Source organism: Schistocerca americana, chromosome 7 (genome assembly GCF_021461395.2).
Source record: "Schistocerca americana isolate TAMUIC-IGC-003095 chromosome 7, iqSchAmer2.1, whole genome shotgun sequence".
NCBI classification, from domain to species: Eukaryota; Metazoa; Arthropoda; class Insecta; order Orthoptera; family Acrididae; genus Schistocerca; species Schistocerca americana.
Window position 1 is genome coordinate 69,228,240 of NC_060125.1, and position 72,089 is coordinate 69,300,328.

The window sequence follows — 72,089 nt, forward strand, 5'->3', positions numbered from 1 at the left end:
CTCTGCCGCCGTTAGATGAGCAGCTGCCAGCAGAAAGTCGTATACTCCTAGCTCACTTATTTGTTACATAGTTTAATTCCTAATTTCTTGCGTGTTTTTGGTACTTGAATTGTCTAATTCATAAATTTCGGGCGTATTATAGTATTTGAGAGTTGTAGCATCGCGTTTTAGTACCTGAGTAGTGTAAAATCGCGTAGTCTCCTTCCGCCGCCGAGCAGTGTGTCAGCAGTGCGCAAGTAGCAGCATTACTGCATTTACTAGGCAATCTTGTATTTTAATAACCGTTTAAATTTTGAGTCGATTTGTTTTCGCTCTCTGTAGATTAGTTCAGACGTTCTTTGCACAACAGTTTTTAGCATGGATAGGGACTGCAACTGCTGTGTTCGGATCCAGGCTGAGTTGGCATCCCTTCGCTCCCAGCTTCAGGCAGTGTTGGCTTCGGTCACACAGCTTAAGGCTGTTGCCAATGGGCATCACTGTGGGGGTCCGGATGGGGGTTTGTCGGGGACGGCCAGCTCGTCTCACGCATCCCCCGATCGGACTACGACTGTGGCTGCCCGGGATTCTGCCCACATTGTGGCTGATCCCTCACCTGTGGTAGAGTGGGAGTTCGTCTCGAGGTGTGGCAGGGAATGGAGGGCTGAACGGAAGGCCTCTCCATTTTGTCTGACGAACCAGTTTCAGGCGCTGTCTCAGGCTGATACTGATCTTCGGCCGGACATGGCTGCTTGTCCTGTTCCAGAGGTTGCCCCTCAGTCTGCAAGATCTGGGCAGTTGCAGAGGGTGGGCTTACTGGTAGTTGTGAGCTCCAACGTCAGGCGCATAGTGGGGCCCCTTAGGAAAATGGCAGCAAGAGAGGGGAAGAAATCCAATGTGCACTCCGTGTGCATACCGGGGGGAGTCATTCCAGATGTGGAAAGGGTCCTTCCGGATGCCATGAAGGATACAGGGTGCACCCATCTGCAGGTGGTCGCTCATGTCGGCACCAATGATGTGTGTCACTATGGATCGGAGGAAATCCTCTCTGGCTTCCGGCGGCTATCTGATTTGGTGAAGACTGCCAGTCTCGCTAGCGGGATGAAAGCAGAGCTCACCATCTGCAGCATCGACGACAGGACTAACTGCAGACCTTTGGTACAGAGCCGAGTGGAGGGTCTGAATCAGAGGCTGAGACGGTTCTGCGACCGTGTGGGCTGCAGATTCCTCGACTTGCGCCATAGGGTGGTGAGGTTTCGGGTTCCGCTGGATAGGTCAGGAGTCCACTACACGCAGCAAGCGGCTACACGGGTAGCAGAGGTTGTGTGGCGTGGACTGGGCGGTTTTTTAGGTTAGATGGCCTCGGGCAAGTACAGAAAGGGCAACAGCCTCAAAGGGTGCGGGGAAAAGTGAGGACATGCGGGGACCAAGCAGCAATCGGTATTGTAATTGTAAACTGTCGAAGCTGCATTCGTAAAGTATCGGAACTTCAAGCGCTGATAGAAAGCACCGAAACAGAAATCGTTATAGGTATAGAAAGCTGGCTGAAGCCAGAGATAAATTCTGCCGAAATTTTTACAAAGGCACAGGCGGTGTTTAGAAAGGATAGATTGCATGCGACCGGTGGTGGCATGTTTGTCGCTGTTAGTAGTAGTTTATCCTGTAGTGAAGTGGATAGTTCCTGTGAATTATTATGGGTGGAGGTTACACTCAACAACCGAGCTAGGTTAATAATTGGCTCCTTTTACCGACCTCCCGACTCAGCAGCATTAGTGGCAGAACAACTGAGAGAAAATTTGGAATACATTTCACATAAATTTTCTCAGCATGTTATAGTCTTAGGTGGAGATTGCAATTTACCAGATATAGACTGGGACACTCAGATGTTTAGGACGGGTGGTAGGGACAGAGCATCGAGTGACATTATACTGAGTGCTCTATCCGAAAATTACCTCGAGCAATTAAACAGAGAACCGACTCGTGGAGATAACATCTTGGACCTACTGATAACAGACCCGAACTTTTCGACTCTGTAAATGCAGAACAGGGAATCAGTGATCATAAGGCCGTTGCCGCATCTCTGAATATGGAAGTTAATAGGAATATAAAAAAGGGAGGAAGGTTTATCTGTTTAGCAAGAAAAATAGAAGGCAGATTTCAGACTACCTAACAGATCAAAGCGAAAATTTCTGTTCCGACACTGACAATGTTGAGTGTTTATGGAAAAAGTTCAAGGCAATCGTAAAATGCGTTTTAGACAGGTACGTGCCGAGTAAAACTGTGAGGGACGGGAAAACCCCACCGTGGTTCAACAACAAAGTTAGGAAACTACTGCGAAAGCAAAGAGAGCTTCACTCCAGGTTTAAACGCAGCCAAACCCTCCGACAAACAGAAGCTAAACGATGTCAAAGTTAGCGTAAGGAGGGCTCTGCGTGAAGCGTTCAGTGAATTCTAAAGTAAAATTCTATGTACCGACTTGACAGAAAATCCTAGGAAGTTCTGGTCTTACGTTAAATCAGTAAGTGGCTCGAAACAGCGTATCCAGACACTCTGGGATGATGATGGCATTGAAACAGAGGATGACACGCGTAAAGCTGAAATACTGAACACCTTTTTCCAAAGCTGTTTCACAGAGGAAGACCGCACTGCAGATCCTTCTCTAAATCCTCGCACAAACGAAAAAATGGCTGACATCGAAATAAGTGTCCAAGGAATAGAAAAGCAACTGGAATCACTCAACAGAGGAAAGTCCACTGGACCTGACGGGATACCAATTCGATTCTACACAGAGTACGCGAAAGAACTTGATCCCCTTCTAACAACCGTGTACCGCAAGTCTCTAGAGGAACGGAAGGTTCCAAATTATTGGAAAAGAGCACAGGTAGTCCCAGTCTTCAAGAAGGGTCGTCGAGCAGATGCGCAAAACTATAGACCTATATCTCTGACGTCGATCTGTTGTAGAATTTTAGAACATGTTCAGAATCTACTCTGTAGGAATCAACATGGATTCCGGAAACAGCGATCGTGTGAGACCCAACTCGCTTTATTTGTTCATGAGACCCAGAAAATATTAGATACAGGCTCCCAGGTAGATGCTATTTTCCTTGACTTCCGGAAGGCGTTCGATACAGTTCCGCACTGTTGCCTGATAAACAAAGTAAGAGCCTACGGAATATCAGACCAGCTGTGTGGCTGGATTGAAGAGTTTTTAGCAAACAGAACACAGCATGTTGTTATCAATGTAGAGACGTCTACAGACGTTAAAGTGGCGTGCCACAGGGGAGTGTTATGGGACCATTGCTTTTCACAATATATATAAATGACCTAGTAGATAGTGTCGGAAGTTCCATGCGGCTTTTCGCGGATGTTGCTGCAGTATACAGAGAAGTTGCAGCATTAGAAAATTGTAGAGAAATGCAGGAAGATCTGCAGCGGATAGGCACTTGGTGCAGGAAGTGGCAACTGACCCTTAACATAGACAAATGTAATGTATTGCGAATACATCGAAAGAAGGATCCTTTATTGTATGATTATATGATAGCGGAACAAACACTGGTAGCAGTTACTTCTGTAAAATATCTGGGAGTATGCGTGCGGAATGATTTGAAGTGGAATGATCATATAAAATTAATTGTTGGCAAGGCGGGTACCAGGGTGAGATTCATTGGGAGAGTCCTTAGAAAATGTAGTCCATCAACAAAGGAAGTGGCTTACAAAACACTCGTTCGACCTATACTTGAGTATTGCTCATCAGTGTGGGATCCGTACCAGATCGGGTTGACGGATGAGATAGGGAAGATCCAAAGAAGAGCGGCGCGTTTCGTCACAGGGTTATTTGGTAACCGTGATAGCGTTACGGAGATGTTTAGCAAACTCAAGTGGCAGACTCTGCAAGAGAGGTGCTCTGCATCGCGGTGTAGCTTGCTCGCCAGGTTTCGAGAGGGTGCGTTTCTGGATGAGGTATCGAATATACTGCTTCCCCCTACTTATAACTCCCGAGGAGATCACGAATGTAAAATTAGAGAGATTCGAGCGCGCACGGAGGCTTTCAGACAGTCGTTCTTCCCGCGAACCATACGCGACTGGAACAGAAAAGGGAGGTATTGACAGTGGCAAATAAAGTGCCCTCCGCCACACACCGTACGTCAGATACATCGCCTCATTTCTGCATTTTTTTTTTTTTTTATTTATTTTTTTTTTTTTTTGCAGACGCAGACGTTGATGCTTTTGCACATTTTTGTCTGTGTCTTCTAATCGAGAAATTCTTTACAGGTCGAGTGGTTATACAGTTTCTCTTAGTGTCCACTGTGTTTTGAATCATGGGTAGACTATTCGCCGAGTGCAAGTCTTTCGATTTGCCGCCACTTCGGCGACTTGCGAGTCGATGCGGATGAAGTGGTGATGATTAGGACAATACAATAGCCAGCCCCTGAGTGGAGAAAAATCTCCGACCCAGCCGGGAACCGAACCCGGGCCCCTAGGACTGACATTCTGTCGCGTTGATCACTCAGCTACCGGGGGTGGACAGCATATGTAATGCAGGAGTCAAGTTATTCAGTTGCAGGTCCAGAAAACCCAACAATTTATAACTGGGGTGAGGCAGGTGCTGCAATCGCAGATCAATTTTATCGGCATCGCTTTCAGCACCCCATTCAACAACAGAACGTGCACCGCTTGTCTGGGCAGTGCAGTTCTGGATATTTGACGCGCAGGAGGAAGACGGGTTGTAATACGCTTGCCCAGCTCGACACACACTGGACTGTCCATCACATTCAAGATACGACCTGAAAACCGCACTTTTTGCAAAAGTGGGAGCCGCAGTAAACGGGCTGACATGTAATCATCTTCCCACCGCCTGCTCTGAAACTGTAGAATATTAGTTCTCGACTGCGTCTTTAGACTAATATTTTGATGAGCTAGTGAACGTGCCTGTTGCTAGCTGCACTATGCAGGCAACCTCATAACACTTAAAAGTAATGGGTAGCTGATTTACAAGTACTGACGAGGCATTGCCATTTTAAGTGTGCATGTGGTAGCTATCACAGTGGTGCCAAGAGTGATGACGCTGTCACCCAGAATGTGTATGAATCTAGAATCTAGCATCCAGATCAAAGTTTGAAGGAAGTGTTGTAATTAATCCAGTCCTAGGACTCTAACACTAGTTCGGTATACTTGGACGGTCCCCACACTGCTGTGGTGCAACGTAGAGCTTATAACAAACAGGGCGAGCGCCCAGCGCACGCACTGCGGGGCGTTACCGCAGTCATCACTAGCATACTAGTGACACGCCGGCCGAAGTGGCCGTGCGGATAAAGGCGCTGTAGTCTGGAACCGCAAGACCGCTACGGTCGCAGGTTCGAATCCTGCCTCGGGCATGGATGTTTGTGATGTCCTTAGGTTAGTTAGGTTTAACTAGTTCTAAGCTCTAGCGGACTAATGACCTCAGCAGTTGAGTCCCATAGTGCTCAGAGCCATTTGAACTAGTGAGACGCCACGCTCCGTCAAATATTAGCCTTAGTTATTCGTGTGACGCAAGCGGCCGGCATGCTCCTACCGTAACGCAAAGTGTTTCCATAGCCGCAAGCATGGACATATGCTATGAGTGTGTTTGCAACAGCGAATGTCGCACAAGCAATCTGTTCCTCATTCAAAATGTCAGTCAATAAATTTTAATGTCATTCTTTCAAAATCGTCTCGTCTTAATTATAGTGCCGCGTTAGTGTCATAATCGATGTAGAAGAGGTCTCAGAAACCTCCTCCTATTCAGCGCGAAGGGAACGAATTTTTTGTCACTTTCCATAATGCTAAGAGCAACGTGTATATGCACCATGGGAGCTTCAGTCACAATTTTTAAGAGATACATGTATAGACTGTCAGGAAGCCGAAATTGTACACGTCATAGACGACTCTCTGCACCTATGACGGTCATGATGTTCCAGTGTTTGTAGCGTGCCTGCCATATTTTGTAATGTCACAATGGCATCCATAGCATTTGCGGTATTGGTGCATTCCATCCTTTTTGGGTTGCAAATTCAGGAGAATATACTTCCTGTGGACTCTTCTGGGCGTCAGTAGAGTGTTTCAAAACATTGTACAGAATTTAGTAAACTGTTTCAGCACATTAACCAATTTTGCGGCTGATGTTACAATGAAGGACAACGCGCAACTTCTGTTTTATCGCCGGTCGCTGTGGCCGAGCGGTTCTAGGCGCTTCAGTCCGGAACCGCGCTGCTGTTACGGTCGCAGGTTCGAATCCTGCCTCATACATGGAAGTGTGCGATGTCCTCAGGTTTAAGTAGTTCTAAGTCTAGGGCACTGATGACCTAAGTCCCATAGTGATCAGAGCCATTTGAACCGTTTGAACCTATGCCTAACACAAAACCCCGTGAACATCCACTGTTTGGTCAGCATAGCCTGATGACTTCACTAGTGCTGCCAGAAGGGGAGAAAATTGGCACTGCTTTAAAGATATTCACTTGTATGCCATAAGATTATCTCACTACGATCAGCCACATAAAGCTACAACTGCCTAAACGAGATGTTCTGCAGAATCTCAGAAATTACTCCTAGAAGTGCATAAGAATTATGAATAAAACCCCTGTGCTCGAGATTCTGGGGTGGATGTCAAGTGCCACACTTGCCGCCGCCCCAGCGGACACCTATGCTGCCGGCCGTTGTGGCCGAGCGGTTCTAGGCGCTTCAGTCCGGAACCGCGCTGCTGTTACGGTCGCAGGTTCGAATCCTGCCTCGTGCATGTATGTGTGGGATGTCCTTAGGTTTGTTAGGCTTAAGTAGTTCTAAGTCTAGGGGACTGATGACCTCAGATGTTAAGTATCATAGTGATTAGAGCCATTTGAACAATTTTCTGTTTTATCGGAGACAGCCCGTCCCGAATGCAACTAGATATCAAGTGGTAGAGCAATTCGCATCCCCTCTTCTAGTTCTCGGGAAACCGTCTGACGAACTACGATTGTGTGCAGATTTCAAGTCAATGGTGAGTCCTCAAACAGGGATTAACTCAATTCCGTTACCGCTCTCTGATGAACTGATGGATAAGCTAGGAGCAGGTCGCTTCTCTTCTAAAATAGAGTTACAGAATGCCTATTTGCAGATTAAATTGAACGATCAGTCTCAAAATTTTTCTGTGATCAAAACCCACATGGAGTTACCAAAATAAAGCCAATAGCCACTGCTTCAGCGCTTCCGATTTTTCAGCGCTTCTTTGAACAGCTGGCTGCTACAGTGCTTTCGTACACGAATTACTTGGACGATATACTGCATTCGGATCTGGTCCCTGAAATACATTTTTTTTTTAATCTCAGAAGTTTATTTCACGTTCTGTCTGCTGCCGGTGTCATGTACAACAAAGAAAAGTGGTGTTTTTCTTTCCTTTCTTTTTTCTTTTCAAACAGGAATCCAGTACTTGTGACACTTAATCATCTCTGAGTGCGTCCAGCCTTCGCAGTCTTATTTAACTACAGTTCATGACAACTAATCACTTCGTATTGTAAGTGAGCTTCAACCAGCACCAGGTTAACTCCCTTAATACGTTAGTTCCATTCCGAATGCAGCGGAAACTGCGGCTTCATTGCACAGATTACGCAAGAAAAATGTTAATTTTGAATAGTCCCTGGCGCGTGAAACCGCTTTTCAGCTACAGAACGAAGTTTCACTGAGTGATAGCTGTTTAATGTATTTTAATGCTGCTAACCCGATCGTGCTAGCTGTTACCCACATGCATATAAGCGCTGCCTGCGCTCGCTGAGGGAAACGTGTCCTTAAGGAGCGATTGCGAACACGACCGCACACCGCAGACTGCACCGACCGGCTGCAGGCGGCACCACTGGTTGGCATCGTTTGCAATGTGAGGCGTGCTGGACGCGGCGGCGGCGTCGTCTGCCGCCGTATACCTGCTCCGATGAACAAAAGCTAATTAACAGTGTGGCGAAATATTCTGTAATTTATGGCGCAGGACATGAAGAATACAGAAATGTTTTAGTGAAAGATAATTTCTGCAAAGCTGTAGCACAAGAGCGAAATAAAACAGTGGAGATCGAATTCGTCAACTGGACCTTTCGGCATCACACGAAGAAGATACGGCAGAAACTCAACCAATAGAAAATAGTGGTGAAACATCTATGGTAACAAACGATGAACGTTATGTGCCAGCACGGAAAAGAAAACGTAGTAAAGTTCGTAGTAATGATGATTCAATGTTAAAAATGTGGAAAGAAAGGGACGAAATGAGGCAAAATTTACTACAAACTTTTATGGAATAAGAAGATGATGATACTGATGTATTTTTCCGTCACATCAGCACAGTTGTAAGGAGTTTACCTCCAGTTTATAAGGCAGAAGCCAATAGAAAAATTAGTACGATCGTTCCTGATTGTGTAATAATGGCTGCACAGTGATGCACACATCAGTCAAGTGATAACAGCAGCCCTTCAACCTCCACAACTCTCTCACAAAGTCTTGGAACTGCAGCACAATCTAATTACGTATAATATTTCGTGGACTTAACGGCGCGGGATTAGCCGAGCAGTCTTAAGGAGCTGCAGTCATGGACTGTGCGGCTGGTCCCGGCGGAGGTTCGATTCCTCCCTCGGGCGTGGGTGTGTGTGTTTGTCCTTAGGATAATTTAGGTTAAGTAGTGTGTAAGCTTAGGGACTGATGACCTTAGCAGTCCCATAAGACTTCAAACGCATTTGAACATTTTTTTGTAGACTCACCTCAGCGTCAAATATAAATTTTCTCCTGCACTTATTGCTTTTCTCAGCCACTGTGGTCTTATGTCATCTTTAATAAAACTGAGAGCGAGATTAAACTGTCGTTTATTTAAACGACAGTAGCTCCTGAAGATGTATTCATCACCTAACAAATGTCTTTTTATCAGTGCTGTGTAACTGCCTTCTACAGTTCTACTTTTGTATAACGGCATTAACAGCTTTCGTCCTTTCGTGAAATCCAACAATAAAATATCACCGTCTTCCTCTACTAATAACAGCGGTGGTGTTAACGGACGTCTCGCCTCCCGCAATTGTTCCCGGCAAGTCCAGGGCTTGTCTGTCGCTGCGTTCCGCAACGCACCGACTGCAGGCGGCAGCGTTACGATCTGTCTTCTGCAGCCGCGGCCGGTCGCTGTCGCTGTGTTCAGAGTCGCACCTTTAGGGCGGCCGTTGGTTGGCGGCCGCGATTCGTGAGTGGTTGCCTCTGGCGGCAGTACTCGTAACGTATGACGGCAACCTCAGAAGTATGAATGGTCACATTTCTGCCCCCTTCCCCATCCCCCTAACCTCCTCTCCATCGTGTTGTCCTGACTTCGCTGGTAACGCCGGCGTGGCGGAGGTTTGCTGCAGGTGTCACTGAGTCACTGAGGAGGCAGGAGCCGGAGCTGTGGCCAGTGACAAGATCCTGCCCTCACGCTGACATTCGCTTGCTCTGGCAGCTGACTGCAGTGACGTCAGGGGCGCCACTTCGAGGCCCACGAGAAAGACAGGCCGCGGAGCGTGCGCAACGAAGGTAGTCCTAAACTCGCTCACTCGCTCAGCTCAGCAGACAAAATGTGTTTCTAAACCTCTTAACTCGCAGCTGGGCGTGTAAGTACTAACGAGAATTGCATCTTCCACAGGAATCTGCTGTTATGAAGTCTTATTGATTAACAGTACTACAACAAAATTTAATTTACGATCAGTTGTTGTTGTTGTTGTGGTCTTCAGTCCTGAGACTGGTTTGATACAGCTCTCCATGCTACTCTATCCTGTGCAAGCTTCTTCATCTCCCAGTACCTACTCCAACCTACATCCTTCTGAATCTGCTTAGTGTATTCATCTCTTGGTCTCCCTCTACGATTTTTACCCTCCACGCTGCCCTCCAATACTAAATTGGTGATCCCTTGATGCCTCAGAACATGTCCTACCAACCGATCCCTTCTTCTGGTCAAGTTGTGCCACAAACTTCTCTTCTCCCCAATCCTATTCAATACTTCCTCATTAGTTACGTGATCTACCCATCTAATCTTCAGCATTCTGCTGTAGCACCACATTTCGAAAGCTTCTATTCTCTTCTTGTCCAAACTGGTTATCGTCCATGTTTCACTTCCATACATGGCTACAATCCATACAAATACTTTCAGAAATGACTTCCTGACACTTAAATCTATACTCGATGTTAACAAATTTCTCTTCTTCAGAAACGCTTTCCTAGCCATTGCCAGTCTACATTTTATATCCTCTCTACTTCGACCATCATCAGTTATTTTGCTCCCCAAATAGCAAAACTCCTTTACTACTTTAAGTGTCTCATTTCCTAATCTAATTCCCTCAGCATCACCCGACTTAATTAGACTACATTCCATTATCCTTGTTTTGCTTTTGTTGATGTTCATCTTATATCCTCCTTTCAAGACACTGTCCATTCCATTCAACTGCTCTTCCAAGTCCTTTGCTGTCTCTGAGAGAATTACAATGTCATCGGTGAACCTCAATGTTTTTATTACTTCTCCATGAATTTTAATACCTACTCCGAATTTTTCTATTGTTTCCTTTACTGCTTGCTCAATATACAGATTGAACAACATTGGGGAGAGGCTACAACCCTGTCTTACTCCCTTCCCAACCACTGCTTCCCTTTCATGTCCCTCGAGTCTTATAACTGCAATCTGGTTTATGTACAAATTGTAAATAGCCTTTCGCTCCCTGTATTTTACCCCTGCCACCTTTAGAATTTGAAAGAGAGTATTCCAGTCAACATTGTCAAAAGCTTTCTCTAAGTCTACAAATGCTAGAAACGTAGGTTTGCCTTTCCTTAATTTTTCTTCTAGGATAAGTCGTATGGTCAGTATTGCCTCACGTGTTCCAGTGTTTCTACGGAATTCAAACTGATCTTCCCCGAGGTCGGCTTCTACTAGTTTTTCCATTCGTCTGTAAAGAATTCGTGTTTGTATTTTACAGCTGTGACTTATTAACCTGATTGTTCGGTAATTTTCACATCTGTCAACACCTGCTTTCTTTGGGATTGGAATTATTATATTCTTCTTGAAGTCTGAGGGTATTTCGCCCGTTTCATACATCTTGCTCACCAGATGGTAGAGTTTTGTGAGGACTGGCTCTCCCAGGGCCGTCAGTAGTTCCAATGGAATGTTGTCTACTCCGGGGGCCTTGTTTCGACTCAGGTCTTTCAGTGCTCTGTCAAACTCTTCACGCAGTATCGTATCTCCCATTTCATCTTCATCTACATCCTATTCCATTTCCATAATATTGTCCTCAAGTACATCGCCCTTGTATAGACCCTCTATATACTCCTTCCACCTTTCTGCTTTCCCTTCTTTGCTTAGAACTGGGTTTCCATCTGAGCTCTTGATATTCATACAAGTCGTTCTCTTATCTCCAAAGGTCTCTTTAATTTTCCTGTAGGCAGTATCTGTCTTACCCCCAGTGAGATAGGCCTCTACATCCTTACATTTGTCCTCTAGCCATCCCTGCTTAACCATTTTGCACTTCCTGTCGATCTCATTTTTGAGACGTTTGTATTCCTTTTTGCTTGCTTCATTTACTGCATTTTTATATTTTCTCCTTTCATCAATTAAATTCAATATTTCTTCTGTTACCCAAGGATTTCTACTAGCCCTCGTCTTTTTACCTACTTGATCCTCTGCTGCCTTCGCTACTTCATCCCTCAAAGCTACCCATTCTTCTTCTACTGTATTTCTTTCCCCCATTCCTGTCAATTGTTCCCTTATGCTCTCCCTGAAGCTCTGTACAACCTCTGGTTCTTTCAGTTCATCCAGGTCCCATCTCCTTAAATTCCCACCTTTTTGCAGTTTCTTCAGTTTTAATCTACAGGTCATTACCAATAGATTGTGGTCAGAGTCCACATCTGCCCCTGGAAATATCTTACAATTTAAAACCTGGTTCCTAAATCTCTGTCTTACCATTATATAATGTATCTGATACCTTTTAGTATCTCCAGGGTTCTTCCATGTATACAACCTTCTTTCATGATTCTTAAACCAAGTGTTAGCTATGATTATGTTGTGCTCTGTGCAAAATTCTACCAGGCGGCTTCCTCTTTCATTTCTTAGCCCCAATCCATATTCACCTACTATGTTTCCTTCTCTCCCTTTTCCTACACTCGAATACCAGTCACCCATGACTATTAAATTTTCGTCTCCCTTCACAATCTGAATAATTTCTTTTATTTCATCATACATTTCTTCAATTTCTTCATCATCTGCAGAGCTAGTTGGCATATAAACTTGTACTACTGTAGTAGGTGTGGGCTTCGTATCTATCTTGGCCACAATAATGCGTTCACTATCCTGTTTGTAGTAGCTTACCTGCATTCCTATTTTCCTACTCATTATTAAACCTACTCCTGCATTACCCCTATTTGATTTTGTGTTTATAACTCTGTAGTCACCTGACCAGAAGTCTTGTTCCTCCTGCCACCGAACTTCACTAATTCCCACTATATCTAACTACGACCTATCCATTTCCCGTTTTAAATTTTCTAACCTACCTGCCCGATTAAGGGATCTGACATTCCACGCTCCGATCCGCAGAACGCCAGTTTTCTTTCTCCTGATAACTACATCCTCTTGAGTAGTCCCCGCCCGGAGATCCGAATGGGGGACTATTTTACCTCCGGAATATTTTACCCGAGAGGACGCCATCATCATTTAATCATACAGTAATGCTGCATGCCCTCGGGAAAAATTACGGCTGTAGTTTCCCCTTGCTTTCAGCCGTTCGCAGTACCAGCACAGCAAGGCCGTTTTGGTTATTGTTACAAGGCCAGATCAGTCAATCATTCAGACTGTTGCCCTTGCAGCTACTGAAAAGGCTGCTGCCCCTCTTCAGGAACCACACGTTTGTCTGGTCTCTCAACAGATACCCCTCCGTTGTGGTTGCACCTACGGTACGGCTATCTGTATCGCTGAGGCACGCAAGCCTCCCTACCAACTGGAAGGTCCATGGTTCATAGGGGGGGGGGTTACGATCAGTACTGGATATAAATGGTATAACGGCTTGTTTACAGCATTTAGTCTCTTCTGCTTAACAGTACTCATTACATACTGGAAGTGGTGCCTTATGCAACTGATGATCATTTTAGCATGACTTTATTTTATTGTACGCCAGTACAGCCGTAACAAATTATAAGTAGGCCCATGGACTTCCCATCATTATAGGACTAATAAGAGTAACATACGATGATAGTGGATTCCAGTAGAAGATACAGTTTTCGTTTGTACGGACACGCCTAGTTACGAGTTAACAGGTGTAGAAACGTAGTTTGTCTGCTGATTTGAGCGAGCGAGCGAGCGAGCGCAGGACTACCTTCGTGACGTACGTGGCGCGGCCTGTCTTTCTCGTAGGCCTCGCGGCACTTTGACCTCCGCGGGCTGCCCGTCCGTCACCGACGGTCTGGGACGACAAAGAGGCGAAGGTGGCTGGAGTGTGACATTCCGCTAGAGCCCCGTCTCTGAAACCGAAAAGTCAGCGACAGAATCACGTAGCCAACAGGAGCAGAAGTGATTCCGATGCCGGTTGAGCAGCCCAAACGAAAGCTGCAGAGGATAAATAGAGCAGCCCAGGACTTCAGTTATGATGCTCTTTTCTTAGTGTCTGTGTCTGCACATATCTGTGTCAAAGACATGATAATTAACATTAAACTCAGTGCGCTGCAGAGGAAGGGCCGACCGCTGCGGTGGATGCAGGAGACGCAGCAGTGTTCTGAGTCGGTGTCCACGCTATAGTGCCGCAGGAGACTTGGCGTTGCACAGCTGGGAACGCTATGAGGACAGAAAAATCACCAGCGCTTGCTCCCGCGTGTGGGAGGCAGTTAACTTGTCGATTTTCTGCTCAAAAGTTTTCACAAGGTTTCTGCTTCACCGTTAGATTGCGGGTGGAACGGTGCACTTTTCACATTTGGAATGCTGTTGGCGCTACAAAACTGCTTGAAGTCTACTGACGTAAATTGTGGTCCGTTATCACTTGGGAGGCCACAACATAGAAATCTGACGTGAACATAATCAAAGGTCGGGTCGACTATGTCTGTCCATGACAAGGGAGGATCTCCGTCTTGTGTACAAAGTATATTGTAATCCCTACGCATCTGCGCCTGCTACCCAAGAACAGGGAGTGGAGTCTCTACAAGTGTCGTTGTCATCGTGAACCACTGGCCGGAGAGTAACTGCCAGACTGGGTAATTAGCGTCCCATGAGTAGCCTGCCGTTAACAGCACGACGCAGGCGATTCCGTTTGGAGCGGTAATGTGACCAGTAAGCATGAAATCATAATTAATGATTTCGCGTGGTGTTGTGCCGTGCTCCGAATGACGAAGAGCACGACGGCGATCTGGGCAGAGTCTAGTACGATAATAGAAAATATTAAATTAAATGTATTTCAATTTTTTCAATTTTATTCTGATAATTATATATGAATTGTGTTTCATACTAGAATACAGTCTGCCAAGTTTGGCACAGCTTTGCCACAGGAAAAACGAAAGAGGTCGAAGACGTCCGTTTTCTGGTCGGCTCCTGATCGTTGTCAAAAGGAGGCTAGTTTTTGATTACGCAGAGGCTTCAATTATTTGGAAAAGAACAACCCGGATTCCTTTACGTAATCAGTATGAATTTTATAATTACCGAAGGGACCTTTAACAATGATCAATAAAAAATTGCATTTGCAAATGAAATAATTAAAAAGTGGGGCGGCTATGGTTGTATAGAAAAAAAAGGAGCGGCCTTCTGTCTGCGACCAGTATGCCGCAGTATTCTCTGCTGTAGTAAAGGCTGTTTGAGACTTATAAAAATAATATGACATGGAGGTAAAAAAAGGAAAACAATAGAATAAGAAATCCATTAAACACTAAATATATTCAAATAATTCTCACAAGCAATTAGGACTTCTTTATAAACAGTATAACTCACGTAAGTAATTTTCTGACTGTGTTGGTGCGATCAGTTTTCAGCCTGTCCTGTGCTCGCTTCTTGGTTCACGTCTTTATCACAAATTACACTCATTACTTTTCTCCTTCCTTCAAGACAATTCTTCCACCGTTCAACATCTTCATAACAATGACTTGCCGATTTACAGTATCGAACATAAGTTACTTCAATTTTATTAATTAATAACTGTTTTCTGCACGCTGGCAAGACCGCTCACTTTTTATGGCTTAAAGACGACCTTCTTTACGCTTTCACACTACAAGAAGAAGTACGATAAAATATGAAGATCTACAGAGGATTTTACCGTCATATTTTTTATTTAGATCGAAGCGGAACGCTCAGTTGAGCATCTGTTAAAATGTTTCTTTGACTGCGCAATCGATGTATTAGCGTTCGCGCTAGATGCACATCTTTACAGTTACGTAAATTATTTAAACAAATGTCTTTCAACGAATATCTCATAAGTTGATCATTTAATACGCAGCTAGGTGAATGACTTTCCAAGGGCACTAACAGCTTTCATATGACGGAAAGCCCAATAATATTGCAAGAGGTCCCATTCCTCCAATGATTTGTAGAGGCACAGCGGCATTAATCTTGGCGTCGTGGTGTGAACAGTCATCTAGTATGGCTTCAGGTCGAGACTGATAGTGGCTGACGAAATTGTGACGGCACAATGGTAGGTCACGGACACCTTGTGTCGTCATGGGTTACCTCTCATGCGACAGTAGATAGCTTCGTTCTTCTGCAGGACGATGCTCTTCCGCCCATGCTGTTTCTTTGTATGAACTATACGTGTGACGCCGAGGCACTCCCACCGCCACCGAGATTTGACCCCAATGCAGTACGTTTGGTAGCAGCTCGAACGACAATTCCGTCCCAGTTCCAGCACAAGGATATCAAGGACCAACAAAGAAACTACTGTTTCCCTCACTGGAACTCTTTAAGATTGGGCGTGGAGGGAGGTTAAGGGAAGACGGTAGGCAAGTTGGCTTCAAAAATTCCATTTCTAGATATTTGCATATTTGAAAATCCTCGTCTTTCCTCCGTTAAACAGTTTTTGTTTTACATAAATTCGACAATTTTTTCGTAAGAAATGATGGTTTTCCTGACTCTATGTGCAATCTGGGGACGGTGACAGCAAGGCTTATGACCAGGTACGTGCAGAACGACCCTATTGTCCTAATGTAACAATTTCTAAATTAGACTGTATTGAGGATGTCCAGATGAGAATGGGGTTCAGGTTGAGAAGACTATTCAAAGAAAAGTCATAAACAGTATTGGAAGATGGTAAGAGGAAAGGAGGTATATGTCGCATGACAAATGTTGAAATAGAGAGGTTACAGAATTATTATGGCTTAACCATAAGAAGAAATGTAGGGAATTTAAAAAAAAATACGAATAAAGCTTAAGGGCTATCTTTTTCCATAAGCTTTGCACAAATGGAAATCCAGTGTACGGTCTTTGCCCGATTGATCCTGACACTTGGTGCAAGTACAGGAAAGTGCGATATGACCACAAACATTTTTACCTGCATCAGTACTGAATGTTTAGAGATCTTTGTAAAGATACCTTGTTGAAGAAATGTCTTCATGGGAAAACTCAAAAATTAAATGAATATGTGAATTCTGTCATTTGGAACTGTGTACCAAAAACTGTATTTTTTCAGCTTTCAACACTCAAATTTGGTGTTTATGAAGATATTTTATGCTTCAGTGATGGTGTAATTAGAAAACTGGATGTTTGGGAATTATTGGGCATAAAATCTAGTGGAAATACTGTAAAATCCTTGGTGCAAATTGATAAAGAGAGAATCTGCAAAACAGATATTGCTAATTTAAAATGCACAAAAGAAGCCAGACAGAAAAGAAGAGGGACCAAGAGAAGAAAAGAAGATCAGTATGATTGAGATGATGCTCAGTATGGAGCAGAATAGAAATATTAAACTTTAAATGGAGTTTTCTCAAAACTACTTTTTTTTTAAATTTCAGGTACCATTAATTGATAAACTAATGGGGTTAGAAACATGAAATTTGGTCAATTTGTACTGCAGATGGTAATAAGTTATTACAAGTAAATTGAGAACCACCAAATAATCAGAAACTGTTTTCTAATAATTAATGTACAAGAAAAAGTTAAATTTTACTAGTGAAAGAATAACTTTTTTTTTCTTCAAAACCATATGAGGTATTATGTTCATTTTACTTGTAAATTGAGGCATATATGTTATATATATATATATATATATATATATATATATATATATATATATATATATGCAGCAAAAGTTTCATTGTTTTATTACTTATAATTCTTTTAAAAAATGTACCTATTCAAAGGGTAAAATAGGATTGGCAGAATAGGGCTAAAAATTGCCTTCTGTCTCCCCTTAACAGAATGTCTCAACGACCATTGGTATACTGGCTGCTCAGAATAAATTTTAATGTATTCTAGCGTTAGGGGCCAACGATAGAAGAGAAGCGATGGTACAGGTGAAGGGAAACAAGTTTAAGCAATGATGTGCTCGTACAGGTTGTTTGGCATTACTTTGTGAAACCCCTGTATATACGAAGCAATTCTTACTGTGAAGGATGGAATGTGAGGCTGCAGAAGGTAGCAAGTATCCCGTAGGAAATACTGCTTCCGACATAACTCCTGCTTTCACTATGGGGCTTGGAGAATCTTACCGAAGCGGAAAGCATCTCTCGCTGCTATTAACCCCTGTGCCATGGCCCAGAAGAGGGGGGCCTCAGGTGCATGGAATTTTGCCTCAGCGCCAGCCAGGCGTAGCAGACAGTAAAAGCACAAGAGAGGATCCGTTTTCTGTTTAGAGATGCCCAGCAAAGTCGAGAGTTTTCGCCCCTCTACCTCCCACCCTCCTACTCCCTCTCTTCGGCCTCTCGTCTGAGCCTCAAAAACGGTCCAGTCGTCATCTCGCTCTGTCTAATGGATTTCCCCTCCGCGAAACAGAAGCTGCCAGAACTGAGTAGACATGAAACGCTCCTTGGAGTGGAAATCGGCGTCCGTCTCAATTGGGAGTGCACTTCCTCGTGGCGGTATAATCCCACCGACGTGAACGAAGCTGAATTTATAAGCCTTCAGCTGAAAAGTCTAGTGCTGGACTCCCTTCGAGGCTTGGAAATGCTTATCAGTATAACTGACAACCATTAGCTCCACTCAGAACAATATTATACGTAATGTGCAGTTAACTATTGCGTTATATCTTTCTCTGTAGATGCCACAGAGTGAAATATTTTATTCGCCACCTTCTTCTTGTCTACTCAGTTTTTTACAGCACAATTTAGAAAGTTTTCGGAAAACACGTGAGCTACCACTCTTCAGGTCAAATGTAGGGCAAAACTGCAAAAAAGCTCGATTTTCAAAAATTGCGTAATTTATTACATTGATTCTTTAAGAACAACATCGCAAAGTTTCAGAATCGAATTCTGTCTAGAAATATGTTTTTAAAAAGTTTGTTTTGTGGTTGCACCTGACACGCCCCTTCTGTCATTTCTGTAAGCCACACCTCCAGCTAGAAATTTTTTGTGCCTTAATTTTTCTTTCACACAATCGAAACGAACTGCAAATGAGTCTATAAGGCTGTGAGAAAGATTCTCATTGATTGTTCCTTTGTTTACAACGTGGATAGAAGATGGAAAGCCGCTGAGAGGTGTTAAGAGGCTGATGATTATTCTCAACATTCCCTTTGTGACATAACGTGGTGCAAATATCTTCAAGCAGTGGCCAACGGTTAGCCACTTTCTGTTTCAGATTTTATGGAACTAACTGTCAGGTACCTAGTCAGTCCTGAACTGCTGAAAAATTGTATACGTGGGAAAACACAGAATTCAAACAAGAACCACAACCACCTTATACGAATTGTCTGTGTACTCAGTTATTGTTAAGATCGCTGCATGTGATGCGTGTCTAGTATACAACAGTGGAAATGTAGGTAGAATTAAGTGCCTGCAGAAACTAGGCTTTCATCCAGGTGCATTCACACTGAAGGTACTCAGAAGCATCGATGAAGCGCGACTGGACAAAGTTCAGGCAGTAGGAGAAAAACAGCAGAACTTGGCTAGGCAAAGGAGGTAAGGGAAGAGATTATTCCTAGAAGACGAGGAAGAGAACAAATATCATGGATATGGACAGCATTAGTCTATAGAGATATAGCAATACCGTCAAAAATTGAAATAAAAACTTTAAATGCGAATTGCATAAAGTGAGTTTGATGTATATTTTCTCAGGAGGAAATATAAAAGCTAACGTCCTGATATTAGGCATAGTTGTTAGGAATTACTTACTGAATAGTCCTGTGCAGCACTTCTCCGTTATCTTTTATGTGAGAAAAAGTCTTTCGTAAAGTTTGAGAATAATATAGCAGTCCTGGGTAACCCAAAATTAAAAAAAGTAATTTCAAAGCAATTATTATCTTAAACAGAAACCTATTCCACTCGTTTTATGAGCCTCTTATGAAGGTGTAAACTGTGAAATTCCAGTTTTATTGCTTAATTAGTTTACAATGAAAGATACATTATAGAAACAAATTCAAATCCTTATAACATTGATGTTGATGCGCATTTTCAAACAAAAATTGCACAGAATATGAAGCGTTATGTTGTATATAATAGTCTCAAGTTTAACTATTTTAGCTGTAATATTTTTGGAGATATATATGTTTAACTACAAGAATGCGTTTTGCTCTATTTCTGTCCTTAATGAGGGCAGATTTATTATTTATATAGCTGCCCAATTCGTACGGAACTTTTTACACACATTTTTCTGTTTCTTCCTCATTAAATTGTTTTTCGACTACGTCCAGGAGTTCAGTAAATTTTATAAACAGAACGTCAGAAGCGTATGCTACTTGTATCCGTATGATGATGGTATTATTTTTCATATCAGATTCGGCTTTCTTGTCATGATTGATCTAGAACGAGTAGGTAAGCTATACCACCGCTACAATTTCAGCAGAAACACTGAGCTGTATTATATGTCTATTCCAGTTATGTAACGTGCCTTATCTTGTGAGAAGCACCTACGGGAACGTATAGAAAATAAATAAAAAATGTAAATATCGTGTGACTAGGGCCTCCCGTCAGTTAGACAGTTCGCCGGGTGCGAGTTGACGCCACTTCGGCGACTTTCGCGTCGATAGGGATGTAATGATGATGATTAGGACAACACAACACCCAGTCACTGAGCGGAGAAAATCTCCGACCTAGCCGGGCCCTCAGGATTGACATTCTGTCGCGCTTACCACTCAGCTACCGGGGGTATATAGAGAAAATAATAAAACGCAATACAATAAGCGACGCCTTATTTTTGAAGGGCCCCATATCCACTATAGCTACTTTGTAGAAAATAAGTTTCCAGATCTAACTGTTAATGGCAGTACACAATATATTCTACAAGAGATTCAGATTCTTTTTTCTTTTGTGTTCGATGGGTAAAAATCTATAAGTTCGCAAATTCTATTAAATTCGGTCATGTAGGTACATATCTACAAGTTAACAAGCTCTGTGAAATTATTGCCTGTTAGTAGTGATTTCAGAGGTCCGCTATTTTATGTACACGATACTTAAGGATGTATCTTTTTTAAAAACAGACATAATCACCAAAGTGCTAGGGGTACAATTAGTAAGTGTTTACTACTTAGTGTATATACAATTACAATATATTACTCATAGTGGGTTACAATGCAAATTTTTGTCTGTGACACTAGTTTTCTCCTACAGAATCCGTCAGCCTATAGGCACAGTAACTGACCCTCCCACATCTCCCCTTGATTCCTTAAACAACTGAGCGCCCATGTACAAAGCAGCTTCAGGCTTCTGATTACTTTCTTTAAACCGAGCTAGTGTGTTAAACATATTTCTCCTTAACCAAAACTAGTTTTTCACGCATTTCAGCGTTTACGATATCAGGTCTCAAGAACTGTGTGTCTAACAATATTATTATTTACAGGTGAGTTCAGTGATATATGTGGATACTGTCAGAAAAATGTGTTGCGAATAAAATTATTGATAAAGAAGTCCCAATAATAAAGTAAAATGTCGTGCTCCTGAAGTTACACTCCACAGACAGCGAAAATTAAGTAAGTAATAAACAGAATGAGATTTTTCACTCTGCAGCGGCGTGTGCGCTGATATGAAACGTCCTGGCAGATTAAAACTGTGTGCCGGACCGAGACTCCAACTCGGACCTTTGCTTTTCGCGGGCAAGTGCTCTGCCAATTGAGATACCTAAGCACGACTCACGCCCCGTCCTCACAGCTTTACTTCCGGTAGTACCTCGTCTACTACATTCCAAGCTTCACAGAAGCTCTCCTGCGAACCTTGCAGAACTTGCACTCCTGGAAGAAAGGATATTGCGGAGACATGGCTTAGCCACAGCCTGGGGGATGTCTCCAGAAAGAGATTTTCACCCTGCAGCGGAGTGTGCGCTGATATGAAACTTCCTGGCAGATTAAAACTGCGTGTCGGACCGAGACTCGAACTCGCGACCTTTGCCTTTACAGGCAAGTGCTCTACCAACTGAGCTACCCAAGAACGACTCACGCCCCCTCCTCACAGCTTTTCGAGTCAGATTGTAACTCTTAGTGAGTGGTTTATTATAGCAATTTAAATTCTTAAATTCATCCAGTAATTAAACAAAATAATAAATTACATTCTCGATGCCTCTGGAGATTGGATGAAGATGTGACTGTTATGACCGTTAGTGGGATGTATTTCACAACTTTCCTGATTTGTTTTTTATCTTCGTTAGGACAATTCCACTCTATACTGGACAATGTGGAATGTTCACACGTTTTGCTATAGGCAAACGTAAGTCGAAGGTAAATGGCTCTGAGCACTATGGGACTCAACATTTGAGGTCATCAGTCCCCTAGAACTTAGAACTACTTAAACCTAACTAACCTAAGGACATCACACACATCCATGCCCGAGGCAGGATTCGAACCTGCGACCGTAGCAGTCACGCGGTTCCGGACTGAAGTGCCTAGAACCGCACGGCCACCGCGTCCGGCAGTCGAAGGTATGCTTCACAAGTCCATCAGGAAATTCTGATGATGGCCGGATGTGGATTATTTGGGTTTTGTCACACTTCAGAAGAACTAGCATTCCTGAACACTGTTTTTGATTAACGTTCACTTTCTCTCCCTCGATATTATATATGTATTGTCTGAACTGGAACACAACATGTTAAAAGTTAAATTTTCTCCATATTGACTTTATGAATAGTAAGTATTTAGAACTACTTACAACGGAATTTCCCTGTTCAACGGTGCATTTCTAGAGGAACAGGCCGAACAGAAAAAAATGAAAATATTATAGTTTCCCTGTGTCAACGCCAAATGTCAGACAGTCCTCGTCAGGCAGAACAATGCATCTATCCTTCAAGACATTCAAACAACAAAAGAAACCTTTTACTAGAAAATCTGAGAAGTGGCTCAAAGGAAATGAATGGTTCGTTGGCAGGCAGAAACTTAAATTGCTTTTTGAACGGTAATGACAAAGTTACCGAATTTTAAAAACTTTACCTCATGAGCCACTTGGAGAGAAACAAGAATATTAGTATAAATCGTGAAACACTGTCACGCGAAGTCGAAAAATATCGTGTAGCGTTTATCGTCATCGGAGCTCCTGCTAGTGGGTTGAGCAAAGTTTGCAGGAAATGAACTGTTATCTTTGGCAACACGTGAAACTGTAAAGGGCACAGCAAGTAACGAGCGCTGCAGTGAGTAAACTGTCACAGTACTGAGCCATCGGTCCAGTATTTTGGGGAGTGCAGTTAAAATCCGCATCCAGATTTGGGGTTCTCCCTGATTTCTCAGGCCACGGGAACAGTTAAGACAAGGAAAAAAAAACTTTTTAAACGAATGTAGTGGAACAGAAGGTAGTTAACTCTTAAAGAGCAGCACCGATTCGGTCATGACGAATGGCGTCAAAATCCAGAGCCTCTCCTCAGCGCCACAAATACTCCACCTTCCTAGGTTAGATTCAGTCGATCAGTGGCATAAATGTCGTTTGCACGCGACTAATGTATTGTAACGCGTTTTATTTGATATAGTTCCAGTACTGGTCATAGCTCTGTCACATTATGACATGACCAGCAATCCGTAGCAATGGATAATAGAAGCCAGCCTCCAGTCCAGCCACCAATGAATGGTAGTCCAGGGACCCACCAACATGCTTCCAGCATGGGGCACAAACTGCTCAAAACTCCACTATCGCTAGGGTCAGAAGGGCTACATCATTGGTGGGCCAAGATCAGCATTCAACATGACCTCACGACGTCTGATGTCGTGCTCCATTTGGTGGGACAATGTGGGCAGTGGACTGGGAACAACAGAATAGTTACAGAACGGCGTGTGAGACACAACACACACCCCATGATGACAACCAACTCCCATAAGGTCTTCTGATGGGGTATACCTTCCACATTACTGGCGGCAACCCACGTACCAGAAGTCACCGGCCTGAGCACAGGGCTGACGTAGTGAGATACGGCAGCCTGAACCATCCACAGGGTTCAGTAGATTTCTTACTGCGCTGCTAAGCCACTAGCCACCGTCAAAGATACTGCGACTAGAGAAATAAAAGAATTAATATATAATTCTGTTTTATTGCATCTGGCAACGCCTCATAGTTTCCTCAGCCTTCATCCTGACGGAGTTAGGAGGCGTAGTTATTATCACACTGGACTCGCATTTGGAAGGACGACGGCTCAACCTCTCACATGGACGTCCTGATTTAGATTTTCCATGATTTTCCTAAATCGCGTCAGGCAAATGCCAGGATGGTTCCTTTGAAAGGCACAATCGACTTCCTTTCCCATCCTTCCCTAATCTGATGGGACCGATGACCTCGCTTTTGGTCCCCTCCCCAAACTCCACCAATCAGCGATCCTTCTTCCTAACAAATAGTAGAGCTTCCCATCCCGAAAGCCAGCGACCCGTACAGCACATTGTCGAACATGGGACTGGGCAGCTGACGACTCCTACGTCTTGAACTGACAGTCGACTCAGGAATATCGGCTTCGATCGTGGCTCAATGGAAACATGTAGCTTGCTAGCATGAATTACGTTTTTTGTTACAACAAATCGATGGAAGTGTCAAGATACGCTGTCACCTGGAAGAATCACTGTTCCAAACGTGCACAGCGCCATGGACCAATCTGCGTATGATGCCACAATTCGGCAGGATAACGTTGCATGTGACAAGGCCAAAATCGTGCTTCAGTGATTAGAGGACTATTATAGTTAACTCAAATTGTTGTGTAGACCATCGAATTTTCCCGATGTAAACCCATTGGATCACTTCTAGGCTCAATCAGACCACAGTTTCGGTCCTGGAAACCACCAGCTTGTAATTTAAGAGAACAGCATAACCTGTCCATTGGCATCTAATGTCACGTGCATCGACAACTTACCAAGAACTTGTCGAATCCATGCTATGCATAATGCATGCTGTACTAAGTTCCTAAGGATGAGAACACACTGAGAAGCTGCTGCATCTAACACTTAGACATCGATACATAAGGCATGTGACAGATCTTACAAAGTGTTTTATTAATAGAATGAGATTTTCACTCTGCAGCGGAGTGTGCGCTGATATGAAACTTCCTGGCAGATTAAAACTGTGTGCCCGACTGAGACTCGATCTCGGGACTTTTGCCTTTCGCCGGCAAGTGCTCTACCAACTGAGCTACCGAAGCACGACTCACGCCCGGTACTCACAGCTTTACTTCTGCCAGTACCTCGTCTCCTACCTTCCAAACTTTACAGAAGCTCTTCTGCGAACCTTGTAGAACACACAGTTTTAATCTGCCAGGAAGTTTCATATCAGCGCACACTCTGCTGCAGAGTGAAAATCTCATTCTGGAAACATCCCCCAGGCTGTGGCTAAGCCATATCTCCGCAATATCCTTTCTTTCAGGAGTGCTAGTTCTGCAAGGTTCGCAGAAGAGCTTCTGTGAAGTTTGGAAGGTAGGAGACGAGGTACTGGCAGAAGTAAAGCTGTGAGTACCGAGCGTGAGTCGGTCTTCGGTAGCTCAGTTGGTAGAGCACTTGCCCGCGAAAGGCAAAGGTCCCGAGTTCGAGTCTCGGTCGGGCACACAGTTTTAATCTGCCAGGAATGTTTTATTAATACTTTGAACAGTCTCTTCAGTCTGTGTGTAGGTGGCCACTGTTAGAGAGACTGCTAGTCTATTTCCATTCTTGTACATAACAGTTATTCTGATACTCTTGTATGATGATGGACATGTGTTTCGGAATACATTGAAAAACGTTTCTGCAGCTTTACTTCGAAATACTTCGGAAACGTGGAAGCGAAATTTCATGGGAAAATTGTAATTTTTTCTTTCATAGAATTACTTTTTTCGGACTTTCTTAATTATATTGATAATTTTTCTAACAGAACTGGCGAAACAGTCAGTCCAGTCTACAGTCATGTAATCCACCCATCTTAATACATTCAATTATATAAATTAGAAATGAATACAAGGACCAAAAAAACATGTAGGAAGTCTATTTCGTAAATTGTGTCTTTGCAATTGTAATGCCAGTGTGCTGACACATTATGCACTATATATTTGCTATCAATATTCTCTAAGCAGTCGACTGCAGTTCATATTTTCTCTGAAAGAAAGTAGTTCACAAAATCTAGTCTGATTTCTGAGTGATATAGTCAGTAACAATATCATAGTACTGACATAGTCTCTGGTCTAAGGAGGAGTGATGTTATTTCTGCAAGCTGTAATTTGTACACAACAGAACATTACTAGTGCACCTCTATTTAAAATCAGTGTTGGAAAGTCTGAGACTTTAGTGCATATGAGTAGTAACTGACTATGTTGAGCATACTTGCAGGTTATTTTGTGATATTTTTATTTTTAATTAAAGGATCACTTGAGTGAGCAAACACAATGCACCCACAAAATTTATTACCAAGCTCCACACAAATTTTCTCCCCATAAGTAGTTCTTAATTGTTCATAATCAGTAATGTAATACAATTCATTTACCTCTAACTCAGTAATCTTTTTAAACAAATTAGAATTGCTTGCATTATTTAGCTTCTTCAGTACAGCCTCCATTTATACAAAATAAAATTTTAATAATGTGTTAAATTTTAATCTTATAAACATTACTAATGTGTGGGATGAATTTAAATTTTACATTTCTGTCTACAGAAATAACAAACCATGAGAGAGATAAGTTGAGTGTAATATTTGCAAAGGAATATTTTGACTGTCTTTAATTATAGAACATTTGAGGTTGGAACTGTGAAAGAAGTAAAACAATATATTTTTAACAACATAATCGTTAAATATAATTGGTTCATTGATCGTAATTGTTAAACATTAAAATATGTTTCTTTGATGGTTTTTCATCACTAATAAATGTTAGCAAAATACGAGCGTCCTAAAGGACTAGGTAAACTTTCAGCGTGCGATTCAGAAGTTGTTAAATAGGCCAGACAAAATACATGAGTGGGGGAACAATTAAAAGAAGAGTTAAAAAATGGGAAAACAACAAAGAACAGAATATGGAAAATATAAAAAACAAAATCAACCAGTTATCAATACTACTGAACAATTAACAAGGGATTGAGGGATTAGGTGATAATGTCCTGAAAGTGACTGAAGAAAATGGAGAAGTTGAAAAGCAAATGGCTCCTTATTCTCATAATCAGTTAGAAGAATTTAATGATATACAAACAATATACAATATAAAAGTCTACAGTGTGACTATACTTTAAGTGAATTAGAAAGAATGAATTTGTTGCAAGATTATGATGAAGAAGGAAAAAATTAAAAGGCAAAGATAAACAAAAGTGAGAGAATGCTACAATATGTCAATCATAGTGAAAATAAGGTTTTTGGATTAAGGCCTGTCAGAACATTTAAATTTGTTGGTAAAGTGACTGTAAAATTTGAAGGAGTTAAATTAACAGTTGGTGAAAGAACATATGAAGCAACTGATGGATTAATGAATCTTTTAATTAAAAATCAAATAACCATTAACAATGTGATTTCATTATTCACGAGTTATGATTTATCAAATTATGCAGATATATTGAGTCTGTCAGGAGCATTGTATTCTGACAATAATCCAAATAAAACAAAATCAAGTAAAGGTAACAATTATAAATATTTTATAAAAAAAATTACTGAACTTTATCTTGCTTAAAAATTCTCATCAGATTTAGATTCACATATAGATGAAAAACTTGGTGAAGTTTTAGTTAAAAAATAAACAGAAAAAATGGTCAAATATGTTTGGATGAATGATGTTTGTCAATTAACTTAGAGATTAGAACTTTTTCATGATGAAGAACTAGGAAGAAATAAAAATTATCAAAATGAGAAAATGGGGATAATGCAAATGTTGACAAATAAATTTAGTAATTTCGTGGTCAACAATACAAGAGGAATTCCATATTTGATTAGAATTTTGAGCAATTTGCCTCACAAATTTTGGAAAAGTGAAAAGTATTGAAAAAGATTAGTCAAATGGGTTATAAATAATGTACCTATGCCTGAGATGCATCTGCCTGGTTATATGTACTTCGGGTTGTGGACCAAACTAGATGAAAGATTAGCTAGAGGTGATCCAGGAATTAATCTACTATATGAAGCTTGCAAAAAACGTGACATCGCTTATCGTGATCATAAACATCTAGAAAAAAGACATGAAGCAGATAAAGAACTTCAGTTAGCTGCAAAAGAAAGGATGCCTGCTTCTGATACTTCATTAGGAGAAAAAGTTGCAGCAACAGCAGTCGGAAGAATAATCTATGGAAAACGAAAATTAGGAATGGGGCAAGTCTGCTTTCGCTGATGCTGGACAAGGAATGGATGACAATGGTTGGGGAGTTTAAAAACATTACTACTTATAAAAATTTTGTCTGACATAAATGAACAACGTTTCAATTGATATACTTTGCTACCCAGTGGCAAAACTAAACCAAGACAGATTAAATTAAAATTGAATAATGAACAATTACATGTGATTGAATCATTTTTCACTAATGTACAAAAAAGAATCAAAGAAAAGAAAACTCGTGGAAATTTGATTATTACATCAAGTATTCCAATTGTGAGAAAAAATCGTTGCATATCTAACAAAAAGGAAAGAAACAAAAGACAAAGGTGGAATTCTTCCTTTCCCTTTTAGCAGCTTTACCTTATCTCGCAACAATTAGGTCACTTGCTGACAGATCTGCTACAATCGCAAATACAATCATAAACAAGAAAAAAGCTGATAAAGAATTGGAAGAACAAAAAAGATATAATTTTCAAATGGAAAAGAAAGCAGGATATGAACTCAAAAAAAACAAAATAAAATTTAAAAAAAAATAATTAAAAATATGCCGCAGACTGGAGCCTGTTCATGCAGGGACATAATATTGATTTATCTAATTTTGACATAGAGGAATTAGTTATAGAATTAAAAATTAATAATTTTCGAGGTGTTTTCATGATTGTCAAATGAACCAAAACGTTTAGAATGTGGAATAGTAAGTTTAGATACTTATGACCATGTTGGCAGCAACTGAATTTGTTATTATAAAGCAAAAGATATAAAATTTGTATTTGATTCATATATGGGAAATATTCCCAAACAGCTCGTTAATTATTTGGGAAAGAATGATCTATACTATAATAGCAAATGAATACAAAACCTCAATGAAATAATATGTCGTTGTTTGTGTTTTTTGTTGTGGATTTGTTATGCAAAAATTATAAGTTTAGTGATATTTTAGATTTACTGAATTGACATTTTTCTGAAGAAACCTGTCAAGAATTTTCAGTCATCAGAACCAAAAATAAAAAGTTTAATCAAACAGTATCATAAAGAACTAGTGTCAGCTAAAGCAGACTTAAGTCTGTGACTGTGTACCATGTTTAAAGTAGCTAAAAGATGTATTGATTTTAAAGGTAGAAGAATCGTTGATATAAAAGATCTGGTAAAAGGTTCTGATGCAGTTACCAAACAATACATAGAAAAAGGATATGTTACAGAGCCTGAGTACACAAGTGCTCTAACACAATTCAATGTCAAAACTTTGCAAGAACAGAAGTAGAAAAAGCTCTTTTGGACTATTTCTCAAAAACAGATTTAGCACCATACTTGAATTATTTAAGTAATCTTAAAGATGAAGTATATGATAACAAATCATTTATTTTATTTTCATGATTGGAGGTGAACATAAAAATCATAATTTCGAGTATAGGTTTATTCTTAAACAAGTTGTGGTTACTGGCCAAAATAGAAAGAAAGAATTACCATTTAATGATTTCGATGTTTTGGTAAGGGTTTATGATAATCTTTATGAAATAACTCCTTCTTCTCAGTTAATAATAGTAAATAAATCAGGTTTTCTAATGATGAAACTAAAATATTCTGTTAAAACTGTTCCAGTTGATGTAAAGTCAATTATATATGGTGAAATAATTTAAAACATATTAAATTTTTTATCTATATAAATGGAAAAACACGTTTACTGTTTGAAGTGTAAGCTCATGAACCTCACAGAGTAACAACTAGAAATGGAAGATAAAGAATTGAAGGTCTTTGTACAGTTGGTAAAACGAAGAAAAGCAAATTCGTTAAAATAGTTTTGTAGATGAAAACGTTGGCAAATCTTTACCCACTTCTACTCGTGAACAAGTTATAAAAGAATTACATAAGCTAATTAGAAAATATTTTAAAAGAAGAAATGTTGTTTCTCTTGGCAAGATGATTTAGTCAAAATGGACTCTGGCAAGCTGAAAGGAATTTCAAACATGAATAAAGGATACAAATATTTATTACCTGTTATTGATGTCTTTTCTACATTTGCATGGGCAATTCCTGTTAAAGATAAAACAAGTAAGAATGTAGTTGAATCTTTCAAAATAATATTCATTGCCAGAGTACCAAAAAATATGCAAACAGATAATGGAAAAGAATTTTACAATAAAAGCTTTAAAGAACTGATGAGAAAATACATTAGGCATTATTCAACTTTTACTGAATTAAAAGTTGTAGTTGAAAAATTTAACACAACATTGAAGGAAAAGATGTGGAAGCAATTTGTTCTTCAAGGAAACTCAAATGGGTTGACTTAGTCTTGAAATTAGTTGATTTATTCAACTATTAAAATGAAACCAATTAAAGTTAATGAGAAAAATTATAAACACACTACTATTGTGTCTCATGTTAAAAAAATGAGTGAAATCTTATGGGACTTCACTGCTGAGGTCATCAGCCCCTTCTAATGTTACACACAAATTTAAAAAATGGGGATAATGTGAGAAGAAGTAAATTCAAAAATTTTTGAGAAAGGCCAACAGAAATTCAAGGTGTTATTCATTACAGTCCAATCACTTATAAATTAAAAGCTTTAGATAGGTAATGAATAAAAAGGAAATTTTTTAAGTATGAACTACAGGAATCAAAATATGTACATGTTTGTCTTGTTGCGAAAGTTTTGAGAAAGAAAGGAGATAAGCAGCAGCTAAAGCAGCCTTTGGACTGCACCCAAGTGTCTGTTAAATCGTTGGGTTTCGACAATTCACACAGCAGTTGGGAAAATAAAGATAAGGTAATTGTCGGTGACTGACCGCTATGGTATTTTTGTTGAACTGTTTGGGGGGACTGCCAGTCCCCCCAAATTGTTATTTTTTCATTTTAAGTTAGGCCCCATCTTTGATATTAGTCGAAAAATATCTTCACAGGAATAATTAGATTCTTCAGGAATTGCATAATGAATAAAAAATCAGCCATATAAAAAGTTGAATTTTTGTGAAGGAAATCCTTAAATTCTCATGATTATTCAGTAAACATTTTCTATATAAATGTACCGAACAGTGTGAATGAGCAAACTGACACTTTCACTCTTTCTGTCTGTATGTTATCCTGATGATGAAGATATAATTTCTACATTCATAAATCAATTAACTGATGAAAGTGTCAATTATTTATAGAAAATCAATGAGGATGAAATTTGTATTGTTTATGAAGACTCTAAAAAAAGATCTAAAAATTTAGCGATCAGAAAAATGGATCACAGAAAAACCTAATTTTTTGTGGAGGTACCAAAATTGACCCATCTACTTTTGTTGAATTTTTCGCTTCTTATATTAATTCAGACTGCTCTCTAGGCCTTGGTTTTTTTTCATTCCTATTTTAATAGTCGTAAAATCCGTCTGCTGGTTTTCGTTAAGGAAATCTGTACAGGTGTAATTAGATTCTTGTGAAAGTCCTTTTATCATTAATATTTTCAGCCGATGGCATCACATTGTCTGAAATTTACCAGAGAATGGCATACCACTGTCTGATATTCCAAAATGAATAAAGCATGAATCTTTTTTATTTTTGCAGGCTTCCGTGTCGAGAATCCTGAAATTCTATTTAAAAAATCGATGACTGGAAAAATCGACCTTCATAAAACTTGCGTTTTTGTGATGTCAATGAGTAACTGACACCTAATTTTTTAGTTAAAAGTTGGATTTTTGTGATAGCAGGAAATTGGGGCCCATCAATTTGGTGAAGAGTCATTAATCAGTTTTTCTTATGTATAGTTACCCATTGAAATGGTTTTTATAGCAAACAGTTCTTAAAGTTGCTGTCATTTGATGATACAGATTTATTGAATTTGATACATAATGAATTCTTAATATTTGTTCACTGTTTTGGTGCACATTTCTGATGATATCTATTTGCTTTTGAGCATTTCTAAATTGTGCTTGAATAACATAATAACTGTAAAACAAATTATGTTATCTTAAAATAATGAAAGTTGGTCATAAATTTTAATTGGTCAATTGTGGAAGAACCTTTGGTAACAGTGCATCTATTGCTCTGTTTCTCCTGTTTATTCCATCAAGAGCCATATCAACCGTTTCTCTCAGAACTTTGATCTACTTTTATCTAATTCACTGATTTGTCATGAATTTATTTGAATTTTATTTGATATTCATAAGCATCTACCATCTCTTTTCTTTTTTCGAAGATAAAAATATAGAGTAAAGACCAGATTCGTTGATAAATACTGTTTATTGTGTATTTAAAGAGGTGCTATTGCATAGCACCCTTTTTTAAATAAATTTTCATAATTATTTGCATCATCACCATCTACATTTTTACTTATTGCTTTTTTGTATCAATATATGCTAAAATTTCAGCAACATCCTTCCCTTTAAACCATTATTTTCATCAATAATTATTAAAACATTTTTGGTGTTATAAGTAAGATTATTATTCTTTAGATCAACAAGTGCCTCCATTTATATAGAATGAAAAACGTTAGTAAATTAAAGCTCTACAGCAGGAACAGTCAAAATTTTATCATAAAAATTTTTTCACCTCATTTATTTCATCAACAATATCTACATCTTGTTCACATAATTTCTCAATGAAGTAGGGGGTAGGCTGTTGAAGTGTATATTGTATATTTATTTTCGGTTTCTACTATATGTACACCAAAATAAATTTTAAGAATATGTTCTTCTAATTTTATAGTCTGTTCATTTATATTTTCTAACATAAAATATTTTATCATCTTTAGGTCTTCAACTATTATAACTTGATAATCTTTCTGAATGTTGAATTTCAGATAATACACCACCAACTTTAAAATAATTCTTCATGGCATTCTGCTTGGTTGTGACAATGTATATAATTTGTTCTTTCTTAATCTGCACTACATCAGACATTAAACTATTAATTGTAGACGTTCTTTTCACTTCTTTTAAATCTTGAGCTTTGGTTTGTAATTCTGTTGCCTGTTGTTCAACAATTTTTTGAGACTAAATTGCTTTATATTCTTTTACATAGCCAGTAAAATCAAGAGATATTTCTTCAAGAGTAACATAGTAATTTTTAATTCCATTAGCTACTTAAGTTTTCAAACTCATTGCATGCCTTCTGAATTTTTTTTAGTGGTAATAATATCCATATTTTTACTTATATTATTTGGTGTTATATTTTTAATTTAAATTTAAATGTATTTGTATTCTAATAATAGATCATTGTGTTTAATTTCTGTATATTCTAAGGTATAATTATTTAAAGGTGTAACTAAATTCTTTTTGGTAATTATCATACCCACAGTAGGTCCGCTGAGATTTGCTGAAATTCCATACTTAATAAAACACAAAATATGATTCATAAAACATCTTTCTTATTGTATAATGGTAACCATATAACTTTCAACCATGTTCCTAAACTTAATTCATGTATCGTCTCTTGAATGAATTCAGATATATTCTACATGGATGAAGTTTATGTTGATGGAATTGTCTCCATTTATATAGAATGAAAATACATAAGTAAATTAAAATTTCGTTAAGAAATTCATAATTTCCTTAAGAGTATGTTATTATATGTCACAATTTCCTTTTCATGACATGTGTATTGCACTGCAAAACCCATAAGTGAAATAAAAAATACACAGTAGGGACGCTAGTGACTGAAAAAATTAAGAGGGCAAATATTTTATCTACACATGTAACTAGTGCCCAACAACAAGAATGAGGATACATTTATTCATAAAATTTTTCATTAATCAGATAAATGGAAGAGTACAAGAAGTGTAAGAAATATGAAGTAGAGAAGTCAATTGATAATTTTTATTCACACAAATAAGGTTTTAAATATTTGTAAAGAATGTAACAAAATGCTAACAAGAAACATATAATAATACAAAAGAACATTTTAAACAGCATACATCTAATCATAAGAATTTTTTAAAAGAAATTTCACTTGGAGGGAATAATAAAATGTTGAAGAAAGAAGCTAATGCATGGGCAGCTGCAAGAGATTAAAAACAAGAAACTGATGCTAATTCTTAAAGATGTACTGGCTATCAAGAAATTACAGATTTTGATTGATTTTACTCGAATCCTATGCCTAAAAGCAAACTATCTAGTAGATGAAAAATTTGTAATCTAGATTATTATAAACAACAAAATAAAATTAATAGAACTTTGAGTGATGATGATGAACTGCAAAAAATTTATTGGCTGTCAAAAAATTCAATATTTTGATAGATTTTGCTTTCACTATTCAACTAGGAACAAACTCTCAAGTTAATGTAAGATTTGCCAACTAGAAGATAGGCAAAAAAGGAAATATTGTGTAAGTGTGGAAAAGAAATAGTTATGAGTGGTCTCAAAAGATATTCATGGTCAAACAAGCACAAGAAATTAACTAAAGTCGAAGCTTAATTTTGCTATTATTATTTGAGAGAATATTGTTTTTTACTCAATTAAATAAGGACTAACAATGGACACTCTATTGAGAACGTGTACAGATGGGCAACTTCGTGTTTATGGCAGAAGGAATAATCTACAAGTGTACTGCAGATTTAGAAAAGCTGATTTAACTAACTTGATCGTTGCAAATAATCTGCCTTCTCCTACAACAACTCTCGATAATTTCAGAGTAAAGTAACTCAAAGATGTATCTAACAATCTTGGTATTGGAAGATACAGTACATTAAAAAAATCAGAGTCAATTAATGTCATTGGGTTAAAACAGTTTCATTTTTATCCAGAATTATTCCAAACAACTAGATCAAGACCAAAATGTATACCTAATATAAATTATTTCTACAGATTTGATGACAAAATTATTTAAAAAACTTGCTCGGGATTAAAGAAATTATATCGAGATTTAATGAAAAACTTAAGGCATGGTCTGCCGACTAAAAACTTGTCTTTAGCGATGATAATATTTCAAACTCAGTACCATTAGTGAGAAAACAGATTATGTAACGAAAGTGACAAATTCTATCGTAAAAGTAGCTAAAAAGTGAACTAGTTTTAGAAAAGGGGTTAAGTCGTATTTGATAATCAACAATCAGAAATGTTTTATCCAATTTCCACAGGATATAGAGCATTGAATAATGCTCAAGTGTCTGTTCAAGTTTTGTGCAATAAAATGAGAGATACCTTAACGTCTCATGAGATTGTTGATATACCCGATACCTCCTTTAATTTTCAGTGATAGCAATTCCTAGAGGTGGTAAAGGTAAAAGATAATAAATCTAGGTGAAGACCAAAGGACTAAAAGGTTTATCACAAGAATTAAAAATGATAATTTGTGTTGTCCTAGAGCAGAAAGTGTAGCATTAACATACCATACAAATAATATTTTGGGGAGAGAACTAAGTACAGTTGAGATTAAGAAGATTAAAGAAGGAGATAAATACAAATTACAGAAAGAATTAAATGACATATTATGTGAACATTTGGATGAATACCACAAAAAAGGATTTACTCTAGATGATATTACAAATGTAGAACAACTAATAAATATTCCAATAAATGTTGTATGTATTTCAATACAGTTATCTATAGTGGTCCAAGGAAAGAAATGCAGATGTACTTATATGAAGATGCGGGCTTTCATGAAATAGTAAAACGATGAAATGATGGTGGTGTGGCCCTCAACTGTATACCCTCTGACTCAGAGTTGCAATATTAAAAGTTTTGGCTGGTTTTGTTGTCCCGGGGCTGGGATACGTAGTTGCCGCATTACAGGCCAAATACTGCTGAGTCTACGGTATACGATAAGAATACACACATGAATCGAATGGATGAACGTTTCTATCACTAGGAAATTCCGAATTATGAATGTAACACATAAATTTATAAATGAAAGATTGCAATTAAATAAAATCTATGGGTACTATCTTAACGACTTTAAATGATGAGTACGGTAGTAGAAGTACTTTTGTGAATGTGGTATATTTCTGCAAATCACTTATTGGTGTCGATGGTCCAGCAATTAGATAAAATACAAGCTGTATAACAGGGAAACAATAGATTCCTACAGCACATAATTAGTTATGAACAACAACATAGCTTGCGAGACATTCACTTCCAAGCCCACACTAAGTCTTCACTGTAGAAACCTCAGAAATCTCACAAGTTTACAATTTTGCACTCCAAAGTATTTCTATCTCTCGCAACCATGAGCAAACCGCTCCACACTCCAAGCCTCTCTCACGACCATGCGTCCCTCGCGCCGCACCGTCCTGGCATTTCCCGTGTCCTATGACATACCCCAGAACTGTCGCACTGCTCATAACGACCTCGTGTCCTCCCCGGATACGATTGCTGTGATTGGCTAGAGTGCTCCCGTCCTGTCTTCAAGTGAGTGCCCAATTACAAACATAATGAAACATACGAAATACTGGAGTTACCTTTAAATAACTTGACATTAAATGAATATTCCGACGGCTGGAGCATAAGACGCTCTAACACACATTATTAGATACATTAACAAATTAAACAAACATATATCAAAGGAATAGAACAAAAGGTAGGCTAGTAGCCTAATGTCTCTGTGCTCTCTAAAACACAGTAAATATTTAAGCAATTTCTTCATGAGTAGTATGCATCAGATATAAACAAAGACATAGATGAGTAAGTATTTTTATAAGAATGCTGCTACCGTTTTTTCGTGTGACAGTGGAGTACTTATGGCCTGACGAGATCGTTAGTAATCAGCCACTTTGACCTCCTATAACTCATGTACTATTCAAGTTACATGCCTGTAATTTATACTAGCTTTCTAACAACGAAATCGGATGAAGCGTTTAGATTTTGTTAATTCGTTGCTGGGTGTCACTTGTCTAATTTACAGTCACATACTAAACTTTAAACTAATAAAGATATTGAGAATCTGATAACACCAATAGAATTGTCATGCAAATAATGGTAATGTACATGTTTCTTTTTGAGGTATCATGATTCCACTGGCTGCTATTAATTTCTATATGAACTGTGAAATGTATTTCATTAAGGTTTCACAAGGTCCGCCATCTTTGGCACTCCCAGCATAGAAGTCTCATTCATCGACACAAAGCATCATCCTCATCACAGTGTCAACATGAAATTCCCAGCCACATGGCCGCTGGATCCCTCATGCTTTGGCCAACATCCAGCACCATGTGTTTGGTCTCCCAAGTGGCCCGCGCGCGCTGATAGTCCTGTGCAGCTGACCAACTCTGAACATATAATATTTCGAGGATGCCACAACTCGACCGTTACCTCACAAAGATCACAACCATTTCGATGTGATTAACAGTATGACAGCTTTCCTGGGATCAGTATATTTCTGCAATAAATGTAAGAAACCAAATAACAACGAGAGTGAAGATAGATACAAAATAGAGAGAAAAGTGTGCATATTATGCAAAAGTCCAGAACATGAAAGTCGAGAAAATAAGATTTACTGTGAGAAATGCAACAGACACTGTTGAAATGAAAAATACAACGATCACCAAGAAGTTTGTGTTACAGCTTATAAATGTAAAGAATGCAATAAGATTTGTTTGAGACCTGAAAAACATAAATGCGGCTTTGAACTTTCCAGAAACTGTAGAGAAGAAGTCATAATTAAAAAGTCATAACTGTTATATGCAATCTGTATTGCAAAAAGGTGGTATTTGTGAGAGAAGATTAGGTGAAAATATTATAGTCAATGGTTGTCCAAACTGTAATAAAGATGGTTGTTATATTAATGGAGAATTGGAATATTTTTATGTTTACCAATGCTTCAAATGCAATAAAATAGTTGCTGGTAAACAGTTTAAATGCTGTAAATATGGATTTCCTAAGAGAGTGAATTGTACCTATACTGAGAGATACATATGGTTTGGCTATGAAGCAGCTCATTTGTTTACAAGTTTAAGACAAATGATGAATTTTGTCATTTGATGATATCTGAAAAACAAGTTATCACACATTAATAGCTCACTATGCAAAAGGTTACGATTCCAATTCATTTTGAAGTACAGTGATGAAAATACGATAAAGTCATATACCATCTTCACAGGAAAAAAACTGATGTTATTGAAGATAAAAAACAGTTATGCACAAAAATTATAGATAGCAGTAGTTTTGTCCAAGGCCCACTTAGTGGATTTCCAAAAAATTTTGATCTGAAAGAACTGAAGAAGGGATACTTCCAACATTTATTCACTACACCATCAAATGAAAATTACATTGGACCAATTCTTGATACTGAATACTAATGTGTTGACACTATGACACCAAAAGACAGAGAAGAGTTTCTCAAATGGCATAGTTCCAGATTTAAAGAAAATCTGGTGTTCAAGATGAAGTAAGAGTACTGTAATTCTGATGTAGACATTTTGAAAAGAGGTTGTTTAGAATTAAGAAAAACAGTTCTTAGAAATAGCTAATATTGATACATTCTGTTATTTAGCAATTGCTCGAGTTTGCATAGCTGTATACTGAACCAAATATTTATCTAAAAATACGATTTCTGTATTTCATAAAGAACAGAAAGAAAATGACAGTAAAGAATCCATAGTTTGGTTAAACAGTTTAAGAAATAGTAACATTCAAAATACTCTTTATGGGGGATAAGTAAGAGTAGTTGGTGCAAAAGTAGATGGATTTGATAAAGAAACTAATACTGTTTACCAATGCCATGGTTGCTTCTGGCAAGGATGTAAAAAAATATTTCAAAATTGAGATGATTAACAATAAAAATAAAGAAACAATGGGTGACCATTATCCAAAGACTTTAAAAAGAAGTGCAGAAATGTGAAACACTGGATATAATTAGGTAGAGAAGAGGGAGTGTGATTGGCTGCACTTACCAGAATATAAAAAGCTTAAGAAACTTAATTTGTTACCCAAAATTGTTAAACCATTGAATCCAAGAAATGCTTTTTATGGTGGCCAAACAAATGCTATAAAATTAAGAGCTAAAGCAGATGGGGTTAGCCCAAAATAAAATATATTGATGTATGTAGTCTTTATCCAAATGAACAATATTGTGATTATTATCCTGTGCAACATGAAACAAAAATATATAGACCAAGATGTTATACTAAAAAATGGGACAGCTTTATAAAATGTTAAGTATTGGCACTGAAAGGATTGTATCACCCTGTTTTACCACTGAAAATAAAGATCGATAAAAATAAAAAACTGTTGTTTCCTTTGTATGTCAAATATGCAGAAGAACAATTAAGTAAATGCAATCACAGCAATGAAGAAAGGTGTTTTATTGGAACTTGGGTAACAGATGAAGTAATGAAAGCTGTGGAAAAAAAGTAAAATTTTAGATGTCTATGAAGTATGGGATGTTAAAGATAAAAGCAACAAACTGTTTTAAAATTGTATGAAAAATTTTTGGGAATAAAATTAAAAACCAGTCTACAAACGTTTGGAAGGGATGGAGAGTATATCAAAAAAGTTAGAGAGAAAATGGATATTGATTAGTATCGTGACAGAATATAGGAAAATCCAGGAAGATGAGCAATTGCTACAGTATGTCTTAATTAATTATGGGTGAGATTTGGACAAATGCAGAATATGAATAAAACTGATTATGTGAGAGATTTACAACACTTTTATAAGATACTATTGGATGATCGATTACATAGTTTCGACATAAATTTTATTAATGAGCATGTGGTACAGATGAGGTACAATTTCAAGGATTATTATGTGGAAAATGATACAGCTACAAATATTTTCATAGCTGCATTCACTACATCAAATGCAAGGCTTAGATTGTATGATAAGTTAGACAAACTAGCAAAAAATGTTACATATTTTGACAATGATACTGTAGTATTTATTAATAATGGCTAAAATACTGTGGGAACAGGTTGTATTTTAAGTGAATGACAGATGAATTGGGAAATAACTGGATTGCAGATTGGGCTTCAACTGGCCCCAAAAGCTATTATTATGAGAAAAAGATAAAAAACAGAAAAAGGGTTTTACTATAAATTACAAGAATATTAATAAAACTGAATGGTGAATCTATGATAAGACTAATGAGAGTGAAGAGAAAGAAAAGATACAGTTAGAGTACAATCAGATAACTACAGAGGTTGATACTAAAAATCCAGTTAAAAAACAGGTTAAGAAAGAATTCTCATTTCCTTATGTAAGAGAGTTGTTCTAGAAAGTTTTGATATGGTGCCTTAGGGATTTTAAATCTCTAAGAAGAAATTCATACCATATTCCTTATACAAATAGAACAACTTAGTTAGTTGCCTTTTGTTGTATTCGTTGTTATCTAATTTTTTGGATATAGAGTGAGAAATTTTTAAAAATAATGAATAAATTTTAATGTAATTTTGCTGCCTTTTGTTGTATTCGTTGTTATCTAATTTTTTAGTTATAGAGTGAGGAATTTTTAAAAATAACACTGGTCAACACTTATTTTCTTGCCAAGGATATTTGAGTGGCTTTAGGATGGGTTAGTGGTGCTGAGGACGAATATAGCAACCATTTATGCAGTTTGGCTCTAGTTTTTGAGATAATGCATGATTTATTCAAAAAATTAGAAAAAATTGCTAATACTGAACTCGAGCACTACAAACTACAATGAAAAAAGAAAATAATCTTTATAAATAGCTTCTATGAAAACCTGATAGGCATTTGTCCACGTATAAAACATAATTGGAAAGTTTCTCTATAAGTATATCATTTTCCGTCCATGACGAACCGCTTCCTGCACGCTTTCCTTTTATAGGTCTCTTCAGAACAGTCACGTTGCAGATTCCAGCAATAATCTGCCATCATATGTCTGTCCCATCTTCCTTTATATCTTTCCTCTATTCCTTTCATATCTTGATAGAACCGCTCTCCTTGTTCCTCACTGAAATCACCTAGATTACGAGGAAATCGATCCAAGTGGCTGTGAAGGAAGTGCAATTTTATGCTCATGTTAGCTCCTAAGTTTTGAAAGTTAGTGAGCATGTTTTTGACCAGTTCCTCGTAATTGGGAGCTTTATGATTGCCCAAGAAACATTTTACAACAGCGACAAAACTGTTCCAGGCCGATGCTTCAGTGACAGTCATGACACTTGTAAAATTGGTATCGTTGATGAGCCTGCGAATTTGAGGACCATCAAATATTCCTGCCTTAAGTTTTTCACTACTGAGTCCAGGGAACGTATTGCAGATGTATGTGAAGCAATTACCATTTCTGTCTAAAGCTTTGGTGAATTGCTTCATTAGTCCTAACTTAATATGTAATGGTGGAAGAACAATCTTGTCCCTACTAACCAGAGGTTCATTAATGATGTTTGCTTCACCATCAGCCATATGTTCCCTTGGAGGCCATGTTTTCTGCTTCCAATGTTCGTGCTTTGCCCTACTATCCCACATGCAGATAAAACATGGGTGCTTTGTGTATCCACTCTGTTGTCCAAGCAAGAAGTTCACCATTTTCAAATCAACGCAAATGAACCACTGGTGCAGCATATACTGAATTTTCTGCAGAACGATCTTGATGTTAGCATATGCTTCACAAAGTTTTGTTGAGTGGGCAATTGGAATAGATGCGTAACGATTGCCATTGTGTAGGAGAACACATTTTAAACTTCTAGTGGAACTGTCTATGAAGAGACGCCAGTCCTCTGGTCTATATTCCGGCAGCCCCAATTCAAGTAAAAGTCCAGGTATATTGCTGCAATACACTATAACCTCTTCTTGGTTGAAGTGTGGAAGAAGGTTTTCTTCTCTCGTCCGGTAAGCTGTTATTTTAACACTTGGATGAAGACAGTTCTTTTCCTTAAGCCTGGATGCTAAGAGTTCTGATGCTTGCTTTGAAAGATTGAGTTCTCGTATCAAGTCACTGAGCTCCTTCTGGTCGAACTGCTGGGGTTGTGTCTCACGTCCTTCGTATTCCGAACCGCTACTTGTACATTCCTCGCCGTGCACATCGTCATCTGATGATGTTAGCGTGGGTAATGTTGTGAAGGTTGGTACAGGAACATCGTTGCTGTGCACCACCGGTCTTCTTGCTGACTCCAAATCGGGATATTCCCACTTTCGTTTTTTGAACCTATTAAAACCTTTCACATTAACAATGTAAAAATAGCAATCATCTGTATGGTGCTTCTGCTCTCGCCATACCATAGGCACTCCGAAGTTTAAGCTTTTCCTTTTTCGTTTTGTCCGCTGCCATAAGCACTCCACACAGCATTTACAAACTTTATGGGGTACCCACGCCTTGTCTTGATCTCCAAGTTTAATTCCGAAATATGCCAGATACGCTTCCTTCACAAAAGGAGTGATATTCTTCCTGTTCTTTTGAAGAACGTATTCACCACAAATGTAGCAGAACTCATCTGGATGGTTCACGCAAAGACGGCGTGAAGAACTCATGTTTTCCTAAAACAAAATTGCACAAATACTACATATTATGCAGAACTTTCTTGTATTTGCATGTCAATCACATCCAACAAACATCATTAATTGTTTTGTGTGAAATGAATACTCACCTCTTATTTGCTACGTCACGATGAAAAGGTTCTATCTCCTTGAAGCTGCACTACAGAAGTGTGTGACTTTCGACCATCGCCATTTTTCTTGTTTACACTGAACGCTACCTATCGGCTGTTGCGGGGATTACCTCAGCCAACAAATGAATGTCGAGTACCGCCGAATTCAAATCTGCACAACCCTCAATATCTTCAACACACACACTGCACAACAGGACTGAACACATTCTGACAGTGTGATGTTTGCATGATGTAATCCTCAACCACACAGATGCACTTCCTGAGCACAATTGTTTAATAAAGATAGTACAATATCACTAATTAAAAAACAGGTAGCAAATACATTACACCATATATGGACCCTGCAATCGATATTATCCACATGAAACTCTCATTTCCACAAATAACCTATATCTCAAAAACCAGAGCCAATTTGGAAAAAGTACAAATATACTCGGAATGAGTATCATAACAATATCCCATTTTCGTTCAAACTTCCCTGGCAACGAAAAAAAAATTTTATTTTGTAGAGCTGTGTAATTAATAAGTTTTAATGTAATTTTGTAATTTTTTGGTAAATTATTTATAGGTATATTATAACTAGCCATTTTTTTACAGTCATCAAAAAGAGAGAATTTGAATTTTCTGTCTCCTCCCATATTTCTATATCACTTATTTTTACAACATGGTTTGTGATATTCGCTAATTTTGGCTTCATTAAAAGAGCAAATAGTTAACACTTTCAGCCGGAAGGGAAATACTTGTTTATAAAGAATGATTAATGTATAATAAGGCGTCGTGTACCGACTGTGGAATTTCATAAGTAATGTAATTCGTCGTCTTTGGGCGGCAATATAAACAGAAGAATATGGATCGATATGCGATCCTTCACTATTCTGTTCGCTAAAGAACAAATGAACCCTTTGAACGCTAAACACTTGTACTGTTTTTCTTAAGTAAGATGGACCCAGATTTTTGGCGGTCTGATTTAATTTTTACTAAAAGAATAAAAACGAGTTCCATCTAAGTTTGAGTGAAGTGTAAAAAGAAGAACTGTTATAAAGACGCATGGGTGACTCAAGAGGACAATGACTATATAAAAGAGCGCTGAATGTACATGAAACGGACATAAAATCTACCTTCATTGTAGTACTAAGCATAAGGTATGATATATGTTTTAGTTATAATAAATATTTGTTCTGGAAATATTGAATCATTTAGCAGTGCTCATTCCTGTCATCTCCTCAATATTACTTTCATTTTAATTATGCATTTTTCTAAAATTACAGACACCAAGATCAGCAGTCCAATGTGCGTGTTACATTGACAAAAAGGGAACTGTTTTATCATCTGCTTGCATCATCTGTTGTTGTTGTGGTCTTCAGTCCTGAGACTGGTTTGATGCAGCTCTCCATGCTATTCTATCCTGTGCAAGCTTTTTCATCTCCCAGTACCTACTGCAACCTACATCCTTCTGAATCTGCATAGTGTATTCATCTCTTGGTCTCCCTCTACGATTTTTACCCTCCACACTGCCCTCCAATACTAAATTGGTGATCCCTTGATGCCTCAGAACTTGTCCTACCAACCGATCCCTTCTTCTGGTCAAGTTGTGCCACAAACTTCTCTTCTCCCCAATCCTATTCAATACTTCCTCATTAGTTATGTGATCTACCCATCTAATCTTCAGCATTCTTCTGTAGCACCACATTTCGAAAGCTTCTATTCTCATCTTGTCCAAACTATTTATCGTCCATGTTTCACTTCCATACATGGCTACACTCCATACAAATACTTTCAGAAAAGACTTCCTGACACTTAAATCAATACTGGATCTTAACAAATTTCTCTTCTTCAGAAACGCTTTCCTTGCCATTGCCAGTCTACATTTTATATCCTCTCTACTTCGACCATCATCAGTTATTTTGCTCCCCAAATAGCAAAACTCCTTTACTACTTTAAGTGCCTCATTTCCTAATCTAATTCCCTCATCATCACCCGACTTTAATAGACTACATTCCATTATCCTTGTTTTGCTTTTGTTGATGTTCATCTTATATCCTCCTTTCAAGATACTGTCCATTCCATTCAACTGCTCTTCCCAGTCCTTTGCTGTCTCTGACAGAATTACAATGTCATCGGCGAACCTCAAAGTTTTTATTTCTTCTCCATGAATTTTAATACCAACTCCATATTTTTCTTTTGTTTCCTTTACTGCTTGCTCAATATACAGATTGAACAACATCGGGGAGAGGCTACAACCCTGTCTTACTCCCTTCCCAACCACTGCTTCCCTTTCATGACAATCGACTCTTATACCTGCCATCTGGTTTCTGTACAAGTTGTAAATAGCCTTTCGATCCCTGTATTTTACCCCTGCCATCTTTAGAACTTGAAAGAGAGTATTCCAGTCAACATTGTCAAAAGCTTTCTCTAAGTCTACAAATGCTAGAAACGTAGGTTTGCCTTTCCTTAATCTTTATTCTAAGATAAGTCGTAAGGTCAGTATTGCCTCACGTGTTCCAGTGTTTCTACGGAATCCAAACTGATCTTCCCTGAGGTTGGCTTCTACTACTTTTTCCATTCGTCTGTAAAGAATTCGTGTTAGTATTTTGCAGCTGTGACTTATTAAACTGATAGTTCGGTAATTTTCACATCTGTCAACACCTGACTTTCTTTGGGATTGGAATTATTATATTCTTCTTGAAGTCTGAGGGTATTTCGCCTGTTTCATACATCTTGCTCACCAGATGGTAGAGTTTTGTCAGGACTGGCTCTCCCACGGCCGTCAGTAGTACCAATGGAATATTGTCTACTCCGGGGGCCTTGTTTCGACTCAGGTCTTTCAGTGCTCTGTCAAACTCTTCACGCAGTATCATATCTCCCATTTCATCTTCATCTACATCCTCTTCCATTTCCATAATATTGTCCTCAAGTTCATCGCCCTTATATAGACCCTCTATATACTCCTTCCACCTTTCTGCTTTCCCTTCTTTGCTTAGAACTGGGTTTCCATCTGAGCTCTTGATATTCATACAAGTCGTTCTCTTATCTCCAAAGGTCTCTTTAATTTTCCTGTAGGCAGTATCTATCTTACCCCTAGTGAGATAGGCCTCTACATCCTTACATTTTTCCTCTAGCCATCCCTGCTTAGCCATTTTGCACTTCCTGTCGATCTCATTTTTGATCCGTTTGTATTCCTTTTTGCCCGCTACATTTACTGCATTTTTATATTTTCTCCTTTGATCAATTAAATTCAATATTTCTTCTGTTACCCAAGGATTTCTACTAGCCCTCGTCTTTTTACCAACATGATCCTCTGCTGCCTTCACTACTTCATCCCTCATAGCTACCCATTCTTCTTCTACTGTATTTCTTTCCCCCATTCCTGTCAATTGCTCCCTTATGCTCTCCCTGAATCTCTGTACAACCTCTGGTTCTTTTAGTTTATCCAGGTCCCATCTCCTTAAATTCCCACCTTTTTGCAGTTTCTTCAGTTTTAATCTACAGGTCATAACCAATAGATTGTGGTCAGAGTCCACATCTGCCCCTGGAAATGTCTTACAATTTAAAACCTGGTTCCTAAATCTCTGTCTTACCATTATATAATCTATCTGATACCTTTTAGTATCTCCAGGGATCTTCCATGTATACAACCTTCTTTCATGATTCTTAAACCAAGTGTTAGTTATGATTATGTTGTGCTCTGTGCAAAATTCGACCGGGCGGCTTCCTCTTTCATTTCTGTCCCCCAATCCATATTCACCTACTATGTTTCCTTCTCTCCCTTTTCCTACACTCGAATTCCAGTCACCCATGACTATCAAATTTTCGTCTCCCTTCACAATCTGAGTAATTTCTTTTATTTCATCATACATTTCTTCAATTTCTTCGTCATCTGCAGAGCTAGTTGGCATATAAACTTGTACTACTGTAGTAGGCATGGGCTTCGTGTCTATCTTGGCCGCAATAATGCGTTCACTATGCTGTTTGTAGTAGCTTACCCACATTCCTATTTTCCTATTCATTATTAAACCTACTCCTGCATTACCCCTATTTGATTTTGTGTTTATAACCCTGTAGTCACCTGACCAGAAGTCTTGTTCCTCCTGCCACCGAACTTCACTAATTCCCACTATATCTAACTTCAACCTATCCATTTCCCTTTTTAAATTTTCTAACCTACCTGCCCGATTAAGGGATCTAACATTCCACGCACCGATCCGTAGAACGCCAGTTTTCTTTCTCCTGATAACGACATCCTCTTGAGTAGTCCCCGCCCGGAGATCCGAATGGGGGACTATTTTACCTCCGGAATATTTTACCCAAGAGGACGCCATCATCATGTAATCATACAGTAAAGCTGCATGCCCTCGATAAAAATTACGGCTGTAGTTTCCCCTCGCTTTCAGCCGTTCGCAGTACCAGCACAGCAAGGCCGTTTTGGTTATTGTTACAAGGCCAGATCAGTCAATCATCCAGACTGTTGCCCTTGCAACTACTGAAAAGGCTGCTGCCCCTCTTCAGGAACCACACGTTTGTCTGGCCTCTCAACAGATACCCCTCCGTTGTGGTTGCACCTACGGTACGGCTATCTGTATCGCTGAGGCACGCCAGCCTCCCCACCAACGGCAAGGTCCATGGTTCATGGGGGGGTTGCATCATCTGTAACTGTAACATCACACAAAGGGGAAATTCAATATTATAGATGATGATTGCATCATCTATAATATTGAATTTCCCCTTTGTGTGATGTTACAGTTGTTCTTGCGCCCTTAAGAACTTTCTGGTCCCTTAGGAAATTGTTTTGTCATAACAATAACTTCAAGAACGGGTATGATCGTATCTACGATCATGAAGTAATTAGAAAGACAATAATGCAATTTCTTAATCAATAGCACGCTAGCTGTGACTGCTTCAAGCCACACGAAACTATGAGTAAAGGCTATTCACATTTCATAATGCAATATTTTATGACAAAGGTCAATCCATGATTCTTACGCCAACTGTGATTGATAAAATAGTAAGCGAAATCTCAAATTCCAACTTTTCCACTGAATAACAACAATAGTTTTATTTTGTTACATCACACTTGGCTCCCGAACAAGGACCTGACCAAAAATTAGTTCAAATACTTGGAAAGTTTTTTATGTGCTTGTGTTAATAAATGTTCCGTCGTTTCATGTACACATCATTCCTCTGAGAGAAAGATGGAAAATGTGCTGGTCGATAACGCAGTTTAATTACTGAGAGGAAGGAGAAGAAGAGAGACACGAATTTGCTGAGACAGCATAGCGGTAATCAAGCTATCAAAAAGTAAGTCAGAATTTTGCATGCGCAGTGTAATGCTTCAGTAGCGACGTTGCTTTTCCAAGTCGATCCACATCCTTTCTATTTCCTTCCCGCTATAGAAAATCTGCTTTATTTTATCTTTCAAAGTAAAATTCTTCGTAGTTTTATTATAGAAATAGCTGTATTACATTTTCATCACAGTGGATATTTTGTGCAATCTGCAGTGAAGGGCATCTTCATTCATTTGCCTGAAACGTTTAGGTTCCATCTTGTCTTCTCGTCAGATAGAATTTCATTTGTTGCTCACGCGAGAGCGGTGCTCTTAGCGGCCATACAGCAGGCACTGCACCACGTCGCTGACAAACGACGAAAGCCTTGCGTAGTGGATGGAAATGGAAATGCTGAAACAACAGTTTGACGCAGTAAATGAGACTATAAAAACACAGAATGAGACTTTTGACGCCCGATTAGATGCTGTTAGCGAATCAGTAAAAACACGAAATGAGACTGTTAACGCCCGATTAGATGCTATAAGCGCATCAGTAAAAACACAGGCACAATCAAAACAGGTCTGCATAAAGAAATTACGTCTGAATTAAATACCCAGATGGGTGAGGTGCAAACTAAGATCAGCGATCGAGTTCAGAAAACGCAGAAGCAGGTGAAAGGTGAAATAGCTGAAGTATCTGGAACATTAAACACAAAAATTCAGGCAGCTACCAAAGAAATAAACTGAGTTAGAAATGTGGTAACTGACATTGAAGGTGTAGTAGAAGATCTGTCGAGGAAGATTGAATCAATCGACATCGAAGAACAGATTAAGAACACCGTGAAAGCACACGCGGAGGCATTGTCGGAACACTACGGTGAATGGATAAAGGGTAAAGACATTTTTATCGAAAAGAAGGCCAGGGAGGAGCTTAGGGAGACTGTCAAGGATATAATATATGAAATCTTAGCTGCTCCTGGTAAATCGGGAGACACAGTAGTGTCTGAATTGGGACACATTCGGAGGACACTTACATGGGATCTTCCTGAGTGGAAGCAGCAACTAGTGGACGAAGTCAGAATGCTGAGAAACTGGGTAGAAAATCCGCACACGCATACGAAAACTATAAGGAACAAGTCGTTAGATGATGACGAATGATAATCAACTCCTTATGGTTCACCACCTGATTACATGCAAAACAACAGTCCTGTTGAGCCCCGAGTGGGGAAAATTAATGATCCGCCCACAATTGTGAGTTTAATGCAAGAGGAAGGTGTGATTAAGCATCGCACTTTTCCTGTTTTTCATCCGCATAAGCGAGAAATACACCCGATCGTGTTCCTAAAGAATTTTTCCGGCATATTTCCCAGGAGCTGGACAGACAGACAGCGTATTCAGTTCGTCACTGGATTTTATTTTCATTATGGGGAACGGAAATGGTAGACACGTGTAGGAATTATTAAGAGTTTGAGAAAATGTTCTTGGCAAAATTTTGGAGTAATCGCGTACAGCAGAGATTAAGGAAGGAGGTGTATTGTGCGGAAATTTTCAATGGGAAGCATGGAAGTCTCCGGCGATACTTTGAGAAGTATCTAGCAAAAATTAAATTCTGGGATTCTCCGATTACTTCCAAGGACGTAATTATGATTCTCAAAAAGCAAACTTCCTGCGTCTATCAGAGAGAACTAGTAAATGTGTCCGAAAAAGACACGGATGCATTCCTTTCTGTGCTGGGTTCCTTAGATTTAATTAGCGAGGATGTGCGCTCCAAGGTTGGCAGCGGCAAATTCTTCCCTGGCAGCCAGCAGAATGCATCGCACGAGGACAACAAAGCGCCGAAGGAGAGAGCGCGCTACCGAGATCGCTGGTACCAACCTGCCAGCCGTTATGAAAACACAAACGGGGATAACTTTAAACGAAAGCAGAAAACCAATTACAGTAATCAGTAGAGATACCACCCAATTTATAACCACCAGGTACAACATCAGTATGGAAACCGACCCTTTAATTCTGCGCCTAAGCAGTATGGAAATTCTCCACAAACGGGTGGTAATATTTCTAATGGGCCAGTGTACAATCAAAGTTATAGGTGGAAAAATAGCAAGTGGCATGGGCAAGACGGAGGCCACCCAGCGCAACATCAGAACAACTTTTCACAGGGCAGAGGACCGCAGAACAATTTTCAAACGGCATCAAAGGCGAACTTTCCTTCACAAGGCAATGGTTTTGCCGGCAACCAAAAGATGGGGCGACAGCAGCTGTCTCAAGTATTCTATTCACAAGCGAATGCACCCACTGAATTTGACCCCTTTACACTGGCATTTGTACCACGTAACCAGCGCCAGTATGAAACGGAGCAAACACTTCAGGCCATGAATGACAAACAGACTAAACATCCTGCGGAAAATTAGAGGCAGCGCCTTTCAGCCTCCTAGAGATCGTTGCGGGTTCGCGTGGGGCACTAACGAATCCTCTGGTTCTGAGTATGTAAATGCGATTCGGTACGACTATGAGACCGACTTACGAGATGACCTTGCACCTGACAAAGGAGCTCAAGAGATTAGTGACATGTATGATGAACAGGTCCAGGCTTCGATTACGATTTCTATTACCAACTTTCCTGTCACAGCCATGGTGGATACAGGAGCAAACATCAATGTCATGTCATCATATCTCTTCAAACAGGTGTCTTCTGTTTCAAAAGTTTTATCATTGCCGATTCAGGGTTGCTGCATATCGGGAGCGATTGATCTATTGAAACAGAGAGTTAGTTTACAGACAGCCTCAACTGCAGATAGAATCTGTTTTGGTTTCTTGCCTCTTGCGTACTGGAAATTTCCTTGTGTGAACTGTCAATGATAAGTATTGCGTTGAACAGTGCATTGACTACATGGTAACGGCTGCTACATGGAAACTTTAAGAATAAAATGTTAAGTATGGAAAAATTGTATATAGTAATGGACATGAACTGATATTTCTTCAACAAGCTGAAGCAGGAAATTAAGGTTGCAGAAAGAATTTCAATTTAACTTTAAGTTAGTATACAAAAAAAAGTGCTTGCGAGGTGCTATATAAATATGTAAATGTGAGAAATGGAGGAGGGTGCTTAAATAAGCACCTCTCTCAAGGTACAAGTAGATTTATAGATTTATGTTTAGTAGTGTAAGTACTTGAAGTTCTGTTGTAAAAGCCCAAATTACCTACTTAAAAAAATACGTGTTCAAAACGTCCAGACAGTGAACAGGAGTGGAGGAAATATCTTAGCTTAAAGTTCAGTTAAAGCGTGCTGTTAAATGAGAAAACAAGCGGTAGCTCACATGTGTTCACGCAAGGAGACGATAAGCTGTAGTAAACTAAGTTAGTTGAAGTACAGTACAAAAAGAGAGGCAAACCTTGAAGCATGAATAATGTAGCGTAAGTACACCACGAGGCCATTAATTGCCATGAATGTAAACTGTTTCCCTGTGATCTGAGCCCAATCTAAAGAGTATATGAGGAATGTTAGCTGACGAATTGATTACAGTAGAATCAAAGTACTAATTAACCACACAGCAAGCCCCCTGTATTATAAATAAGTCCAAGTAAAGATCTTTAGATGCTTTGTAGTGTAATCTAGCGACCATTCGGTACCCTAATTGAAAGCTAATCTAAAGAACAAGCAATGCAGTGATGTTTAAACTTAATACTGACTACAACGAGAGTAAGATGTAGAAGTAGCAAAACATACTTTAATGATAGAGGTTAAAAATTTATATACGTGTCTATGTTTATAATGATAATGTTATTTGCATGCAGATTTTTTTGTATAAATGTCTCCTAAGACACTCCTCTTATGAAATACATATTCCTTGTGGCCGTTCCTTTTGATCCTGGTTCATTAACCCAGAACGAGGGTAGACTTGCAAGCGGCACGTGTGCTTGGAGGTAAGGCAGTGCTTACGAGAAATGAGACACGTAGCGCGATGAACTTCGCTAGCTTTGTTACGGACAGGTTGCGTAAACCCAGTGAAATGCGGGTAATTCCATTCATGCGAAAAATAGTAGACACGCGTTACCGTTTTTTCTTTTTTTTTTCAGAGAACGATTGCTGAGTACATGAAGCGAAGAAGGAGACCTATTGTTATCCAGTCTGCCCTCAAATATAAAAATTTTGGCAAGCACAAAGGAAAGCACAAAAGAAAGGGTTCAGCGTTACATGCTTACTCGTTGAGTAGTAGATATGCTACGATGCAGTAGAAAATGATCTTGGGTGCACTAAAGAATAAATGCAACGAGTGTTGAGAAATCTGTAGTTCTCATAATGAGGAGATGAGTACTTAAAAGAAAATCTGAAATAATATTTTTAGGTTCACTAGTAAAAGTAAACCTTGAGATACAAGGAGTCCATTCATAAAGCAGTTGTTCACTGGACTTAACCAAGGGAGTGACCATTAATTGTAAATATTAGCTCGTAAGGGATCTTTTGTAAATAGTAGAATATAAGTCTTTCTGTACCAATGGAGAAAACCTGCAAATTTGACTGTTTTGTAAATGAACGCTATCGACGAAGGAACTGAGCACGAATGCTGTGTGAAGATGCACACTAAAGTGCGACGTGCATAATAAGAATAACTGTTCAGTGTGTATTAGTGGTAGTGTTATACTGCAAGTGTAAAAATAAGTCATGCCTACGTCAAAAGGTGCAACGCAAAGTTCAGTGTTGTTCTAAGTGCAGCGACAGCTAAAATATTCGTCGTAACTTACCAGCGAGCCTCATGGGAGGCAGTTGACAGGGAAGTATGGAGGCAGCTTCAGTGTCCGGCTCCTCCGATGGAAAACGCGCGCGAGGTGTGTGTATCGATGCACTCACGTGATACGAAGTTGACAAAAAAAGGGGGGGGGGGGCAATCGACGACCGACAGCTCTGTTACAGCCTGAGCGCGAACGGATACTGAGTATTGATCACGCGTCACTGTGCAGCCGCTGAGTGGCTGGCGTGTGGGTGACGAAACAATCCAAACTTTAAACTGCTAACCGCCATGACTTCAATCGTACACAGAGAAGGAAAGTCCGGAGCTCGTGGTGTTGCGGTAGCGTTCTCGCTTTCAGCGCGCGGGGTCCCGGGTTCGATTCCCGCCGGGGTCAGGGATTTTCTTTGCCTCGAGATGACTGGGTGTTGTGTGTCTTTCATCATCGCCGAAGTGGCGTCAGCTAAAAAGGACTTGCAATTTCGGCGGCTGAACACCCCGCATGGGGTCTCCCGGCCAACAATGCCACATGATCATTTCATTTCACTGGAGGAAAGACATTTGCACATTTGTGTGACTACATTTTCATACATAAATTAAGCAATTTTCTTGAGTTGAAGTTAAGATGATTGTCAGATTACTCAGACCTTAAAGCCATTTATACCGGGACTCCTGAACACTGCTAAAATGAATTATAATCCTGCCTCTTGATGGACAAAGAAAATGAATGTGCACTATAGGATGACTCTGAACTCCAGACCAGTCACGATCCTTAACCAATGTATCCAATAGGTTGTAAGTTATACTAATAATTTTCCACTTCTTCTGTTTCATATTGTAAATAAAAACTCGGGAAGCCACTCGAATTCCTGGCAACACAGTGGAAAGGACAGATGTATTGCATGATGAACGCCGAAGGCAACTAACACAGAAAGTGAAAGCATCACCAAGCGTAGTGCTACGTTATTAAACTGTAATTGAACCACAATGAGTCAACAGGGACTCGAACATTGTCCACTTCAGTTTACTGAAAATAAATACTCACTGTACTCATGTATTAGTTGTTAAGCTCAAGAGAATGTAAATTCTGAATTCTATCCCCTGAAGTGAAAAACGAACGTTCACTTGTTGTTATAAACAAATATGATAAATATCTGATATACGTTTATAAATGTAATTTCAATTTACGTACTTAGTACGCCAGTAACTTCCGAAGTTATGTAAGTGTCATACCAAAAATAACCAATATCTCATGATAACATGAGGATCAAGGTAATCCTTCGGCATTCCCTCATGGGAGGCGGTGTGATATTAGCGATTTTAGGCTTCATTAAAACAGCAAATGGTTAACACTTTCACCCAGAAGGCAAATACTTGTTTATAAAGAATGATTAATGTATAATAAGGCGTCGCACAGCGACCGTGAAATTTCATAAGTAACGTAATTCGTCGTCTTTGGGCGGCAATATAAACAGAAGAATATGGATCGATATGCGAACCTTGACTATTGTGTTCGCTAAAGAACAAATGAAGTCTTTGAGCGCTAAACACTTTTACTCTTTTTCTTAAGAAATATGGACGCAGATTTTTGGCGGTCTGATTTACTTATTAGTAAAAGAATAAAAACGTGTTCCGTCTAAGTTTGAGTGAAGTGTAAAAAGGAGAACTGTTATAACGACGCACGGGTGACTCAAGAGGACAATGACTATAAAAAGAGCGCTAAATGTACATGAAACGGACATAAAATCTACCTTCATTGTAGTACAAGCATTGTTGTTGTTGTGGTCTTCAGTCCTGAGACTGGTTTGATGCAGCTCTCCATGCTACTCTATCCTGTGCAAGCTTCTTCATCTCCCAGAACCTCCTGCAGCCTTCATCTTTCTGAATCTGCTTAGTGTATTCAACTCTTGGTCTCCCTCTACGATTTTTACCCGGCACGCTGCCCTCCAATACCAAATTGGTGATCGCTTGATGCATCAGAACGTGTCCTACCAACCGATCCCTTCTTCTAGTCAAGTTGTGCCACAAACTCCTCTTCTCCCCAATCCTATTCAGTACCTCCTCATTAGTTATGTGATCTACCCACCTAATCTTCAGCATTCTTCTGTAGCACCAGATTTCGAAAGCTTCTATTCTCTTCTTGTGCAAACTATTTATCGTCCAAGTTTCACTTCCATACATGGCTACACTCCATACATATACTTTCAGAAACGACTTCCTGACACTTAAATCTATACTCGATGTTAACAAATTTCTCTTCTTCAGAAACGCTTTCCTTGCATTTGCCAGTATACATTTTATAACCTCTCTACTTCGACCATCATCAGTTATTTCGCTCCCCAAATAGCAAAGCTCCTTTACTACTTTAAGTGTCTCATTTCCTAATCTAATTCCCTCAGCATCACCCGACTTAATTTGACTACTTTCCATTATCCTCGTTTTGCTTTTGTTGATGTTCATCTTATATCCTCCCTTCAAGACACTGTCCATTCCGTTCAACTGCTCTTCCAAGTCCTTTGCTGTCTCTGACAGAATTACACTGTCATCGGCGAACCTTAAAGTTTTTATTTCTTCTCCATGGATTTTAATACCTACTCCGAAATTTCTTTTGTTTCCTTTACTGCTTGCTCAATATACAGATTGAACAACATCGGGGAGAGGCTACAACCCTGTCTCACTCCCTTCCCAACCACTGCTCCCCTTTCATATTCCTCGACTCTTATAACTGCCATCTGGTTTCTGTACAAATTGTAAATACCCTTCGCTCCCTGTATTTTACCCCTGCCACCTTCAGAATTTGAAAGAGAGTATTCCAGTCAACATTATCAAAAGCTTTCTCCAAGTCTACAAATGCTACAAACCTAGGTTTGCCTATTCTTAGTCTAGTTTCTATGATAAGTCGTAGGGTCAGTATTGCCTCACGTGTTCCCATATTTATACGGAATTCAAACTGATCTTTCCCAAGGTCGCCTTCTACCAGTTTTTCCATTCGTCTGTAAAAAATTCACGTTAGTATTTTGCAGCTGTGACTTATTAAACTGATAGTTTGGTAATTTTCACATCTGTCAATGCCTGCTTTCTTTGGGATTGGAATAATTATATTTTTCTTGAAGTCTGAAGGTATTTCGCCTGTCTCGTACATTTTGCTCACCAGATGGTAGAGTTGTGTTAGGACTGGCTCTCCCAAGGCCGTCAGTTGTTCTAATGGAATGTTGTCTACTCCAGGGGCCTTGTTTCGACTCAGGTCTTTCAGTGCTCTGCCAATCTCTTCACGCAGTATCGTATCTCCCATTTCATCTTCATCTACATTCTCTCCTCTTTCTATAACATTGCCCTCAAGTACATCGTCCTTGTATAGTCGCTCTATATACTCCTTCCACCTTTCTGCTTTCCCTTCTTTGCTTAGAGCTGGGTTTCCATCTGAGCTCTTGATATTCATGCAAGTGGTTCTCTTTTCTCCAAAGGTCTCTCTAAATTTCCTGTAGGCAGTATCTATCTTACCCCTAGCGAGATAAGCCTCTACATCCTTACATTTGTCCTCTAGCCATGCCTGCTTAGCCATTTTGCACTTCCTGTCGATCTCATATTTGAGGCGTTTGTATTCCCTTTTGCATGTTTCATTTGCAGCATTTTTGTATTTTGTTCTTTCATCAATTAAATTCAATATTTCTTCTGTTACCCAACGATTTCTACTAGCCCTCGTCTTTTTACCTATTTGATCCTCTGCTGCCTTCACTATTTCATCCCTCAAAGCTACCCATTCTTCTTCTACTGTATTTCCTTCCCCCATTCCTGTCAATTGTTCCCTTATGCTCTCCCTGAAACCCTGTACAACCTCTGCTTTAGTCAGTTTATACAGGTCCCATCTCCTTAAATTCCCACCTTTTATAGTTTCTTCAGTTTTAATCTACAGTTCGTAACCAATAGCTTGTGGTCAGAATCTACATCTGCCCCTGGAAATGTCCTACAATTTAAAACCTGTTTCCTAAATCTCTGTCTTACCATTATATAATCTATCTGAATCCTTCTAGTATCTCCAGGCTTCTTCCATGTATATAACCTTCTTTTATGATTCTTGAACCAAGTGTTATCTATGATTAAGTTAGGCTCTATGCAAAATTCTACCAGGCGGCTTCCTCTTGCATTTCTTAGCCCCAATTCATATTCACCTACTACGTTTCCTTCTCTCCCTTTTCCTACTACGGAATTCCAGTCACCCATGACTATATTTCTTTCATCTCATCATACATTTCTTCAATATCTTCGTCATCTGCAGAGCTAGTTGGCATATAGACTTGTACTACTGTGGTAGGCGTGGGCTTCGTGTCTATCTTGGCCACAATAATGCGGTCACTATGTTGTTTGTAGTAGCTTACCCGAACTCCTATTTTTTTATTCATCATTAAACCTACTCCTGCATTACCCCTATTTGATTTTGTATTTATAACCCTGTATTCACCTAACCAAATGTCTTGTTCCTCCTGCCACCGAACTTCACTAATTCCCACTATACCTAACCTTAACCTATCCATTTCCCTTTCTAAATTTTCAAATCTACTTGCCCTACCAAGAGATCTGACATTCACGCTCCGATCCGTAGAACGCTAGTTTTCTTTCTCCTGATAACGACGTCCTCCTGAGTAGTCCCCGCCCGGAGATCCGAATGGGGGACTATTTTACCTCCGGAATATTTTACCCAAGAGGACGCCATCATCATTTATCCATATAGTAAAGTTGCATACCCTCGGGAAAAATTACGGTCATAGTTTCCCCTTGCTTTCAGCCGTTCGCAGTACCAGAACAGCGAGGCCGTTTTGGTTAATGTTACAAGGCCAGATCACTCAATCATCCAGACTTTTGCCCCTGCAACTACTGAAAAGGCTGCAACCCATTTTCTGCACAAGGTACAATATATGTCTTAGTTATAATAAATATTTGAATCATTTAGCAGTGCTCATTCCTATTATCTCCTCGGTATTATTTTCATTTTAATTATGCATTTAGCTAATATTACAGACACCAAGACCAGCAGTCCAATGTGCATGTTACATTGACAAAAAGAAAACTGTTTTATCGCCTGCTTCCATCGTCTTTAATATTGAATTTCCCTATTGTGTGATGGAAAGAACTTTCTGGTCCCTTAGGAAATTGTTTTGTCATAACAATAACTTCACTACCGGGTATGATCGTATCTACGATCATGAATTAATTAGAAAGACGATATTGCAATTTCTTAATCAATAGCATGCTAGCTGTGATTTCTTCAAGCCACGCGAAACTGCAAGTAAAGGCTATTCACATTTCATAATGCAATATTTTATGACCATGGTCAAATAATGATTCTTACGTCAATTGTGATTGATAAAACAGTAAACGATATCTCAAATTCGAACTTTTCCATTGAATAACAACATAACTTTCATTTTGTTACATCATAGGTTCCAACTTCTCAAATGTTCTGTAATTAAAGACAGTTTAAAATATTGATTGCAAATATTACATTCAACTTGTCTCTCTCATGGTTTATTATTGCTATCGACAATAATGTCAAATATAAATTCATGCCACACAGTAGTCATATTTATAAGATTAAAAATTTAGAGATCATTAAAATTTTGTTCTATGTAAATGGAAGATCTATTGAAGAAGCTAAATAATCCAAGCAATTCTAATTTACTTATAAAGATTACTGAGCTAGAAGTAAATGAATTATATTACATTACTGATTGTGAACGTTTAAAAACTAGATATGGAGAGAAAATTTGTATGGAGCTTGATAATAAATGTAAAATTATTTTGCCAGACAGGTTTAGTAAAATAATAAGTAGCTGGGACTTTCAATTTCTCAATAAGGTAATATTAAGATATAAAAGAAAAAAAAGAACCAAAAATAATGAGAATTGATTTCATGATCTAGAGTTTGTTGTATGATTTTGAAGTACCTTTTCAGGGTCTGTATCGGGGTCTTATCACAAGTCTTTTTTGAATTTTTAAATTTTGTGGGTGCATTGGGTTTGCTCACTCAAGTGATCCTTTAACAAAAAATAAAAATATCACTAAATAATCTGCGAGTGAGCTCACTGTGCTCAGTTGCTAATCATATGAATTTCTAAGTACACTATAGACAGTGAAAATGTAATAACCTTTGAGAACAATAATGGTTAATTATCGGCAAAAGTTTCCAGTTCATTCAGAATTTACCGTTGCAATAGTACATGTGGAGTACACGAAATAATTACATTTACAGGTTAACAGCACAAGCTATTTGGAGGTACCGGGTATCGACCTATGCTGAAACATCCACATTAATACGTGGTGAGGCAATGAGGACCCTCTCACTGGCACGCAGTTGGTGGTACAGATGGTGAATACTATCCTGGGATACGTTATGCCGCGCCTGCTCGACCTGTTCATGTACTTCTGCAAGAGATGTTGGTTGATGAGTTACATGAGCCACATCTCGTTCTATCAAATGCCGCATGTGCGGACAAGTCTGGAGATCGTGCTGGCCAGGAAATTGCTGCACGTCTTGCAATGCACGTTAAGTGTCCCGGGCAGTGTGGGGAGCGAGTATCATTCTCTTTGAACTATACATCACTTTCCTGTTGTAAGAGCGGCAAAAGAGCATGTCTATCAACACTCTCCACGCACCGAACGCTGGTTAGCTTCCTCTCCAGAAACACCAAAGGTGAACGAGAGTTGTAGCTCATCACATTCCACACTATAAAGCCTGGGATGGAGCCAGCGTGTCTTGGACGAATTCATTGTATGAGACAGCGCTCACCGGATCTACGTAATACGCAAAAATGAGCATCACTTGCCTACAGCAAAAATCTGATGTTATCGCTGAAGAAGACGTTGCGCTATTCCAAGTGATCCTATGACGCACCAGTCGAGCCTTGCACGTCGATGCGTGGCGTGAGTGAAAGACGAGCTAAAGGTGACTTTGCCCGAAGTCCCACTTCTAATATCTGGTTCGTAACAGTTCTTGGGCTCAAAAGTCGTCTTATCTGTGTTGTGGTTGCTGTGCTATCTGCCACTGCTGCCCATATAATACGACGATCCTGGCGGGCGTTAGTGCTGCGTGGACGTCCAGAAGCGCGTCTGTGTTCTCGTGACCACCGATATCAGCATGGTTTGCACAACTGACGCAGCACGTCCAGCTTGTGCGGCAATTCTCCGGTGGAACCATCCCCCCACTCGGCAGGCCACAATTCGACTCCCTTAAAACCACTCAGTTGGCTGTATGAAGCAAAAATGTGTCTCTGTGACATGGTTACCTGATTTTTTCGCACATTTGCACAACACTGAGCCTTCTGCCTGTGAACATCCCCTAATGAACCGCAGACACAGGTGACGTTCTGGTAGATATCTTTTGGTGGCCTACGTTGCAACCATTATCAGTACATGAACTATCGCCCAGGTGGCATATGCCGTCATCGGATCAAAAACGATGTATTTCCAAGTGCACCATTTTATTTTCTTTCTGCAGTGTATAGCATGGTGTATAATCTCTGTCTACACTGAGTTTGCTTTCCCTTATGATTTCCCAACTTAGATACGTAAGTCAAGAAATGTAAGTGTTGTGGATTGGCAAGAGAGCCAACCCACTATGAGAGGAAGCCGAAAGGCACGCGTTTTAGCTCACGCAGGCTGGCGTGAGGTCTGGAACAGGTCAAGGAAGTTAGACATTAGCAAAAAAGGACGTAGCTTTTGGAATACTTAACTTTAATCCGTAAATGGTGAACATCGCTCTTGACGGTACATGTTTTACAGCATCAGTAGTAACTGGTAATGGCGCTTTGCTAAGTCGTAGCAAATGACGTAGCTGAAGGCTATGCTAACTATCGTCTCGGCAAATGAGAGCGTATTTTGTCAGTGAACCATCGCTAGCAAAGTCGGCTGTACAACTGGGGCGAGTGCTAGGAAGTCTCTCTAGACCTGCCGTGTGGCGGCGCTCGGTCTGCAATCACTGATAGTGGCGACACGCGGGTCCGACGTATACTAACGGACCGCGGCCGATTTAAAGGCTACCACCTAGTAAGTGTGGTGTCTGGCGGTGACACCACAGTAAGTATTGAAGCAAAGAGCCAACGAGCTCAAGGGGAAAAATGTTTCTCTAATGCAAACAAAATGGTTCAAAAGGCTCTGAGCACTATGGGACTTAACTTCTGAGGTCATCAGCCCCTAGAACTTAGAACTACTTAAACCTAACTAACCTAAGGACACCACACGCATCCTTGCCCGAGGCAGAATTCAAACCTGCGCGGTTCCAGACTGTAGCGCCTAGAACCGCTCGGCCACCCTAGTTGACCTAATGCAAAGAAACTGGCCAACTCCACTGGTCTAATTTAATGTCCCTTATGCAAACAAGCCAAGCATTTCTCCTCTAGCCGCCCGGAGTAGCCAAGCGGTTCTAGGCGCTACAGTCTCGAACCGCGCGACCGCTTCGGTCGCAGGTTCGAATCCTGCCTCGGGCGTGGATGTGTGTGACGTCCTTAAGTTAGTTAGGTTTAAGTAGTTCTAAGTTCTAGGGGACTGATGACCTCAAAAGTCCCATAGTGCTCAGAGCCATTTGAATCATTTCATTTCTCCTCTTGTGTTATGTTTATCTAAGCGTAAATTACGACGCAGTATAATTTATGATCCAAACTATACCTGCTCTTCTTTCACCCTTCCTCCATTCTGCCAGTCCAGGTGGGTGATAAATGATGAGGTATTGTCGTATTGGCTCAATTATTTTAATTACTGTAACTTATGGCTCAAAAATTAGTTGTAATGTTACTTCAAGAGCATTTCAGAATTCGTAAGCTAATGAATTCATTTACACTACTGGGCATTAAAACTGCTACACCAAGAAGAAATGCAGATGATAAACGGGTATTCATTGGACAAATATATTATGCTAGAACTGAGATGTGATTACATTTTCACACAATTTTGGTGCATAGAACCTGAGAAATCAGTACCAAGAACAGCCACCTCTGGCCGTAATAACGGCCTTGATACGCCTGGACACTGAGTCAAACAGAGCTTGGATGGCGTGTACAGGTACAGCTTCCCATGCAGCTTCAACACGATACCACACTTCATCAAGAGTAGTGATTGGCGTATTGTGACAAAACAGTTGCTCGGCCACCATTGACCAGACGTTTTCAATTGGTGAGAGGTCTGCAGAATGTGCTGGCCAAGGCAGCAGTCAAATATTTTCTGTATCCAGAAAGGCCCGTACAGGACCTGCTACATGCGGTCGTCAACTATCCTGCTGAAATGTAGGGTTTCGCAGGGATCGAATGAAGGGTAGACCCACGGGTCCGTAACACATCTGAAATGTAACGTCCACTGTTCAAAGTGCCGTCAATGCGAACTAGAGGTGACCGAGACGAGTAACCAGTGGCACCCCATACCATCACACCGGGTGATACGCCAGTATGGCGATGAGGAATACACGCTTCTAATGTGCATTCACCACGATGTCGCCAAACACGGATGCGACCATCATGACGCTGTTAACCGAACATGGATTTCTCCGAAAAATGACGTTTTGCCATTCGTGCACCCAGGTTCATCGTCGAGTACACCATCGCAGCGTCAAGGGTAACCGCAGCCGTGGTCTCCGAGCTGATAGTCCATGCTGCTGCAAACGTCGTCGAACTGTTCGTGCAGATGGTTGTTGTCTTGCGAACGTCCCCATCTGTTGACTCAGGGATCGGGACGTGGCTGCACGATCCGTTACAGCCAAGCGGATATGATGCCTGTCATCTCGACTGCTAGTGATACGAGGCCTCTGGGATCCAGCACGGCGTTCCGTATTACCCTCCTGAACCCACGGATTCCATATTCTGCTAACAGTCATTGGATCTCGACCAACGCGAGCAGCAATGTCGCGATACGATAAACCGAAATCGCGATAGGCTACAATCCGCCCTTTATGAAAGTCGGAAACGTAATGGTATGCATTTCTCCTCTTTACACGAGGCATCACAACAACGTTTCACCAGGCAACGCCGGTCAACTGCTGTTTGTGTATGAGAAATCGTTTGGAAACTTTCCTCATGTCAGGACGTTGTAGGTGCACCTCATAACCACATGATTACGTATTCTTGTCGTTGAAGCTTTGCGTCTGTAGCACCCCCCCCCCCCCCCCCTATGAAACATTGACCTTGCCGTTGGTAGGGAGGCTTGCGTGCCTCAACGATATAGATAGCCGTACCGGGTAGGTGCAACTACAACGGAGGGGTATCTGTTGAGAGGCCAGACAAACGTATGGTTCCTGCAGAGGGGCATCAGCCTTTTCAGTAGTTTCAGGTGCAACAGTCTGGATGATTGACTGATTTGGCCCTGTAACACTAACCAAAACGGCCTTGCTGTTGTGGTGCTGCGAACGGCTGAAAGCAAGAGGAAACTACAGCCGTAATTTTTCCCGAGGGCATGCAGCTTTACTGTATGATTAAATGATGATGGCGTCCTCTTGGGTGAAATATTCCTGAGGTAAAATAGCCCTCCATTCGGATCTCCGGGCGGAGACTACTCAGGAGGACGTGGTTATCAGGAGAAAGAAAACTGGCGTTCTACGGATCGGAGCGTGGAATGTCAGATCCCTTAATCGGGCAGGTAGGTTAGAAGATTTAAAAAGTGAAATGGGTAGGTTAAAGTTAGATATAGTGGGAATTAGTGAAGTTCGTTGGCAGGAGGAACAAGACTTTTGGTCAGGTGAATACAGGGTTATAAATACAAAATCAAATAGAGGTAATGGAGGAGTAGGTTTAACGATGAATAAAAAAATAGGAGTGTGGGTAAGCTACTACAAACAGGATAGTGAACGCATTATTGTGGCCAAGATAGACACGAAGCCCACGCCTACTACAGTAGTACAAGTTTATATGCCAACTAGCTCTGCAGATGATGAAGAAATTGTTGAAATGTATGATGATATAAAAGAAATTATTCAGGTAGTGAAGGGAGACGAAAATTTAATAGTCGTGGGTCACTGGAATTCGACGGTAGGAAAAGGAAGAGAAGGAAACGTAGTAGGTGAATATGGATTTGGGCTAAGAAATGCAAGAGCAAGCCGCCTGGTAGAATTTTGCACAGTGCATAACTTAATCATAGCTAACACTTGGTTCAAGAATCATGAAAGAATGTTGTATACATGGAAGAACCCTGGATATACTAGAAGGTTTCAGATAGATTATATAATGGTAAGACAGAGATTTAGGAACCAGATTTTAAATTGTAAGTCATTTCCAGGGGCAGATGTGGATTGTGACCACAATCTATTGGTTATGAACTGCAGATTAAAACTGAAGAAACTGCAAAGAGGTGGGAATTTAAGGAGATGGGATCTGGATAAACTGCAAGAACAAGAGGTTGTACAGAGTTTCAGGGAGAGCATAAGAGAACAATTGACAGGAATGGGGGAAAGAAATACAGTAGAAAAAGAATGGGTAGCTTTGAGGAATGAAATAGTGAAGGCAAGTAGGTAAAAAGACGAGGACTAGTAGAAATCCTTGGGAAACAGAAGAGATACTGAATTTAATTCATGAAAGCAGAAAATACAAAAATGCAGTAAGTGAAGCAGACGAAAAGGAATACAAAGTTACCAAAAATGAGATCGACAGGAAGTGCAAAATGGCTTAGCAGGCATGGCTAGAGGACAAATGTACGGATGTAGATGTTTATCTCACTGGGGCTAAGATAGATACTGCCTACAGTAAAATTAAAGAGACCTTTGGAGAAAAGAGAACCACTTGCATGAATATCAAGAGCTCAGATGGAAACCTAGTTCTAAGCAAAGAAGGAAAGCAGAAATGTGGAAGGAGTATATAGAGGGTGTACACAGGGGCGATGTTCTTGAGGACAATATTATGGAAATGGAAGAGAAGGTAGATGAAGATGATATGGGAGGTATGATACTGCGTGAAGAGTTTCAGAGAACACTGAAAGACCTAAGTCGAAACAAGGCCCTGGGAGTAGACAACATTCCATTAGAACTACTGACAGCCTTGGGAGAGACAGTCCTGACAAACCTCTACCATCTAGCGAGCAAGCTGTATGAGACAGGCGAAATTCCCTCAGACTTCAAGAAGAATATAATAAATCCAATCCCAAAGAAATCAGGTGTTGACAGATGTGAAAATTACCGAACTATCAGTTTAATAAGTCACAGCTGAAAAAAACTAACGCGAATTCTTTACAGGCGAACGGAAAAACTGGTAGATGCCGACTTCGGGGAAGATCAGTTTGGATTCCGTAGAGATGTTTGAAAACGTGAGGCAATACCGACCCTACGACTTATCTTAGAAGAAAGATTAAGGAAAGACAAACCTACGTTTCTAGCATTTGTAGAGTTAGAGAAAGCTTTTGATAATGTTGACTGGAATACTCTCTTTCAAATTCTGAAGGTGGCAGGGGTAAAATAAAGGGAGCGGAAGGCTATTTACAATTTGTACAGAAACCAGATGGCAGTTACAAGAGTCGAGGGACATGAAAGGGAAGCAGTGGTTGGCAAGGGAGTGAGACAGGGTTGTAGCCTCTCCCCGATGTTATTCAATCTGTATATTGAGCAAGCAGTAAAGAAAACAAAAGAAAAGTTCGGAGTAGGTATTAAAATCCATGGAGAAGAAATAAAAACTTTGAGGTTCGTCGATGGCATTGTTGTAATTCTGTCAGAGACAGCAAAGGACGTGGAAGAGCTGTTGAACGGAATGGACAGTGTCTTGAAAGGAGGGTATAAGATGAACATCAACAAAAGCAAATTAAGGATAATGAAATGTAGTCGAATTAAGTCGGGTGATGCTGAGGGAATTAGATTAGGAGCTCTTTGGGGTGCAAAGTAACTGATGATGTTCGAAATAGAGAGGATATAAAATGTGGACTGGCAATGGCAAGGAAAGCGTTTCTGAAGAAGTGAAATTTGTTAACGTCGATTATAGATTTAAGTGTCAGGAAGTCGTTTCTGAAAGTATTTGTATGGAGTGTAGCCATGTATGGAAGTGAAACGGTAAATAGTTTAGACAAGAAGAGAATAGAAGCTTTCGAAATGTGGTGCTACAGAAGAATGCTGAAGATTAGATGGGTAGATCACATAACTAATGAGGAGGTATTGAATAGAATAGGGGAGAAGAGGAGTTTGTGGCACAACTTGACCAGAAGAAGTGATCGGTTGGTAGGAAATGTTCTGAGGCATCAAGGGATCACCAATTTAGTACTGGAGGGCAGCGTGGAGGGTAAAATCGTAGAGAGAGACCAAGAGATGAATACGCTATGCAGATTCAGAGGGATGTAGGCTGCAGTAGGTACTGGGAGATGAAGAAGCTTGCACAGGATAGAGTAGCATGGAGAGCTGCATCAAACCAGTCTCAGGAGTGAAGACCACAGCAACAACAGCACGTCATCTTCGTGGTGTAGGAATTTTAAAGGCCGGTAGTGTAGTTTTATTATGAAGTCAAAATGGTTCAAATGGCTCTGAGCACTATGGGACTTAACTTCTGAGGTCATCAGACCCCTAGAACTTAGAACTACTTAAACCTAACTAACGTAAGGACATCACGCACATCCATGCCCTAGGCAGGTTTCGAACCTGCCACCGTAGCGGTAGCGCGGCTCCAGTCTGTAGCGCCTAGAACCGCTCGGCTACTCCGGCCGGCTATGAAGTCTTATTGTGAAGTAATTACAGATGTACCTCTTCTCATGTTCATTTTTGTGGCCAACAATTTACTAACGTGCCAATGTATGGTGACAAGAGTTCAGAGAAAACCATCTGCAGATAACCATGCGAACAAAGCATGTAATGCACAAAGTACTTTCAACACATTTCACTGTGTCTTGGTCGGAAGTCGGTAGATAACAGTGGTAAGAGAAAAGATTCCTTACTTCCTGTCTTGCAATCTTTCACCAGTTTAGTTTTTGTTTGTAACTACCTACGATGATTAAATAGAATACTCCAGAAGACCATGTTTTCGTCGCATTGCCTACAGTAAGTTCCGGATGGCAGAGGCTTAGAATAATTCCTTTTCTCTCTCAGTATGTCAGTTGAAACTATAAATGTACAGGCATCAATTCTAGATGTGTTAATTCAACAACGATTAATTGCAACAGGGTACTTCTCCCCTGTCCGCCACTCGTGGTCTCGCGGTAGCGTTCTCGCTTCCTGAGCACGGGGTCCGGGGTCTGGGTGTTGTTGTGTCGGCTTCATCATCATCACTCATCCCCATTACGGTCGGAGGAAGGCAACGGCAAGCCACCTCCATTAGGACCTTGCCTAGTACGGCGGTGCGGGTCTCCCGCATAGTTCCCCTACGCTCTGTAAAGAAGCATGGGACTTCATTTCCATTTCCGCTTCTCCCCTATTCATAACAACAGAGATTAGTTTGATTAGTTTCTAATAAAACCTGAAGTTTTTTTCCCCTTACAGATGTTACTTTATGTAAAGTCATATAGATTAAACTCAGTCAGTAAACAGTTACAGTTGATCACTCAAAAGGTTCATCTTACCCTAATGACAGCTTACATACAAAAGAGAATAAGGTACAATATGTGTGATGTTAAATTAAATTACAAATTCACTTGTCTACAAAGGTAACTTTGTTGTCACTCACGGGTACTGATGTAACTTTCGATGATTTTATTCAGTTTTAAAAATCGCAGCAGTCGTCTGTGTATATTACACGCCTGACATCGGTCGTCATAAAAATGTACTGGTTCGTTCTTGGCAGGACTCCGAGCAATATCGGTTTGAGCCCAAGTGACACAAGACCATCACATATGGCTCCAAGCTGCGAGGGGTGCCAGAGCGCCACAGATGTGAGATGACTGTACAAGGAGTATTACAATTTGTGGTGGCCGCACGGGGCACTGAGCTAGGAAATCCGCCGGAGGCACCCAAGTGCAGGATTTCTATACAGTATGTTTCACGAGTAGTAGCGAAAACTAACATGGGGGAAAGTGTACAAGGGAAAAGAGAGGGGGCAGAGTGCATTTGCGTGGAAAAATGTTCTTGGAACGGCTGTGGCCACAAGAATCTTCCAACATCTGTTTGTGTATGTTGCAACGTTACAGTGGCAATCTAACGCTCCTGTCACATACCTCTATGCGATATTATTTTAATTTTCAGCGGCTATTTCGTAATTGTCTTGTGACTACAACGCAGCAGTCTGTATTAGACTGCAGCCCTGCGCTCATCACGGTGAGTATTGTGCCGCCAGAAGGATCTCTATGCGCCTCCTCTGTTGGCGACAGAAAGACAGCCGTTGAATCTCGTTAGGTCGAGTTGGCCTACTGTGTGGGGAGGGCCCGTTCGCGGAACTCTGGCAGTGACCTGGTCCGTGGCTACTGAAAGCTGGACTGGCACTTGTCCGCATGGAGCCAGTGTACGCGAAGGACACCCCACAGCCCCAAACTATAACTGAGCACAACATCCTTTGTTTTTCTGCTCGACTTCCAAAGCACGACGCTGCGGCAACCGCCTCACCAGCGTGGGAGAGTCTGTTGCATCCAGTCTAGAAATTTGCTTTAGACAATAGTATTGTATCACCAGAGAGATTCCTTGTCGCGTAAGACTGACCAATCACGAAGAAACTGCTTTGGCCTGTAGTCAAATTTATATTCAAAACGTGTGTCTTGTATGCAAAAGGAGAGAAGTTACATTTGCATCTCTCTCGCTTTCCATGACTAGAGCAACGACTCTCCCGCATGAAATTAGTAACAGCATATCCTCCATAGACTTATTTACAGAGTAGACAGCTGAGGGCTGTGAACAAGATTCTGAGCACTACACTTTGGGCCACCATACGAAGGGAACCATCTCCAAGCTGCCACTTGTTGTTGGTCGGCGCACGCTGGGCGTTTAGGGGAACGTAAGCAGCCCAGTTGTGGTAGCGCGACCAATATTATGTGTTGCTCGTTACTTGCTTACTATTCCACTTTACTCGTGTTGCTTATTTTTGTTCCATTTGAGCTTTTTACATGTAACGTTAATTTCGGTTATACGAGCTGTGCAGGTACGCAGAGGTTGTTCTGCTGGCTTCATACAGTTTTCCACACTTTTGGTACCTCCCTCTGTATGCGTCATTTTGTAATTTGCTGCGAACTAGGCAGGAGTCTTGCTCTCTATTGAAGTCATTGTGATGTATTTCAGTCATTGGAGAAATATTACTTCGTCATGGCGAGTTCTGTTAGCTCTGATACCTGAAAAGTCACAAATCCTGAGGGCGTGTCCTCATGTCGTCTGTTTTTGAAAAGAGCGTTTATGACAACAAACGTAAGCAGTCCAACAATATGTGTAGGACATATGTCGCCTCAGCCTCTGCCCACGCATACGGCACTCAGACGCTGCGGGCTCACTGCCACGTCTCTCTCGGCGTGGCTGCAACAACATAGAGTCAAAATCTCGCGACTGACTCCAAGCAGCTCTTCCCCAGCTCTTCCTTGAGTCGCAGCGGAAGGCATCCTGTCTGTGTCATTCATTGACTGGGGTCAGTTGAGCGTGTCATTTGCTCAATGTACGAGGGTTATTCGGAAAGTAAGGAACGATCGGTCGCGAAATGGAAAATACAGTGAAAATCTGATGAAGCTCTGCACAGATGCGTTGGACACTGTGTCTAGTACGCCCGCCGATCGTATAATGTCGCTCTTTTCAGTTCTCAGCTCACAATGAGAATGTAAAGATGGCTAGAAATTAGCGTCTCCCACCAAGTATGAGGACCTGGCGAAAGATTGCTCCTGAAGCCATGCAATCCACATAACATAACTGTCATGCGGTTCGTTCTACACGACAATTCTCGGCCGCACTCTGCACGGGCAATGGAGATGCTCCTGCAGCGTTTTCGATGGGAAGTGTTTGTTAAAACACAATACAGCCCGTAATTGGATGCCCCTGAAGTTCATCTCTGTTCAAATGAACCGCTGGCTATGAAGACAATATTTCCACATAGACAACAAGTTGCAGTCCAGAGCAGAAAAGTGTCGAAATGCACTGGCGACTGTCTTCTACAACGAGGGAATTGAAAGGTTGGTACAACGCTACGATGGATGTATAAGTCTGAGCGGCGACTGTGTAGAGAAGTAGCTGGAAGCTGTAGCTAACCGTTGCAAATAAAACGGTTTTGATTTTCACTGTGATTTCCATTTCGCGACCTGTCGTTCCTTACTTTCCGAATAGCCCTCGTATTACAAGCGTTGTCGAAGACTTGTTAAAAATCTGCAAGTGGAAAGTCTATATCCGCGTCAAACTCTCATTTTTTCCCAATAACTTAGCATACAGTAGAAATAGCAGCAGCAATTGAATCCCTTTTTCTCAAACCCGTGCCGGTACTGGTGGCCGAGCGGGTCTAGGCGCTTCAGTCCGCAATGGCGCGATTGCTACGGTCGCAGGTTCGAATCCTGCCTCGGGCATAGATGTGTGTGATGTCCTTAGGTTAGTTAGGTTTAAGTAGTTGTAAGTTCTTGGGGATTGATGACCTCAGATGTGAAGTTCCATAGTGGCTGGCTGGCTCTGAGCACTATGGGACTTAACTTCTGAGGTCATCAGTCCCCTAGAACTTAGAACTACTGAAACCTAAATGACCTAAGGACATCACACTCATCCATGCCCGAGGCAGGATTCGAACCTGCGACCGTAGCGGTCGCGCGGTTCCAGACTGTAGCGCCTAGAACCGCTCGGCCACCCGGCTGGCTAAGTTCCATAGTGCTCAGAGCCCTCAAACCCGTTAGTTCTTCAGTTAGAAGAGACGGAAAGACCTCTCGTTAGTAAGTGCTTTCACTAAGAGACTCATAAATGACTCTTGCACATCCGGGCTGCACCGAGAGTCGCGTGTGATCGGTGAAGAAACAATATCGTGTGAATAACAAATTACCGATTTTACGCTTTTCACACAGTTGGTACCCTTTACTTTCAGCACATCTACTCCTACCGCCATAATGACGATTTTTTGAATTATCTACAACTAAAATGTACTAAAACATTACCACGTATATGACACAGCGAAGAAATTGGTTAAATGAAACACTACGTAGCTAGATAGTTTTGCATGCAGTAAACAATAACGCGTAAATTCAAAAGCATGCATAGCCATGGGACATTGTTGTTGCATATTACGGATCTATCAGTGTTCGAAAGTGGTTCTTTGTTTCTACCTCCAGTTCACAAAAATGGTCAGCGTTTTACAAGATGATCTCTTTTCTGAGGAAGAAATTGTCTCTCAGCTGAACTTAGAGTTTGAAAGCGTAGAATCCTTCGTCAGAGTGACTGACAGTGGTAAGCAAGTTGTTTTGTTATTTATTTTGCATTAACAGCAATCCGCTAGGACGCTAAAACTTAGTAGTACCACAACTGCTTTATTGAAACGCCACAGTTCTCTTATTGTGCGCTTTAGTCCTTTTAAATGCCCACTTGATTATAAGTTCTCATGTTAATCCAGAACGAACAACAGGCGAGACAGGTAGCAGTGAAGTTACATGCACAGAAGAAGAATTAATTTCGTATAAAGGGTTCTCAGTCACTTTTACTCGGTCATCTAATGACATAGGTTATTTATATTACGACTATTAGTGTTATTAATGATATTGTAATCGTCGTTATCGTAAAGACATGAATTTGAAATTCAACGTTGGTCTTCTTAAGCTGATTTACAAACTTTCTTCTCTAGACACTTCGCTGACTGCATCCAAATAGGCTGAAAATGATACAGCAGTCACATTTGCTACTGGAGAGGACAGTACTTCTTCACATTTATTGTTACAAGATGGTGCTAATTTTTTATCAGGTTCAACAACTTATTGATAGAAGCAACGATGTAGAAAGTAGAGGTCATGAATTTTGTGGTGACTTAGGCAGTGATAGGAAATGATAATATAAAGCCTGTCCTGGCGAGTGGCAGGAAGACATCAATAGAACTCTGAGAATTAGTGGTCAAGTGTATACCGGATATAAAAGAAGTCTAAGAGAGGCACGAAAGTGAGGTCCGATGTGTTCTTCAAAGCTGTGCCAGAAACCCATTCAAATGACGTGTCATTCAATTTCTGTTGCTGACAGGCAGGCAATTTTAACACTTTCTGGGATCAGAGGAAGATTTATGTGACCAATCTTGTTGACATATTTCCAACCAAACGTCCAAGGAAGATCACTGGTGAATCCATAAGAAAAGGTACGCTTGTTTACTATCTGGGAAATGATACAAGAAAATATTAAGTATGCGAAAATATGTCTCTCAATATTCTTGGCATTAAAGAATGGGCAGTGAGATACTGGCTGGATAATTCCACATAACACATGAGCCCTGATTGAGAATCATCAAGTTCTATAGAATAAAACAAACGAAGAAAAAAGACGAGAAAAACTTTGTAAAAGAATTCCTGAACTTTCTACCGTTACTGCCATCACTTTACTACAGGAAGCCCTCCTCCAAACTGTATCTTAACTCCATTGTGCAAGGCAAACAACCGCTAATGGACTCTACACCAATAAATGTAATAAGAAACAGGTTTCACCATTAAGTAGGGACACCTTTAGATTGATTTTCGAAGTGGGTAACCTTATCTTATTTTCCTCCAAGAAAGACCAACGCGACTTCTGTTGTAGTTACAGGTTCGGCAACTTGAGTGAAGACGTTTGAAAGCAGCACATAAACGGAAAGTGCAGGCAAGGTTGCTGAAAAATCTAGATAAAAAAATGCACAGCGTGAGTTCTGCACAATTTACATCATGGACTTACAGGCCGTGAAAGTAGCGCCACTTTTACAGGCAAGTGCAGTTTATTATGAAACAAAATTGGCTGTCCATAACTTTACAAAGTGTAATTTAGGAAGTCATCATGCACTGTGTTGCTGGTTCGATGGAATGCAAGGTGGATTCGTTGCATCACGTCTTGCCGCG